At 45.4% G+C, this 71,271-nt stretch overlaps 1 protein-coding gene across 7 annotated transcripts; it reads left to right on the forward strand.

Annotated features, from left to right (window-relative positions):
* Positions 1 to 10,371: 10,371 nt before the first annotated feature.
* On the forward strand, positions 10,372 to 49,102 carry MRAS (muscle RAS oncogene homolog). Of its 7 annotated transcripts, XM_053982648.1 has the most exons (9): positions 10,580 to 10,666; positions 10,909 to 11,088; positions 14,750 to 14,887; positions 15,400 to 15,504; positions 31,503 to 31,716; positions 40,270 to 40,423; positions 43,558 to 43,657; positions 45,058 to 45,137; positions 48,165 to 49,102. In XM_053982648.1, exons 4-9 carry the CDS (start codon positions 15,496 to 15,498, stop codon positions 48,262 to 48,264), a joined length of 657 nt encoding a protein of 218 aa, XP_053838623.1. In that variant the 5' UTR covers positions 10,580 to 10,666; positions 10,909 to 11,088; positions 14,750 to 14,887; positions 15,400 to 15,495; the 3' UTR covers positions 48,265 to 49,102. The 7 variants fall into 7 exon arrangements, with proteins under 7 accessions (XP_053838629.1, XP_053838623.1, XP_053838624.1 ...); XM_053982649.1 differs by lacking the exon at positions 14,750 to 14,887; XM_053982654.1 differs by lacking the exons at positions 10,580 to 10,666; positions 14,750 to 14,887; positions 15,400 to 15,504 and adding an exon at positions 10,372 to 10,445.
* The last annotated feature ends 22,169 nt before the right edge of the window (positions 49,103 to 71,271 follow it).

Below are 71,271 nucleotides of genomic sequence, written 5' to 3' on the forward strand. Positions count from 1 at the left end.
TGTCCTGCAATTAATCTGATGAGCCTTGTTCATAAGTCCCTTCAATTTTTTTTCTTTAGAGATTTTTATTTTAAAATTAAACTGGCTTAGCAAAAGCATGGTCATGATCTCTGTTTCTCAGTAGCTTTTTCATTCCCTTATTAAATCTCCTGTACTGAGTGCATTCAGTAATCCAGTGATCCTGCCTGATGAATAGGGTTGGATACCAGGTTCTTAGAGACCCTGCACAGGGGCACGTTTGGCAGTCTGATGGCTCATATGTGAAAGGAATCAACCAGAACAACCTGACAGATTTGTGGATTTGTTCCTCAGGCACATAAACGTGTGATGAAGTGTGTGGAACTACAAGACTTAGAGCAGTGTCAGTACTCCTGGCTGCTATCTCATGCAGCCATGTGTCCTCATCAATGCTTGGTCTGCTTCAGCTCTTGAGGACAGGGTCCACCTCTTGGCAAGGATGGTTTCCTGACACCTGGCTCTTTCAGAGTGAAGGGCTATTCAACAATCAGTGATGAACCACTAATCAGTGATTAGTGCTACTAAATTGATTAGGGCATGAAACCACCAGCCTTTAGCTTCATTGCCCTCCAGAAAATTATCTTAATTTATTAATAGTATAGATGACAGCAGGACTTAGAAGTAAGCTTAGGAAGAGAAGGAATGAACAATATCCTGACCCAATTCTGTTGCCATTGACCAACAGTCACATAGCTCACTTACACGAGAGTGCAGGAAATTGACACACTACTGTTGTTGCAGGCTCAAACCCACAGCTGCTGGTCTGCTGTTGGCAGTAACTTCCAGTTTGAGCAGGAGGCTGGACTGCAGACCTCCACAAGTCCCTCCCAACATGTCTTTCCAGGAGTCTGTGACCCTGCCCAGGAGTCCTGTCCTGTTGCATGACACACAAATGATCACACTCTAGTGAGAAAGAAAGGGGTCTAAGGATGGGGAGAAGGTATTGGATATACACACAAGGAATCATTACAGATCTGGAAACAATATTATGGTGTTGATTTCTTTTCCTTCATTGGTCTTTAGTATTCTTCTTTGGAAGGAACTCAGCTAATTGAAGAAATCCAGGAGGTACTGAAGAGGCTTATGGCAACAGGGGCAACAAGCTGAGACAAAACACTGAGATACTGGGTAGAGAGCAAAGCTACAGATATTTCCTAGTCCCTAGAGCTCTCTGTAGAAGTCTAAGTTTTTCCCATTTAAAGAGTGGGACCCACAAAGATTTTTGGCCTCAGATTTAAGGTTTCTCCACAAGACACAAAGAATACTGCACAGCTCAAAATGCAGTATGTGAAATCACTGACAAAGTGTCAGCTCTTGGACATTGCTGTTGCCCCTAAAGGAGCTCAAAGGCCCTCTGAGGAGGTCCATGCCAACCCTTTTTAGTATTTGAAGCTTAAGTCATCATAGAATTGTTTCAGTTGAAAAAGAGCTTTAAGATCATTGAGTCAAACCACTAACCCAGCACTACCAAGGCCACCACTAAACCATGTCCCCAAGTGCCACATCTACACATCCTTTAAATACCTCCAGGGACAGTGATTCAACCACTTCCTTGAGCAGCCTGTTCCAATGCTTAACAATCCCTCCAGTGAAGAAATCTTTCCTAATATCCAATCTAAACTCTCCCTGTTGCAATTTGAGGCCATTTCCTCTGTCCTGTCACTTGTTACCTGGCAGGGGAGAAGAGAGAAATGGGCCTTTTTGTCCCTTCTGAAGAGACTTAAGGCACTTACCAACCGTTCAGCTAATGATTCTAGTTTGGCACAGGTCTAGAATGTTCTTGTGCCCAGTTCACATATCTTGTAGCTGATACATATGCTAGTTTGGATTCAGAGCCTATTTAAGAACATCTTCCTTATCTCTGAGGGAATTTGCATGCCTTGCTGTTCCCCTTACACAATGAGAAAAGCCTGACCCTCCAGCTTGTGAAAATCACGCCACAGCTTGTGAAAATTACCCCACTTTTGCATCAAATTTTTTGCCTGGGTCTAGTGACCCAGCCCTGACTGGGAGAGATAACTTGACCAGCCAAAATCGTGCTGGGTTGACAGGAAATTGGCAAAGCTCAGTTCTGCAAGGAGCTGCTCAGCTGGGCTGCTGCTGCTGCGTGGGATGCAAAGATAAGAAATCCTTACAGGATGAGATCTGGGACACAGCCCGGCCCTGTGTGTGGCCTTCACTACCAGGGTCACACAAGACCCCTGCTCCTGCAACAAAATTTTAGAAGAATGCTCAACATAGTTTGAATATCCCAGCGTGGGGTGGGGGTTAGGGAGCAGCTGGGGGGCTCTTCCTCTCACCCTTCATCCTCATGGGAATTAAACATGAGAGCTAAATGCTCGCTTTTCTGAAGCTATTATTGGCAACCAATGCAAAATGTCCCTTTTCATGACAAGTAAATGACCTACTAAGTACAAGCTATAAGAATTCAGGTCATGTTTTCTGTTTCATTAATATGCTGCCTGACAAAGCCTTTGCCTGCAGGGGCTCTCTGCTGGGGAATGGGAGTTAGAAAACCCTTAAGGATTTCTCACTGTCATTATGAGATAGAAAGGCAAACAAGCTTCTGAAGGAAAGGCTCCCAAAAGACAAGGCTTTGTGTCCTGATCTCATGAACAACCACAGGAGGAGGCAAGTAATGCCATTTACACACACAGTCCCAGTAGTGTGGGGTTCGAATGCTTTTATGTTTCACTAATAGCTGGGCCTGACTGTCCCAGAAGTCAATAAGAAGGTTCTTTTGATTGCAACAGGCAGTGGACCAAAAATGCTATTTAGACACAGAAATGTTTGTTAAGTTGGCAAGGAGTGGGAGAAGAACAATATTAATCAGAAAGAGAATTCAAGGGAGAGTCTCTCTGAAATGTTTTTCCACAAAAATCATAGAAGTGTTTACACTGGAAAAGCTCTCTAAGATCATCAAGTCCAGCCATTAACCCAGCACTGCCAAGGCCAGCACTAAACCATGTTCCTAAGTGCCACATCTAAACCTCTTTTAAGTACCTCCAGGGCTGATGACTCCGCCACTTCCTGGGCAGCCTGACCAAGGCCTGACCACCCTAAGAGTGAATAATTCTTTTCTAACAAATATCCAATCTTAACCTTCCTTGGTGCAACTTCAGGGCATTTTCTCCCATCCAGTCCCTGGCTGCCTGGGAGAACAGACTGACCCTCACCTGGCTACAACCTCCCTTCAGGGAGGGCAATAAGGTGACCCCCAAGCCTCCTTTTCTCCAGGCTAAACACTCCCAGCTCCCTCAAATGCTTCTCACAGGACTTTTGCTCCAGACCTTTCACCAGCTTTCATGGTGACTGTAGTCTTTGGGCCAGTAGCATCAAGAATTTACTGGAGATTTTTTATGTGGTTGTTCTTTCCACATAAAACTCTTTCAAAAATCAGAGAACTGATTTCTGTCTCCTTGCAGGAGACATCCAAGGTGGATTCAGAGGGTGGATCACTTCTAGCTGTAATTACAGGGATTTCCCATAAAGGATGTAGTGAGGCTGGACCTTCATTCACATGCTTGGCTCAAACTGGATTAATCTAAAGCTGGGTTCTGGATCTAAAACATTTTCCCAGTGTAAGGAGTTTGGGCTTGAAGGAATTTGAAGAGCATTAGGTTTTCTCTTGGCAATATTGAGTAGGATGTGTTCTGCCTTCCTGAGTATGTTCTCTGGGCTTGTAGGGAGGTAACTGATGTGCTGTCCTGCCTAGGGCTGAGGTTTGGCTTTCCACCTCCAGGTCAACTCCCATCTTCTCATCTGTCCTGCTTCCTCAACTACAAGCTGATAAAGTGAGTTTCATGTGGAGAGCATGGAGGCTGAGATGTAGCAGGGAAATCCAAAATGTAACCTGACTGCCATTCAGAGGGTTATAAACATATAATTTATAAATAAAAATCACTGCTATTCAGAGGGCTATAAATATTTCCTTGAGCCACCAGGTATTTCCAGGTTTGGCATCCAAATGTCCTGATGAATTACTTCTTGCCAAAGATAGGTTTTAGGGACCTGACTGCTTTGTGCCCTTTGTGTGGTTCACTACCATGTATTTTTTTCTCTGCAGTGCTCTTGCCCAGAATGACAGTGTTTTGGAGCAGCACTATCAGCCGCATCCCAGGGATACTCAGCCTGCAATGAATGCATTGATTCATAGCTTATTTTCAAAGCCAGAAGGAATTGCTATGCTGATCTGCTCTGACCTCAAGCATTCAGTGGGCACAGGAGTATTTATAGCTCTGTTTACAGCATTCTGCTCTGTATACAAGTGAACAGGGACAAGAGCAGGTTCCCGGTCCCAGTGTAGGTTTGACAGCCACTACAAGTCCAACTGCTTTATTAAGGCATTGCCCTCAGTAACAGGCAGGGCAGATTAGCCCTGCCAATTCCAGGGCGCGTGGGCAGGGAGTCACCCACACACAGCACTTGTGCATACAGTTATGGTCTGCCTGCAGCACAAGCAGAAATAAGCTCCAGGTGCAAGGACAGAGATCTGGGAAATCCTAGGCCTGTCTTTCTTAGTCTCCTTGCTAAGCCTGTCTTGTGTCTTCTCTTGGGGGATCATCTGTCCTATGTTCTAACCATATGGACGCAGCCTAAAAGGTGCATAAGATAAGTGGATAAGATGACTGAAATGAGCTTAGGAATAAAAAATAACTTGTAGGGAGGTTCTAGAGAGTAGAAAGACAGAGCCACGACCAACTGCAGCTGTTACAGCTCTCCCAGTATAATATATCTCAGAGTGTGTTCCCTGCTTTGTATTTGGAATCACAGGCTAAGACATGGTGTCTTCCAGAGCACACCACGCTGCTGCATTTTAGATGTACTGATGAACAGACCTGCCCCAAGCTCAAGCAGTCCCAGAAGATAAACTCACTTCTATGTGTGCAACTGAGACCATTAAAATAGAAACTGCTGAAAGTTACCTCACTTTCCACTTGCCATGTCCTGTCTTCATGCCTTGCAGCACACAGCCAGTCTGTGTGACCATTTGTCTTTCCCCTGCTCTTAATTCGGTTGCCTGAGTTCCTGATGTGTGGTGAATGTCCAGCCAGAAACCTGAGCAACAACCAAATATATTCATTAGACAGATTAGCTAGTATTTCTTCCTGTTCAAGGTCAGATTTCTGCAGGTGAATGCCCTGGAACTTCCAGTGCAACATAAGATCCCCGTGTCACTTTTTTCCCAGTAAAATGGAATTGACTACATTCCTTAGAACATTACTTTCAAAGCTAAATTTTGCTAGAGTTCTGATTGATATGTGTCCTGTCAGGTTCAAATTCCCCTGACAGCCTGCCTTTTTCACCAAACTGTATTTGTGAGTGAACACATAATTGCCCAACATTGTAGAACCCTCGGATGAAATCCCCAAGAGGAAAAGTAATTGCTTTTTTACATGCACAAAAGTAAAATCAGCTGGAGCTAATGCTCTGATAGTTAAGAGAAGCAGTTATTAATATTTCTGCGTGGAGGCAGCACAGCCACCAAGGCCCTTGCTACTGTGAATCTCACAGTCTTGCTCTTAGGCAAAGTATATGCAGTCATCTCTAATCTGTTCCATCTCTCCCCAAGCAGCTCACCCAGCAGCATGAACAAATTGCCTGGAAATGTCGTCATCGGGCTTCATCTGGCACTATCTCTCCTTCTGTCTGGGTCATTGATTTCCTCATCTCCTCTGCCTTGAAACTCACATCATACATTAATTTGTGGCTCTCTGGTACTGAAGCAGCTGCACTGTGCCTTTGCTGCTCAACACCAGGAGCTTTCAGCCTCTGAAGTGTCCTTCACTGCTGCTCACATGAAGACCTCCTGAATGTGTCTCAAGTGGTCTCCCTGCCTGCCACATAACAACATGTGCTCTGCCAGCTTTTGTTTCATCACAAGAGAGCTTAGAGCTCTTCTGCTTTTGGAAATTGGGTAAGATTCAGTCTCCTTCCTACAATGACTCAGTGTGCTGCAGAAATTACTTCTGCCTTGTATGAGCAGCTACTGTGGATCTCTCAGAGCTGTGCCAGTCTCTGCTAGCCACCAGCTGCCCTCTGGAGAGCAGAGCAAAGACCTGGGGCTGCTCCATGCTCTGATCTTATGATTGCTAAATATAGTCCATTGATAAATAACATAAATGTATGGAGGGCACAAAATCAACAGTTGTTGCAGGTGCTAATGCAGCCTTTTCCTCTGTTCTTTTACCTGTGTCACTGATGCCTTTGCATTTTGAGTAGGTATTGTAGCTTTGCACAGCTATTTCCAAGGACCTAATCTGGCCAGCAGAAACTTACTTTCCTTGTGTTTTATTAGGAGTAATAAAAGTCCTGCCTTTCCTCAACACTTGTAAACTGAGTGCATCTGACATGGAAGTACAAGATGGTGAGACCTCAAATGTGAAGCCCTTACTCCTAAATAAATGGTGATCTTAATGGGAATAATTCCATTCAAAGGAAGTGCCAGATAAAATGAGTCTATTTCCTTAGGGAAGTGTGTTCTTTTATAAAGCTCTGCCAATCCTTGCCTTTTTAGAAATCAAATTGGCAGTCTCTTTGTTTCACAGCCAAATTCCTGATCCTAGGCCTGGAGTATGTCTGGAAAAAACATTTCTAGAGAATCCCCTGTTATAAATAACCTGGAGAAGGGAAGTATTCTTTGTATCCTTCCTAGAACAAAGAGCAGCAGGCTGTAAAAGGGCATGGAGAAAGGGCTGATCTAGTGCACCAGAGAAAAAAAATCTTGATCTTGAGGCTGATGTTTGCAGCATGTGCTCAGGATGAGTCACATGAAAGGCAAATTGAGATAAGAGCAAAGACTCCTGAAAGAAAACTACTGATTTTAATCTCTGTATCCCAGTTTACATGGTCTTTGCTGTAGAAATAAAAGCTCTGCGCTCCCCTGTAATGTCTCCTTAAAAGGTCCAGCACCACCAGCTTCCTACCTGTGTCCTCACTGTATGTTCCCTAAGCCTCTCAGGAGGTTTTTTTCTTTTTGACCTGTTTATAGAGGGTGCTCATGGTCAGCCTGTCCCAGCCCTCCTGCAGCTGTCACAACCACACCGTGTCCCATCTCCAGCCACGCAGACTCAGGAAGTCACATGAGAAATTTTATCACGTTTTTATGGAGTTTATGTAGTTGCATGTGAATATCACTAGATGTCCTCTACTGCTAAGTAGCTTCACTGTGGTCTGTGCCAAGCACCAGAGAAATCTGGTGAAATCAATCTCAGTTGTTTAAACTATGTTATAGCTCCATTGTTCCTAGTCCATAGAAGCAGTACAATACTGTTCATCCATAGCCCAAAGGTGTGATCTGCTTTCTCTGACCAACTGCATTCACAGTGGCAGCAAAGCTACTACATTGATTTCATGCAGATTTGGAGTCAACTGGCAGTGTAGGAACACCTCAACTTTTTCCTTTGCAGCTCATTTGAGATTGTGCCCTCTGACAGGGTTCAGGCTGTGGTCTCTTTGTGCTCTTCTCCAAATTCAACACTGAGGGTCAAGCCCACAGGGCTCTGTTCTAGTAAGATCTGATCTGGTGCAGGATGGTGCTTTTATCTCTGCAGGGTGCAGGCAGGTACAGCTCCCTGCTCCAGCACAACCTGCCTGTCCTCCAGACACTGATGCCAGCAGCACCTTGGGTTAGTTCTTGGGAGGGCCACTGCATCCCCTCAAACTCCACCTCTGACTTCCCTGAAGTGACCTCTTATCCCTGGATATATAGCACCAGCAGGAACTTGTACTGACAAAAATCTTACCCATTGCACTGTTCCTGCAAGGAAAACTTTTTTACTTTTTTTTTTTTTTTTTTTTTTTTTTTTGTGCAAACAGTCTCTGCCTTGCTGTGGTGCTGTGCAAACCCTCATGTTTGCAACCTCCTGCTGCAGAGCCTGGGCAAGGGAAGTGTCCCCAGCAGCCCAAAAGGCAGCTGCCAACAAAACAAGCCAAGAGGCTCATGCTGCACTAACCCACTCAGCTTTAATATGGGATAATAAACAGCCACATTCATCTAGACCTAATAGTGAAATACCATGCTACATACATAATGCATCCTCTGATTTAGTGAGAGCTTGCCTGAAGTATAATCTGACTTGAGGAGTTCAGAGGTGGTACCATCACTTTAATCTACTCACTGAAGCTGAAACAGACTGGAAATGTCATGTGCTTAAATCTGTATGGGGGAAATGTTGGCTGAAATTTTAAAGCACTCTTTTCTTTTAGCTTTCTATTTTGTTCCAAGGTTTGAAGTGTCGCCCATCCTGCACTCACATCCCCCCAGGGAGGGCTGGTAAAGGGGAAGCTCTTCATGCCACTGCCTCTGCTGTCAAACTGAACATGATGCTTTGTTTGAGGGCTCCTTGGGGTGACTCAGCAGGATACAAAAATGCACTTAAATAGGAGTTGTATTGTATAAGCGCTCAACCACAGCAGCAATTCCCCTTTAGCAATGTTGCTAACTAATACGCACTACAAGCAATTTAATGCTGCTCCAGATACTGGATGGAATTGAAAGAGGACTTTTTGGCTTTCTTCCATCCATAATTTTAGTATTTCTTATGGTAGGAAGGCTACTGAGAACTAAGCAATAACCAAGATACCTGATGTACAGGAGCAGGCCACAGTCTTTTCTTGTCAAGTGTTACTGACTTTGGTATGAAATGCATCAGAGATTTTCAGGTTTAGGTGTATGAATATTGGGCTTGGTTGGCAAATGCAGAAGCAAAAATGTGCAGCTCTAAAGGGTGATCTGTTTAAGATGCCAAAATAGAAAACTGGATGCTCAGATTTAAATATCTAAACCTGAAATCTTTGGCCTATCACTCCCAGGACTGCTGTGTCCCCAGCATTTAGTGACAGCATTTCCACACCTCTGAGAGTGTACAAATGACCTGCTGTGCGCAGCTTTGCCAATTCTGCCCTCCCTGGTGGCAAGATGTGCTGATAGCAAAAAACCAGATTCCCCATAAACAGTCGCCTCCATCACTGCACTGCAGTCTGCCCTGGGAAGACGAGGAGACTGTTTTGTCCTAGAGGGAAAATCTGTAACCAACAGAGAAGCTGTTTCACACCAAATTTAGGTGTAAACATGTGACTCCTTTTGACAAATGTATATCTGACATACCCAGCTGTCAATTCATGTGAACAAAACACATCTGTCCCATGGTTTGGTTTGGAAAGCTTGTGGGGCTCCTCCTGGTCTGCTCCCTCTCACCTCTTCCATGCTGCTGGACCAATGCAGGTTTTGAGGCAGATACTCACGTATCTTGATTGTAAAATGGCAGTACACTTCTCTCTGCCTCTTACACGTGTGGGAAAGATAGCACGGAGGCTGTCTTGTTCCGTGCATGCCGCAACGCTGTGCCAGACTCCTTGGGTAGATCTTTCTGAGAACTGCTGGAGTGTACAGAATGCTAATTCAGCACAGGAGGAGAGCTGGGACTGTTCACTTGGGTTTAAGAACCACTTTGAGTTCCTGTACCTCTGCTTTGCACACCACCAGGGAGGTAAGCCCTGACCCAGCTCAGTAAATCAGCAAGTGCCTACATGTACCCCCTGAGATGCTGCAGGCACTCGGTCTGCACCTGAGCACCACCCAGGGTTGTGCCCGAGGTGCTCCTGTGGTAGGACACGTCCTTCCTGCCATGGATTATTCTCACACAGCCATTGCTAGCATCCTCTGTGAGGGCAGCATGTCAGTAAGTGTGCGTAGGTGCGGGAGGAGAGCTTTTGCTGGTGGCAGGTGCAAGGTGCGAGGTGGCAAAGGAGCCCACAGGTGGCATGGGAAGCGCTGCTGTGGTTCTGCCTCCCAGTGCCAGCCAAGGGCAGAAATGAGAGGTAAGAAAAGTAACCACTGCCCATGTGTGTTCCCCGAGTGCAATATAGGATGAACACGAATTCTCTTATTGGAATTAAAGTTGATGAGGCTTCCTCGTATTAAGCATGAATATCTACATATAGGGGAGGGGGAGAAAGGGGTTGTGTGCGGAGAGTAGCTGGTTCTCAAAGGCTCGGTGCGTGCCGTGTTCATGCGGCGTGAACGGCGCTTGTACCAGTCTGTGCCCTCCGGCTGCTGCCCCGTCCATCAGAGAGAACCGGCTGTTTACTGTCCTCCTCCTCCTCCTCCTCCTCCTCCTCCTCCTCCTCGTTTGTTGGCGGCTGCACAAACCCCGCGGCCGGAGGGTCAGTTCGCTCCCCTTAAGCCACAGCCCCGTGGGGCCCGGGGTGCCGGCGGGGGAGAGCGGCCCGAGCGGTTTAAGGTGCCGCCGCCGCCCCGCTCCGCTCCGCTCCACCTTAACGCGCGGCGGCGGCGGACGGGCCCATTGCCGCGCCGGGGGTCGGCGGGCCCGGGCCCCCGGGAGCCGCGCCGCGGCCGCGCCCGCCGGACAGCGGCACCCACGCGCGGCCCAAGCGGCAAACGCGGCCGAGCCGCCGAGCCGCAGGTGACGGCGGGTCCCCGCACCGCCGCGAATCCCCCTCCGGCGGCGCCCGGGCCGGCCCCCGGCGGCGGGGCCGGGCTATTTATAGCAGCCGCCGCGGCGATATAAGGGATGGCGGGGCGCGGGCTGCGCTGCCGCGGCTGCCGGGGCCAGAGCGCGCGGGGGCCGGCGGCGCTGCCCGGCCGCCTCTGGGCGGGCGCTGAGGGCGCGGCCCCGCAGCCCGGGTGAGAGGGCGGGGAGCGGGCTCGGAGCGGGGCCGCTCCGTTCTCTTGAGAGGGGCGGGAGGGACACGGCCAAACAAACAATAACCCGGGTGTGTTCTGCCCGTCCCCCGCGGGGCGCGGGACAGCGCCGCGCACTTTCGGCGCTCCACGCGCGACAAGCCCGTGGGAGGGGCGGGACCGCCGTGACACCCGGCGGTAACCGCGGCGGGGCTTCCCCCTCTGCTTCTCTCCTCTCTCCACAGCGATTCCCGCTGAAATGCGGCGCCCCACGCTGGCATGAGCCCCCCCGTTGGGAGCAGCGCGCCCCGGGCACCGCCGCTTTCCCTGGCCGCAGCTCGGTGTCGGGAAGAAAGCGCTGTCGCCCACTGTCGCCGCGGAGCCGCCGCTCGCGGCAGCGCCGGACGCCGGGCAAGGGACGGACGGTACGAGGGCTCCGTGCGGCGGGTGGGCTGCGGGGGCCTGGGGTGCCTGCTCCGCCGAGAGCCGGGAAAAGGGAATGTATGGCGCAATGGTCGGAGCGCCGTGCGGTCCGTGTCTTCTCCGCGGTGTGCGCTGAGGAGGGGGGTCGCTCTGAGTTACGCGGTGTAATGGAAGATCTTTGTATGTAAGTTGAGGGTTTGTTGGATTTTGCTTGTGTCAGGGTTATTCCCCCCGCCACAAATTCAGAGCCACGGTAATATTTTACTTTCCTGTCCCGGGTGTGTTTGGATGAGATCTGAGTATGGCGAGGATTCTTATCTTACATTAAAATTGCTCCTGGATCACTGAGTACTTTGTATAAGCTTCCATAACTTTTAGAAGGATAGAGATGCTATCTTACAGAGAAACAAGGAGAGGAGGAGGCACGGGTTTGGGTTTGGTTTTTTTTTTTTTTTTTTTCCTGGGTTTACTTTACTTTTACTTTGCTTTTTTACTTTCTGCTTTAAGAAAACAAACTGAACCACAGATAGGACAAGGATTTTTCAGACCTTGTGATTGGGATTGCTGGGGATTAGGAAGAAAACTTGTAGGTTTTTTGTTTGTTTATTTACTTTAATCAATGGCTCAAGAGCCCTAGAAGCAACGCAAAAGCCCTACTTCCTAGACAGAGAAACTAAGATAGAGCCACGCTGGCTGCAAGCTGAGAAGCAAGCTGAGTGTTAGACCTCGAGTGGATCAGTCTCAAGCATCCTGCACTCCTCTACTCCAGTGACCCTCCCTGTCGAGCTGATCACGTCGTGCATCAAATTGGGACTTCACACCGGCAGGTTGGAGAGGGGACAGGGCTTTCCTTAGAAGAGCAAAGCTCACAGGGGAGCCCTGACCCCGGCGTGAGGCTTTTTCCCAGCACAGGGAACTGCAGCCCGTCAGCACTGTCAGCTGGCACTGATCTCCAGTAATGCCATGGAAATGGGAAAATCTAAGCCACCAACTCCTCAGGTAGCTTAAATCATCTAAGTTTGGATTTTTTTGGCAGGGTTAAAGGGATGCTATTTTCCAACTGGAAATGTTTATGTACATCTTACCTGGAAACTATTGTTCATACAAAAGTTGATATTAAGAAAAGTTAATCAACTTTATAGTTGTATCAGCTATAGATGTGCTTTCTGAGTTTTCACTCTGAAATTACCTGGTTTACTCAGGCTCTTCTTGCACAAGAGATGCATTTCAAATGCCTAAAACTGTTATTTTTCTTTATGAAAGGTACTTGTCTCTTGCTCTGAATCTGTTAAAACAGATTTGCAAAAATAGGGTCTTTTAAGAAAGGCTAGAAGAAAGATAAGAGAAAGAACAAGGGGTATGGCAAGGAAATTGCGAAGTAACAGCTTTAAAGAAAACCTCTCTGTAGCAGAGCTTCGAACTGCCTAAGAGAGGTAAGATTTCTTTCTAGATATTTGAGTCTGAAAATACCAAGCTGACATCTCCTTAAAAATAATAGTGTATGTAGAAAATAAGTATGAATAGCTTCATATTGTAGTTATGCATCAATTTGTTTGTCTTTCTTTGATTTTGCTCCTCCATTCCAGGAGCTATCCAATATGATAGAGTGTATACCCAGTTTGCAGAGGGCCAAATACCCCACCAGCATCACTCCTGAACCAGAACAGCTGCACTAGGGTCAGAGCTGGCCCAGCACCTCTTTTCAGAAATTATCTGAGAGGCAGTTCTATTTATTGATGTTTTTGGTGGGTATTTTCACAAGCTCAAATTTTTTTGCAGAGGTGCTAAGAATTGCAGAAATTATACTTGCCTTTTTGGGGGGGAACTTTGGGTATGTGTCACATTGGATGGTCTTTTCTTAACCTAGGACTAAGGCTAACACTGGGGAGGAACAACATTGTAGCAGAAGGTAGTTAGAGAGGACTTTCTTCCTTCTTCTCACACGTTTTTTTGGCACTGGTGGAGAAAGGGCATTTGGGGACTGGAAGGAGGAGGATGATTCCCGCAGATGAGCTGGTGTTGTCATTGGCAAAGGCAATGTTAGGCAGGTGGATATAGGAAAACCGGATGTGATGATTCATTATTGTTGTCATTGTGCTGGGGTTTCTTAGGTTTTTCTTCAACTGCAGTGTCCTGCACCCAAGTCCCTTCTGGCCCATTAGCTGCACCGTGTGCTCCTAGTGGTGCTTCAGGGCTGACAACATTTGAGCAGAAACTCTACTCCCTTCTCTTTATTCTAGAAGGCTCCTTGAGCAAAACTGTTAAGCTTTATTAATTTCTGCCCTTTAATTTTTATCTTCCTTCCTTGGGTGTGAAGTCCTTTTTGTAGCTGGATTCAAGCCAAGAGCCTCTACCCACAGCTGCCAAGCCTGGCATCCCTACTGGCTCCAGGTGAGTCAGTTCATTAGGATGAATCAGTATGCCCTGTAAAAGTTTTAGGCTCCAGACTTCAGCTTGACCACTCTTAATAGCTTGGTTTACCTGGTTTATTTGTTTGTCACTGCTAAGCTGTCACTTCTGGTGGCTCCTCACTTCAGACTTGCTCAGCCTTTGGAGTCGTGCAGGGCCTTCAGTCAGTGCCCCTACGCTTTGTGGCTCTGCTTTTGCCTCAGCATTGTAACTTCTCCGTGACCACTCATCCCTTTACCTCTCTTACCTGCACAGGGGGAGTTAGGAGGGATTGCACCTCAGCATGGGAATGTGCAGCTCTCAGTGCAGGGAGTACTTCAGACTCTGGAGGTGGAGAATATTAACATGAATCCACAGGAATGAAGAGGGGAGTGTTTTTGCATGGTTTTGCATAAACTTTTACTGCCATAAATAAGTAGATCTGGAATCAGGAGACAGATTCAATGTGAAAAATAGGGAATTAATTTTCAGGCTTTCAAGGCAGGGCTGAGGAAAAGAATGGTGTTAAAAGATATGGAAATGTGCCTTGAAAGTAACCTTGCAAAGATGGATGACATTTTTGTTGTGTGAAGCACCCAAGTTTAACGAGGTATAAAGCAGAAGGCTTGGGAGGATTTGGTCCAAGTGAAAACAGAATGAGCGTGGGACTGGCAGATGGGAGGAACATTAGCCCACTCCTTGGTGGAGTTGTTGCTTCTTTCTCCTGTTGTTGCTTACTGGGGTGCTTGAGAGAAGATACTTACTGGGGTGGGGAGAATAGCCTTCCTGTTCTACTTGAATATCACTGGCTGTATTTTTCTCTGTGGGGAAACAAAGTTCCAGTGCTCCAGTGGGTCACATCATGAGTGTATCCAAAGTAAATCTAGAGCAACACCATCTACTTCAAAAACATCTGCAATAAGCCAAGACTGGCTCTCTCTGAACAGAGAGGAGAAATGAACAGCTGTAACTTCAGATGCTGAAATTTTTGGCATACTCTTTTTTTCTTGAGATTTATGGCTCTTTTATTCTCTGTTTGAGAATGTAGTGGTGCAATTGCTGATCCGTGTATGTGTGAAAAAATGTCAGTGGAGGAGTAATATATATGGAAATCTTGCATAGAGATAGAAAAGGCAGCTAGTTTGCCATAAGATAATGAAATAATGATTGAGGGAGGGGGTAGGAATGGGGTTGTGGGAGGTTAACAATATTTTTGAGTAGTTTGCTCTACTTATAGTACTCATTACTCACTTTCCTGCAATTTTACTGCTTCAGACACTGCTTTTCCAGTGAGTGGTGCTTCGTGTTGCACAGGCAGATAGGTTCCATCTGAGACACCAGCCCAATTGCTGGAGCTAGGGAAGGGATGGGAAACTGCCCCCAAGTACTTTCTCTGTCACAACCTGGCCAAAGGTAAGTAGGCTAAGATCAGCAATTCTTACAGGCACCAATGAATCTGCCTGTCACTGAGTTCACTTTTCTTCTTTCTAAAATGGAGTAGTAGAAATTATTTCTTTGTGGGGTGTGTTGGGAGCATAAATATAGCTGAGATAGTTCAGAAGGCATCTAAGTATCTGAGACAGTCTTGGATGGGATTCCCCTTCCTGCTACTTCTCTTCTGGCCAGAACTGACCAGCAGAAATGTTCAGTGCTTGTACAATTTACATATTAATTTTTGGCTAAATTTTGTTAACCTTGGAATTTGTTTGACATTGATAGGCTCAAAATTAAAATCTTTAACTACTTTCTTGTACTTTCTTCTACTACAGAGCGGCTTAAAAAGTTCCTGGCACTCTTTCACCTTCTCCCAAATAACACAATGCCTGCCTTGTTTTCTCTTTGAGAAGGTCTGCTTCTGTAAAGAATGTTGTACCAAATATATAACTTTATGCAAGGTGGTAAAAATGGTTTATTCTTCATCCCAGCTCTTGACTGCATCTGCCTAGTTCTTGGTCTAGAGATAAATGTCACTGAGGACTAAAAGTCCTGGGGACTAATTTGCCTCTGAATGGTGACTTCTAATGATTCAGGTAATGGGCCAGACCACTGTTTTACGTAGTGACTGGTGCTAGTCCACTGAAGTCCAAACAGCTACTCCAAGTTTCTAACATCTCCAGTGAAAACAAGTACAACATCATCAGCTTGCAGCCAGTTTACAGTAGCCTACTCCCTGGCCTGTGGGTTAACCTCCTTAAATGTCCCTTGTGGTCAGGTCTGTTACTCTTGTATGTGAAAATAAGTCTTGGTGTGCTTTCTGATTTACTGAAGTGTAAATAAACCAAGAAGGTCTTTCACGTTCAAGCTCTCTCATCAGCATATATTAGTAACGCTCATCAGCTTTTGACTGGAACTTTGATGGCATAATTACTCTGAAAGGGTAACATATTCAAAACTACCTGTGTGACTTTGGGAGTTAGATTCCTCAGAGTCTTAGTCATTATTTTAAAAAGGAATTAGCTTTTTAAGCTACACACACTCCTGGAAGTTTTAAGCAAAAGCTTCTGTTTATCTTGTCCTTAAAATGCCAGTTTCCAGGATGAGAGCGGCAGCTCTGCCACTCCACTTATTTCAGATATTAAATAAGAGTGTTGGAGAAACAATTAGAAAAATACTGTGGTAAATAAATTCTCAAGGGTAATCTTACTAGAGAGGTCCAAAAGGTAAAAATGTATTTTTCAGTCACCTGACAGCAGGATGGATATGGGCATGCATTTTCAGCTATGTCTTTAGGACAGCTAAGAGGATGACTGATGTCTCTCTCAGCTGTTGTTGTAGACAGAGGAAAGCATGTATTTCTCTAGACAGGATTTGGTGCACTTAACTCACAGCTTATGACTAGAACAGTTCAAGTCACTGGGGCAAACATGGTTATCAGCAGAAACAGATAAACTAAGAAAACAGTCTTGCATACTGTAATATTTGTGTAGGTAAGATTTTAATTTGTTATCAGTCCTAGGGTTCTTTATGAGCAGTGATGGATTAGTCTTGATACTTGTGCAAGTTTTAAAGCATTCCTGTAACACTTGTAATGCAAAATCTATTTATTTTGCAACATACCTGTGTGATAGGGACCTGCTATTTATCTCATTTGTAGGGAACTGAAGTATTCAATAAAGCTAAACACAGCGTGAAGGATTGATCACACAAGAAAGTCTGCAGCAGCACAGACAGGAGGGTGCTCAAACAGTCTTAATTCCCATGAAAATCAACAAGCTCTGGTCCATGCTTTTCCCATCTGATTCTTACTCGGTGCTTCTGAAGCAGCTTGTGGCATTTGCTGGGTTAGACAATGTGGGTTTGGCTTTTCTAAGGAAGAAAGCTCAAGCCTGGCGATGGAGGGAGGGAGGTGAAAGAGATGAAGAGTGGGGAACATCCCCCACCTAGAGATGCCTCCACCACCACTCCTTCAGTGAGTGGCTTCCCCAAGGCTGACACAGGCTGCTTCTCAGCTACTGAAACTGTTCCTCTCTGGCAAATCCCTGCTCTTCCTGTGCCCAGAGCCAGCTCTGCTCCTCTTAATAAAGTTGGTATGAGTGGCTGGGTTGATGATGGAGCTTCCTGCCCAGTTCCGTATCTGCTGCCACAGTGCTGAGTCCCTGTGCTGCCTGGGTTCCCTGATGGAGCAGAGCTTCCACTGCTCCATCTCAGCCATGTGAGGGTCACCAGTGTTTGGAGTTTGGTGAAGGAAGTTGTCCAAAGCTGGCAGGAGGAATTTTTGTTATGGTTGCATGATGAACAGTAACAATGTGAGTTTTATTGCTCAGAATGCATCCACGTTTATAGGATGCTATATTTAAAAAGGAGAAAAAATGAGTCACGGGGAGCTATGCTAATGCTAAGTATTTATGTCTACCTCTTGTGAGGCTGAAGGCAGTGGGAGTTGAGCAACATTCTTGTGAAGTGTCTAGAGGATTTACGGATCAAACTAAAGCCTGCTGAAGTCAGCTGTAAGTCATGCAGTGCCTTGCTCGGGGCCCATGTCATGTACTGTGTGTGGGTTACAGTGAAATATTCCTCTTGGGAAACCCGGGAGCGCTCAGTGTTGCCAACTTCCCTGGGCTTGGGCCGGAGCTTGACTCGCTCCCAGTGGTTATTACTCTGCCACTGGAAAGTCACTCCTGGCTTGCTGCCAGGGCAGGAATGTTGCTGTGCCTCCCAGGCCATGCCTGCAGCACCATAGGAACGGGTACCTGTGCCCTGAGTGGGAGCAGGCAGAGCCTGGCATGTCTCAGCTTCTCCTGCAGTCCCAAGGAGATGTAGTGTCAGGGTCTGCTGTGGTACAAGCTGCTGGAGCTTTCTTTATAGAGCTGGCTAGGGTCACAGGGGTGCCAAGGTTCGGATGCTTTCACTTACGCCATGGCTTGACACTAATTCAGTTGGCTTCCACTTAATTATGAAGTGCAAATGTTGGAGTTTGTTTTATTTAAAACTTCTTTAATGAAATTGCAATCTGATTGAGAGCGTCAGTGAATTCAGCTTTCCAAGTATCTGCTTGCCAGCATGCCTCAGCTCCTGTCACAGCTATAGGAAGGACTGGGATCAGGATTTCAGTGGTGGGTGAGCCAACAATGGAGTATGGAGAGGGACTCTGTGAACAAACCCTGACAGCGCCATGTGTCCAAAAAAATGCAGATTTGGCAACAGCAAAAGGCTCCGCAGATCCTCTGGAAGGAGGAGGTTTTGAAGTGAGCAAAAAATAATTGTTAAAGTGAAATCTTCAGCTTTATTGGGCTTTAGTATTTTGTTTTCTTATGATTTTTTTTGTTTTTTTCTTAAGAATTGGTCATACCAGTATGAAAATGAGTGTTTAATCTTCCTTTGATATAGTTTTGAGTAGTACGCTATTGCAGCCTGTTCTGTTTTCCGGTGCAAGACATGCTCTAGTTTATGGAAACAAATACTTGTTCATCTTGGAAATATAAGAGGGATTGAAAGGCTTTTGAATAGAGATCTGATCTTTGCACTGCTGGAAGCACTAAGCCTCATGGTGAGCCTGATAGGCAATAGCTGGAACAAAGACCCACCCATTTCAGTTTAAAAGGATATTAATGGACATCAGTATAGTGGGAATCACAGCCACTTTTTTCTTGAACTGGCCTTCCCACTTAAAGAACTGCTAGGACACCACTGTAGTATGTCTTCAGGTACCTGGTGACTCCAAGAATGCATTTAAAGGATTTTTTTCCTGTAAACTTGTGATCTTGTGATACAAGCTCTATGCCCGTTGGTTGTTGAAACACTCACTCTGAAGGGGTACCAAATGACAAAAGTAACAGGGTGCAGATGGAATTTAATCTCTTGGACACATTCAGAGCTGTTATCGGGTCTGTCATCTGTACTTAGCATACCCAGATAGCTCTTGAGTGGTCTGCATAGACAGCTGGCAGTTGAGTAGAGATTGTGATCTTCAGAAAATAAGTAGCTGATGTCTTATGTAATACTTGCTATGGAAGTATTGGTGTCACCAGCCTAAGTGTAGCATTTGCTGGATGGGGAACATATGTCTATAAAGCAGGACTCTTTGGAAGAAGTTATTCAGTACCAAGCACTCAATCCCAGAAAGTCATAAGGGCATCCACAGAGCTTGTGCTGCAGGGTGATGAACTGGGAGGTGGGAGATCACCGAAGGAATCCCTTTGGCTCAGCAGTGCTTGCTGCTGACTGCAGTTGCAGACTGAGGCTGGTTTGGTGGCTGCTGGTTCGTAGGGACAAGAATCCCTAACTAACCTTGGAACAAGAGGAGACATGCCCCAGTGCTCTGGAAAAACCCTCAGCTGTTGTGAATTGTTTTTGTGCAACAGTGCAAGGTCAAACACTGCTGTTGTAGCTCTTAGAATAGTGCATGATCTCGCTGTTAAGGTACCTGCCTGCATCTGACACAGCTGCCCTTGGAGATCAAGGCAGGTATTGCCTGAGCCCACTGTGTGCACTTCACCTGAAGAGACTTGGTGCTAGCTGGGGAAGGATCATAGCTTGGAATTCGAGCATCCAGAGGTTGTGATCAGCTGCAGAGACGAGGTGGACTTGAATAAGTACTTGCAGCACTTCCCTAAGAAAATATTCTGTAGCTCAAGGGCAGAGTGCTTCGAGAGAGACTTCTGTTTCCTCCACATGCTGTGGATGCTTTCAGATGTAATCTACAAACAGGGAATATTTCAGGCATGAGGAACTGTGCAGACCATTTGCTTTTCTTGGGCTTTGGGCAGGTCCAAAGAGATACTGAATGCTCTGTTAAGATGCTCTGCTGGGCATCGCTTCTTCTGTGTATTCTGTAAAATAGCTCCACGAAGCAGAAGGATGCTGACAAGCTGCTGCATCACCCTAGTCCTGTAAGCAGCAAGGGTTTTGTTATGTGACATTTACTTGTGGAGTATTAAGTCTGTTTTCAAAAGTTTTACTTGGACCAAACGCCTGTGGAGCATGAAAAGGCTTTCATGCTAATCGGCAAAGTTAGCTAAGAGAATATATAATTCCTTATTCTTTTTGCAATGTAGCAATTCTGTTTAATTAGGCAACTGGGATTTGAATTATTAAATAACAGTTTCAACCTACTTTTCTGTTGGTAAAGATCTCCAGCAGCCCTGTTTTTATTCCATGGATTTTTAAATTATGAGTTCCAGAAACTCTTTGAACCTCAGGAGGATGACTTGCTGGATCCAGGAGGACAGAGAAATAGGACTCTTATTTTAAGGTCTCCTGAGCACAGCGAGGTACTCTCTGTTGTTTACCTACCAGCCTCACAAGAATATGGAAATAAATGCTAGGCTGTCGAAGCAAAGCAGAAAAATTGGTTTTTTGGGCATATCCTGTGTCGAAGCATCTGTTTGGTTTTGTGCAGCATAAGAATAAATCCTTCAACTGCACAAAACACTGGGAGCAGCTCTCTGATTTGGGGTAAAAGAGAACAGAGCAAAGTAACAGGAGCTGCTGTTCATGTGGGCTTGGGAAGACTGGTGAAGATGAACTGGCATAGCTGAGAGGTGAGAAGGGACAAAGAGGAGTTGTCTTAGCCAGAGCAGTGAAGAACTGCTGAACTTGGGCAGTGATTGTAGGTCTGCCACCTTCAAGGCACTGACAAAAGGGCTGAGGAAATGCCTGCTAGTGTCCATGGCTGGGGCAGACATGCCAGCAGCCTAGGGCAGGGTGTCCTCGTGGGCAGCAGGAGGCGAGGGACTTGCTGACAAAGCCACTTGGACCCAAAAAAACTCCTTAAATATCTCCCAACCTCAGGCTCTCCAAGCCCTCCTGACCTCAGGCTAATGTATTGTGGCTTCTGTTTGGGACTGGTGCACTTCAAAAGCCTTGTTGAGTGGAGGGGTGGGTGGAACTGGTGACCCAAAATACCATTTCCCCTTCCTAAGGCTGGGCGTATACCAAACTTGTGTCTCTGTGTGGTAAAAGAATATGAACCAAAAGTGCTGAGAGATGCAGTGGTTAAACTGAAACATGCTGTGGCAGGATGAAAGTAATCTTGTCCCTTACAAGGCCTTAATGCTTTGGGGATTTATTTATTTTATTTTTTTCAAGTGTCTGCCATCCATGCTGTCTCTATCTGTGATTTTAGTAGAGGTATTTTTATATGCAGACATGTGTCAAGATGCCATCAGGTTAAATCACCCCATGTTATATTTTTACTCACTAGGTCAAAATAAAAAAACAGTATCTATAGTTGTGTTTTATTTAAAATTTTAAGTCTGAATTGTCATTGAAGGTGCTGAAGCATAAGAGGATAACTCCATGTAAAGGTCTGTGTCCTTGCAGAGAACCTTGCAGTACAAAGAAGGGTCAAATCCAATTTTTTTTTCTGTTTCTGTGAGTCTGGTATGTAAAATATGATGCAAATGAGAGATTTGCCTGGATTGCCAAAACTAAGGCTAATCCATAATCTCTTTGCTTGGTGTTTAAAAATAATGGCACTGTACATGCATAGGAATGGCATATGAGATCTACCCTAAGGCGAGAGAAACATAAAGCTGCGCCCCACTGGTATTGAGAAGAGACCCTGGTGTCTGACTTGGTTACAACTTTGCAGCAGACTTGGTTACAACTTTGCTGTACTTCAGAGCTGTGTGGTGGACAGAAATTAAAAATGGGTCTTATGGCAGAACCTAAACATTTCTTTGGAATTCCTCAGCCAAGAGAAATTTCTCAAGCAATCTTTAGGATATTAAATGTATTTCCTTGCTCAGATTCTTCTGAGTTTCAGGCAGGAGAAGGAGAGCAGAGTAATTGAATCAAAGCAATGATTTGGAAAAGCTAATGAAGGACCAGGGATTCTTTTTTGTAGGCAGCTCTTGATTTACCTCAATAGTCTAGACGCAGAAACTTTGTCCAGTTACTTTGCTTTATTTGGTTCATGCGTGGCATTACCTTTGAAGTGACCCTTCCCACTGCTCAGGTAAAGCACAAGTTCTGTACACTTGTAGGAGCTCTGTACCACTCAGGTACAGCTGCAGTGTGCAGTGGCACTGTAGTACCTGTAGTACCACTCACAGTTAAGGAAAGGTGCGTGTGGTCCAGCCCCAGAAAATGACAAGCAGTGTGGTGATACCAGTGTTTAACTGATGCTTCATCCTTTGTCCCATCCAAGGTCCTTAGCTGCCCCACTGCCAAGACTCAGTGGTGTGTTCAGTGCCTGTATTGCTCTGTAACCCAGCACATCTTCTCGTTCCTCTGGGACAGCATCCCCTCAGGGAATCTGTGCAATTTCTGCAAATCTGTCCGTGTCAGCCTGATAAGACAGAAGGAGGCATCATGTTGGGCGTGGAGTGCTCAGTACCTTGAAAGCTAACTTCTGAAATGAGTATAACCAAGTGTGGTGTGTTTCTCCCATGTGAAAACAGTTTATAGGGCAAAAGCAGATGTTATTGTTTGGTGTGTGTGAAAGATGCTTTGTGGTAGAAGCGGGTGTGCCTCTCTTTTCCTTTAACTGGCAAGAGAATCTGCTGTTGCTTTCTTCTTTTCCATTTTTATTTTTTTTTCTCCACGCAATGGTAATTGAGTTTTGAGGGGGTTTATCTTTCCCTGAAGTTGTGGGTGAATTTCTGATGTGATTGCACAGTGTAGTGGTGGTTGGAACCCTGCTGTTGCCTTGTTCATCAGAGCTGCTTCACAAGAGTGCAGAACACTTTTGAGGTATGATTTCCCATCACATGCTAATCCAGTGAAGTGCTGTAGATTTGCTTGCTGGCACTGTTTAAATCCATAATGCAGCACCACCTGCCAAACCACGGGGCATAATGGAAGTGTTAATGAATGTACATATATACCCTCCCACATGGCTGCAAGTTGCATGACTTAAAAGTCAAGGCAGAGAATTTAGGCTGAGTGTAGAAGGAACCAGAATTAGGGTATCCTGATGCAGATCTCTGCTGAAACTGGGGGTGTGAGGGGTGGCCACAGGGGGTGTAAAGTTGGGTCAGCTGACTTACAGGGTGCTTTCAAAGATGCGTTGATTTTCAGCTGCTGCTCTATGGATTCATCCAGTCATGACACCTGAGATGTAACTTGGGCATTCAACAACAAAGTGCAGGTACTGAGCAGCACCAGCTGAGGCCCTGGTACCTCTCTTCTGAGGGGTATTCTCATGGGATGCTTCTCTCCAGTGCTGGCAGGGTGAAGACACTTGATAGGAGAGTGGACTTGAGTCATGCAAGGATAAACTCTGTTCCTCACGCGTGCTTTGGCCAGTTGCCCACTGGTTTGGGTGTCAAGGTGTGTGTTTGCCACCAGGATGGCTTGTCCAGGCTGGCATAGAGTGGAAGGACAATAGCAGGGAAAGAGCTAAAGAGGGACAGCCAAGGGGTTTGCCAAAGAGAGGGTCTAGGAAGAGGCAGCAGGGCTGCCTTGGCACATGGCTGGGATGCTGGCAGTGTACGTGCACCCTGTCCTCAGGCAGGTTCAGTGGAAAGCTGTGGCTTTGCAAAACCCTGCAGCACAATGTGTGAGACAGAGGAGGGGCCTCTGCATCCACTCCTCATCCCTGTACCCAGCACCGAGTTCTGCCCACCCTCCTCTTTGAGACAAGCAGTTGGATTTGCCAAGTATGGAGTCAGCTCCCCAGCATGCTCTTCGTAAATAAAGAGGCTTATGCTCTTGGCAGACACTGTAATGAGCCTGGAAAAAATTACTGTTACGGGTCCTGGCCCAGTGATGATATCTTGGAGTCTTCCAAGTGACAGAGTAATGACATGGACCTGGGAAATGCCTGGAATAGCCTTCCACACAGTTCTGGGATTTAGCGTCATTAGATTCTAAGTAAAATAGGCCATGTGCCTGTTTGGGTAAATTTGGGAGGTAGCTGTTCCTTCCTCTTCTGAAGTCCATGCTGGTGAAGCTCTACTAAATCTCCAGCATTACAGACCAGCATACTCTCTGTTCTTCTGTACCTGTAAGTAAGTATTAGATCTGTTGTAGGGAACCGAGATAACTGTCCTTGATCCAAGACCCTGGAAAAATTTATAGAGAGCCCTTCAAGCCTGCCCCGTGCCTTGGGGTGTAGAACTATTGCAGAAACATCAGTGCTGCCCCATAGCTCACAGATAATTTCTGGGAACCTTGTGATGCAAAGTGAACAGGCAATGTGTCTTTTTTCCCATAGGATATGTACAACAATAGTCTTTTTGCCTAGGAAGGACATAGACAAGAGTCAAGCTTAGGAAAAAAGATTTGCAGGTAGAGGACAGATTTTGTAAATAGCCTGGAGATCCCTACCCTCCTCACTTTCCTTCATCTGTCCCTTGGACTTAGTAGGATTCACCCATCCCCTAGTGGAAATGCTATTACCAGGGAACTTCACAGCCTTCAGCTCTTTGCAGCTGTCTAAGAGATGCAAAGTGTGTTTGCTAGGAGGGAAGGGAGTCTTTAAAAAGCCATTTACATCCTGAAAGACATCCGGTAGCAACACTGGAGATGTAAAAAGCATTAAATACTGAATTGAGCCTGACTGGAAGACAAAAGTGGAGCCAATTGCATTGATTGATTTGCAGGAGGGTGACTGGAATGAGGTGGCCCTGTACCCTTTCTATCCATTAATCATCTCCAAAGCATCCATAGGTGCCATGAAGTCTGTGCCTTGGCACAGCTGTGTGTGGACAGCATGATGCCCATGAGGCTGCAGGGCAATGACCCTTCAAGGAGCTGGGCAGAGGGGTGGATGCACCCCTTGTTTTGGCAGGGGTGATGTGGGGAAGGCAGGGTGGAGCAGTGATGAGGTCCATGCTGGGCAGTCCTTGGTGCTGCTTAGGGTCCCCTCACAGCTCCATGATGCAGCACAGGAATTTGTTGCCTGGACCACTTCCACTGGCCCAAGATGATGCTGGTTGAGGTCAGGAGGGCTGTGCCATGCACATCTGGCTACATTGCCAGCATCAGGGCTGCATGCAGGCAGCAGAACATCTGGGCTGCAAACAGGACATTGCTGAAGCACTGGGCTGTTGCTTCAGAAACCTCACTAAGGAGTATTAAGAGCAGCAAAACCATCCAGGGCAGTGAATTTGGGGTCTTTTCTATTGGTGTGTCAGCAGGCTGGGATGTTTAGGAGGGAAGCTGCCCATTTCCAGGGATTGTGCAAGCAGGAAGGGCAGCTATTGGAATTTGAAGCCACTTCCTCCACTAAATCTGTTCTTGCTGTGTTATCTCTGCCTGGGCAGGGCAGGGGAACATCTTGGCAATCTGCTTTTTTGCTACAGTATGTTTAGGTCAGCTTCATTGGTTCCATGATAAAATAGGAGAGGCTTTCCTGGCCTCACTAGCAAAGAATTTGCAATAGTAATACAGGAATCTGTCATCTCCTGATGTCTCCTGAGAGTTTTGGAAATAAATGAATAAGGAAAGGAATGGTGGATTTAAGCACACAAGAAGTAATGGAAGTAAGAGTAGCTGAGCCAGGCCCTAGATACTGAGTAGGATGCTCTCATTTCATACCTTGGTAAAAGGCTTGGCTCAGCCTCCAGTGGACACCCCTAAACTGGCAACAATATAGTTTCATTGGAGGTCTTAGAGATAAAGGAATGGATCTTGTGCAGGTGCTTTCTGGTCGCATAACTGGATTCTTCTACAGAACTGGTAGTGGCAGAGCTGTAACTACAAATGGCCCAAATCTGACTGAAGTATTGTTTTTAGTAATAATGAAAAAAAAAAAAATCTGGCATCTGCACCTGACTGTTGGTTTGTCAAAATGACAGAACTCTTCTTGCATATTTTGAAAAGGGCACTACATCACCGAGGGAAACAGGCTGAAGATTAATGGAGTTTTTGTGGGAGGTGGAGGAGGAGTTGGGAGAGGAAAGCGGAGTTGGTTTTGGATGACATTTGTCAGTGTGATTGACTCATGCTGTGCTGCACTTACATACAGATTGGGACACCGACAAGCACGTGCTTCCCAGTAAAAACAAGTGAGTCCCTGAACCCAGCCTGGCCACAGAAAGCTGCTGCTCAGTTCTACAGCAAGGGCTCCCCCTTACCTCACTTAGGGATTCGCAGAGGGGGAGGGTGGGGGGGCCGCCTACTACCTAAGCCATTTCCAGTGACGTGGCTTTTTATTATTATTATTTGTTCAGGCTATAATTCTGTGTTTCCTGAAATAACTACCAAGTATTCATCAGGCAGCTCCTGCCTTTAGCTGCCTTTTGTGTGAATCTCAAGTGCTTCATTACTCCCCCGGTGCATTTTCTTTCTCTTACATTAAATCTGAGCAGCATCTGTGTGGTGGGGGAGGTGATGCAATTTTGGGTTGAAAGGGAGAAAAGGTCTGGCTGGCACAGGAAGCCAGTGAGCAGTTCAGGGAACACAACACTTGGGGTACACCATCTTTTTGCACAGGAGGAGAATTGATGAGGCCACTTCCAGGACCCACAGCTACATCTCCTCACATTCCAAAGCCCAGCCAATTGCAGCTCTTTATTGCTTGGTAGAGGATTTTATTTTTAAACGACAGTTGGTTTATGGCTTTCTTTTTTTGCCTCCCTTTTAGTAGCAATCTGATAGTGCTTTGATCACTACTCCGAAAGGAAATATCTGTAATTTCCTGTGCAGGTCTTACCAGGTGCTGGGCTCCATCAGATCCGGAAGCTGATGGGAGTTGGGAGCACCTGTTAGAATCTGCCTTCTTAGAAATCCTCAGAGACTTGAAATTTCACTTGTGCTTTGAAAAACCTTAATGCCAGAGCTACAAAGGGCATCAGACTCTGGCTTCCCACATGACATATCTGTTCCATGCTGACTTCCCACTAAAGACTGGAACACAGGCCAGCTTTTGTTCAGTGTGTCCTTTCAGAGGCATTGACTGGGAAGGAAATCTGACAGACTGGAGAAAACTTGGCTAAGAGTTAATCATCTTTATTTAATAATAATTGGCAGGTTTTTTTCATACAACTACAAGCCCTTTGGCACTTGACAGCTTGGGACATGGTCATGCCTACTTGAGGGAGAAATTCCTGAAGTTCATTCAGTCCTGGTCAGCATGACTCAAGGGAAGCAGCAGCCTCCTAAAAGGGCATGTCCTGTCTTTCAAGGATTCTTAGTAGTTCCCAGCCCAAGGGATTGCCTACAACACATCAGGCTGAACTATTTTGGTACCTGGCTAGCGTCTCTGGGTGTGTCGTGGTGGTTGTGTGGCTGCAGCCAGCAGTCTGCAAGAGGAACAGAGAGAAAAGTGTTCAGATTTTGCAGGGTTTCAGCCCTGCAGGCACTGCGTGGAGCTGCTAATGCTTACAAAGTGGCTGGGTAAAAGGGTGTAATCGAGTCAGCTGTGGGTAGAGTCCTTAATTGCAACTGTAGGAGTAGTTGGCAGCCTCGGTGGCTGATAGCCTTCCTCAGGTGAGATTGGTGTCCTCAGGTATGCAGAGCTCTGTCAGGCCATGGGTGAGGAGCCATGGACCAAAACGAGCTGATGATAGGAAAATTGCCTTGGCCATGGGTTGATGGAATCATCAGCATCCATGCTTGTACATTAGTATGTGCTAAATCATGGCCTGTTGCTGAGGTGGACATCGGCTCCCAAAAGTTGTCTGCTTTGGAGAGCTGCAGCAGAGGAGGAGGGAGCTTGGTAGTTCCCACACAGGCCCTGTTGTAGCTTTTCCTGGAGGTTTCATAACAGAATTAAGCAATTTGTGTTGCATGTTGCCATGGAGACTGTAAATCACTGTCATGCTGGTCTTCCCAGCCAGGGAGCCGGTGTCTTTAATTGCACTAACCTCCCCTACAAATCCAGGGCTTGGTTCTGAGCTTGCTGACCTTCTGTAAAGGCCTCACCCTGGGAGCTCAGCCTCCAGGACAGCAGAGCAGAAACCAGGGAGAGGGGTGCCAGCACTTTAAATATCAGCTATCTGGGGTCCATTTTAATTTTTATTATTGTCTTATGTGGCCACAACTCTGCTCAGGAGCTGTGCTCGGACCCACTTGCATTCAGGGCAAGTTTTGTAATGAGGATGGGGATTAGATACACTACTTACATTTTGTGGGCCAGTCATACAAACTAAGATGAATTCGGTGTTTTTATGTTACTTGGCTGCTCCAAGGGGATAGCTCAGCCCTTCCACTCCACCTTCATGTTCAGACAGATAAATGGGGTTTTATGCAGTTTATTCTGCCTCTTAAAAGAAAATAATTTTTGCTGAGATGGCTCAGCTTCAGTGACACCCTTGGACCAGTGTTTCTTTTTTCTTCCCATCCACCTACCCCAGAAGTAGGCACGCTTCTGACTGTCTCAGCATTACTGGCTTGTGCTGTCAGGCCACCAGTCTTGCCAGTGTGTATGAAGATGGTTGTATAAGTCAACCTCCTTCCAGTGACTAAACCAGAGCCCTGACGGCATTTGTCAGTGTAGAGTATGGGATCCTTCTCTTGGCTCCTTCAAAATAAACAACTATATAAATTGTAAGATCATTATCATCAGACCTTATTAGTGTATTACCACATGCTGCTTTGTATTCAGACAATAGATAAAAACATTTGTGCCTCACTTTTCTCAGATCTACAGCAAACACGCTTATTCTTGCTCCCATCTGAGGAGGACTGTGTCAGTACTCTTGCCAAAAACACATGAAAATTAGCCCAAGTCTTTTGCACTTGCCTGTAGCTCTGTGTATCTTTGGGAGTGCATTTCCAGGAAATTATGTATTTTGTTTTAAAGGTTTGAATCATGAGCTGGTTAAGTTCATAATCTTGTCAAGGCATGAGTTGTCTTTGTGCTTTGGTTATCAGAGCAGATGGAGGTATAGAGGGACTGAAGTGCTTGACTTTCGGAAGGTTTTCATTATGTATGTGCACGGCTGGAGAATGGGACCTGCCATCTCGGTAGAAAGAGGAGTGTTTCCTTGAGCAGCAGAAACAATCCTGCAGAAACATCTAAACTTGCTGCCTTTTGACACTCTGAAGTTTTCATCTGTTGTGCTAGCATCACCTAAAATACAGGAATTGTGCTCAACAAGCCAGCCTACAGTTCTTGACTTTTTTTTTAATTGTTTTTTTCATTTCAGTTCTTGCTGTTTTCCCCAGGCTACGTAACACTCAGTCTGGTGGTTCAGACACACAGCATGACCAAAGTTCTGGAAACAACGGGAAGCAAATGCCCTGATTCAGCCAATAAGCATGCTGGGCAGAGACACAGTTTGTACAATGGGCTAAACATTATCCTAGCACTTTGGGGAGCATTTCATGCAAAATAAGCTTGAGGCTTCTTAGGAGCGGGTTAAAGGGCTGGCATAAAATGTCAGTAAAAATGTAATGCTTGTTGCCAAGCAGCAGCTTGTGGTTTTGTGAGGAGGTCAAAAATCATGCACAAATGGAGTATGTTTTTCACATCCACAGACCATCCCCCGCCATGTCAGTAACAATCAGTCTTTCATTCTGCTTGGCTGTGTAAAGAAAGATGGGTGAAATCTTGGCCATGGGAAGAGCAAAAAATTGTCATTGAATGTGTTGGAAGGAGGGGCAAAGCTTTAGCCAGGGTCAGTCAAAAAGCCTGTGAGGATCATCTGACCCAAGAAGGATTACACTGAAATAAAGCTAGGTCTTTTAAGCAAAAATAAGGTATTTAATTGAAATTCATAGGTTTTTCTGCAGCCCAGCCTGCTGTGTATTGATGTGTGGTCTCATAAATATGAGAAAGTGACTTACTGAAAAACAGGGCTAAGAAACTTTTCCTTGGGTTTTTTGTGAGGAAATGCAGTAAGACCATTTGAAACCTCAGCTGGTTTGATCTTCTCCCCATCCAGCAGGTGTTGCTTGCAGTAGAAATTCTTGCTATTCTCAAGAATTTCCTCCAAAGGTGGTTTAGAAACAAGCAGACTTGATCACGCTTCTTGCTCAGAAAATGTTGGCTGGTCTCAACTTGGACAAGAGGCCTTTGCTATTCTTAGACTCAGCAATCTCATCCTCTGTCTCTTTACAGGATTTTCTTTTTAGAGGTGGTATGGGGTCTCCAGTGTACTAAAAGAACATGAGACTTCCAAGTTTGCCAGGTCAAAAGTGCTTTTATGATTCAATATTTTGGATTAAACTGAAGTAATGATTATGGAGAAAGGGACTAGAAAAATCAGAAACTAACCTAGATTATGGGATTATGTTCTTGTGTTTTGACAAGAACTCAGTCAGCTTCTGTGGCACACGGCACATCAGACTTGCTTGGTGGTTTCTGAGAATGAAAAAGTTAAAATTGCCTTTTTAATGAAAAAGAAATCCCTAGGGTTTTTGGGAAAACCTCCAAAAGCTTGCGTGGGTTTGTGGGGATACAGGTTGGGAGCCAACAGTTTATGGAGGTTCCCTCAAAGCAGTCCTGGTCCCACTTCAGTGCTGACCCCAGCCAGTGCCTGCAGCCCAAAGGGCACCAGCAAAACCAGAATGTCTGGGAGCAGATGCCTGCAGAAAGTGACACCACAGCTGCTGCTGCACTGAACAGTATTTTCAAGAAAACCAATACCAAGAAAATCAACTGCCTTGTCTTTGGCCTTATCATTATGATGGATTTTTTTTATTTTCTCTTTAAGTGTGTGAAATACCTCCCAGAAAATGCAACAGTCATTCAGATCTGGGAGATGGCCACCTGTTTCCTCTGTGATCTGAGTCAGTATTACTGCTGCCCAAGGGTGGGTGGAGGACACTTACATGCACAGAACCTCCTGTCTGCCTTCTCCTTAAATGAACAGTCTCTGCTGCTGAGTGTTGAAATGGGCCAGTCAGCAATGGCTGCCTCTTCTCTCTTTTCCACATACCTGTGCTGTTGCCCAGGTTCAGCCAGGGCATTTTTTTCATTTTTCTTCTACGAGGCAGCTCTGAGGTGAGGGGAGCAGTGTGACCATGCTGCCGGGAAGCTGCTCTCTAGGCTGTGTCACAGCCACAGGCACCAGCCTTCCTGCCACAGCAGGGTTGAGGTTTAAAAAAAAAAAAAAAGGCAAAACAAAAACCACCTGTTGTTCCTGGCCTGCTGCCTTCTTGTTTTTATTTCTCAAAATTGAAAGAGAGAGAGAAGAAAGCAGCTAAGTTCATTTTTGTCTACTGGCAGAGCCATGCTTGGACCTTTATCTCCAGTTTTATCCATCACCAGCAGTTCTGCCTGCAGATCTGGCCCTAGGATGTAACATACCATTTAATGTTTGCTATACCTTGGGTTAAGCAATGAGGAATAGCACCACTCTGACTTATCAATGGGATTTGGTCACTGGCAACAGGAAACTGCTGGGAGCTTGATAGGGGCACTGAGGCAAGGTGATTTTTGTCATTGCTGTGTGGACCCAGCCCCTGTAAGAAAGGTATTCAATGGCATAGGTGTTGCATGTGCATTTGGTGACAATTAGCAATGCTTGCAGACAAACAAGGCGCAGTGGTAGAGATGTCTGCACTTGTAAGTGCTGGGTCTGAGTTGGAGCAGAGCTGTTGGGAAGGGTTGGTGCTGCTGCTCCTTTCCAAAAGGATTCCGGATGTCAGAGCTGCCTTCATTCTCACTTCTTAGGCAGCAGGTAAAAGCTGCCTTGTGCAATTGCCCTCTTGTTATTGCTGCTGAGTGATTGGAGATGATCTCTTTCTCCAGCAGGTTTGGCACACTGGAAGCATGGCTACAAGTGCCGTTCCCAGCGAAAACCTCCCCACGTACAAGCTGGTGGTTGTTGGAGATGGTGGTGTGGGGAAGAGTGCTCTCACTATTCAGTTTTTCCAGAAGATTTTTGTGCCAGACTATGACCCAACTATTGAAGACTCCTACCTGAAACACACAGAAATCGATGGGCAGTGGGCAATTCTTGATGGTAAGCAAGCTACTCTCATGATTCCCTTTCCCTTCTAGCTGAGCACAATTGCAAATAGACCTCAGTGTCCCCCACAGCATGTTGTGTCTCTGTCCCTCCTGCTCTGCTGTGGGCTAGCAGGATCTGGAGCTGCAGTGCATGGTCTGCAGCTGGTCTCCAGCAAAGCTTCTGCTTCCAGTTGCATTGGTTCCAGTTCTGCACAAAAATGTTTCTTGCAGGCCTGTGAAAACCAACAGATCCTCATTGACATTTGGAGTAGGCTTCTGCAGCCGGTGAATTCCAGCACTGCCAGGTGGCTATTGCTAAAGATACCTCATTGAGGTTGATCTCATCCCCTGGGAAATAACAGTGAGTGGGTAACTGAGTGAGGGTTATAACCAGAAAGAATATTTAATCAAAACTGTTGTCCACTGACAGTGAAGAATCGTTACCGCTCTTAAATCCAGTCGTTCAGGCTGATGTTTTCATGTTCAGTTATCTGTTTCATTTAAGTATTGGTAGGAGATTGGAGCCTGGAGATCAAAGATCTGTTGTAACCAGGAGTTTTCAGTTCTTTGAAGAAAAACTGCCTTTTTTTTTTTTTTAACAAAACAACAGTGAAACACACAGACAAAAAAAAAAAAACCAAAAAAACCCAAAACCAACCACCTTGATTAGCAGGTGAGGAGAAAGCCCTGTATTACATAAAGCTGCAGCTTGCTCATTTGTGCTGCTTGAGGCAGACTAACCACAGCTACAAAGGGAATCTTGCTCTTAAAATGTTGTTTTGTTTTGCTTTATAGAATAATTAGGTAATACATAAAAACAAGCCAAGTATTTTGTGCCTTAATTACCCAAGTTCATATATGTGGCCACTAACATACCTGAACTAAATTTAGTCTCACTTGTGCCAAATTCTACCTCCACCCTCTTGCCACCAAGGTGCTCAAGATCTTTGATGTCTCTGCATAAGTGTCACTGGTGTGTGGGGACTGAAAGCTGGGGGATTGTCAAGAGTGGTGGAATATGGATGCTGGTGGGGTTTGCTGCAGAGACTGTTAGCTTGGTCTGGAAATTTGAGATCTTAGTTGCACTCTTATGGATTTATCAGATATAATTTAGTGAGTACAAATGGCCACAAAGTCCTTAAAAGAACAGCTTTCATTCAATATTAAACAAAACCAGCAAACAATAAAACAAGTTAGTCTTGTCAACATTTGTTCATTTGAATATATTAATAGTTGATATGAGGCAGTATTTGTGAAACTGGTGTTGAAATGTCTCTTCTTGTCATCTGCATTAGAGATATCTGCTCCCAGTTAACCATCTCAAAATGTATACATACATCTTTATTTTTTAAATTCTAGTCCTGTATCCAGTCCTGCTGTAAATTAAATTATTATTTTGAGTCCAGAATCCAGCCCTCTAAAATGAGTGACCTTTATCTTCACTGGTATGCCTCATGTTCTGATATATATATATATATATATACCAGCTGCTGTACCTGTTGATGTTGGCTGAAATAGCCTTGGCTTTGCAAATTATTGAAAAGTAGAAAAGGCATCTTTTACTGAATATTTGGAACTTTTGTTTAGACAAAAAAAAAAAACCCATAAAACAACAACAAAAAACCCAACCAAGTGGGAGTATTGAAAGAAATTATTTTCCAACAAGCAGAAACTTAACCCTTTGTTTTAATGAAAAAGCCTTTCTTTTGTTCAGATCGAGAGCTTAATGGCTGTACTTGGGCTGAACTGAATTCAGCTGTGGCCTTGAATGGCATGTTGGGAATCCCTGACTTCCAGGGCTTGTGTGCCCACAGATGCTTCACAGCCAGAGAAGTGAAACTGCAGCTGCTTCTCTTTCCTACCACTTGAGATTTTGAACAATTACAATTTTGGAAGAAAGGCAATATTCTTGCCTGAAAAAATATGTGGCCCTTCTCCATCTGCCCAGAAGAAACAGGGCACCAGGTCTGACTAACACTCACGTCATTGGCCTCATCTCTCTGTCACAGGCTTTGGATCTAGGCCATTCTCAGAGGTTACCATATCCTGGGACAGCTGCTCTTGCTGTGGCTACATGAATCACTTATAGTATAAAATTAGGGACAGACATGATAGGTAGGGCAAAGATGCATCATGATAAATCCTAGACTTTCCAGTTGTTCTTTATGACAAAAGCCTTTACAAGCTGAGGTTTCATGCAGTGCTTAGTGGGCAGAAGCAGCTGCCCACCCCCAAAATAGGAACTAGTTTTGGAACACGAACAACCAAATAAAGGTATAGCATGAGGGGCTCTGTAAGTTTTTAAATTTTCAGAAACGGTTATTATTTTTAAAAAAACAAATACATAGACATCCAACAACTTTTTAAAAAAGGGAAACAGCCCACCCTTTTCCAGGCTGTTGCCTGAGCAGTTCTGTACAAAGCATATAAAACATTTTGTAACTGCACCAGCATTATGTTGTAAAAAAACCCTTCTGCTAGCCAGCTTGCATAAAGCATTTGGCTTCCCTCCATGAAGACCTTCACCCACATTTATTCAACAGCACTAACTGCCTGCATGATGAAATGTTTGACTTGCATTTTTTTCTTTTGCTGAAATCTCTCAATGAAAGTAGACTGAAATGGAATAGGGTTTTATTTGAGATCTTGGAGCAAAAACTACATTCAAAATCTTCTTTTACCTGTGTGTTCTTTGGCTTGGGCACATCTCTATTTTTCTCACCAAGAGTTGTCTGTGTTCCCTGCCTCCCAAAAGATTGTGGGACCTATGTTTGTTGTGTTCATGTTCCACACTACACAAAACCACTTTGTTGTTGACCTTATGCCAGCTTTAGAAGACCATCAGTGCAGTGTTTGGAAGAGAAGTGTTGTAGAGTGGAAGAGGGCACTTAACCTGAATCAAAGATGTGCAGGCAATTTGTGGCTAGCCCATTTTTTGGTTGCTGCCACTCTAATGAGGCTTTAGGACCAGCCTCTACTTTTCTCTGCATATGTTATCTTGGTTTATTCCCTGCTGGTAGTGCTGAAATCAGCACAGTGCTGTGCTCGGTGAAATGCACGTAGGTGCTGTACAGACATGAGGTCAGAATTAAGTGGGGGCCAGGGTTAATCTGCTTTGATTAGCTCTTGCTCCAGTGGCATTGCTGTGATTCATTTTGCACACTCCTTTCTGTGTGCAGGCTAACTTAGCAAGTGGCAGAGGATTTCTTTTGGTGTGGCTGCAAAATGCCAGTCTGGAATTATTAATCTGGCCATGAAGCCAAAAGTGGGATATGGCAAAAAGTTCCCTATGGTTCAGAATTCCTTATGGCTTGTACATCCCACAGAGATAAAAAGGTGGCAAGCAAAGGGAGATGAAGAGATGACCACAAGCACATGGCTTGGTCTTGTTGGGGAATTGGGCTGAACTCTTAGCTGTCAGTAGGGCTGTGCCAATTGGTACGAGCCAAACAAGGAATTGTGTTGGATGAAAGGAAGCTGTGGTGTCCCTTCTCTTCCCTTCCTTTCCCTGGTATGATTTTGATGAAACTCTCACAGCCTAGAAGTTGTTTCTCTGCTCCTGAGCTTCAGTTTCCCTTCTACTTCTCTTCCCAAGACCTCCTCCCGATCCTGGGGAGCCCTTGTGCTGGGCTGGACCTGCACAGCCTGCTGTGCACCCCTGTGCAGTCACACCAAGCTCTATTCCTTCCCCCACACTCTATCTGCCCTTCCATCTGTCTATCCCTTGCATCCCTTTTTGTTGAGGTTTTTGCTGCTAGTCATCCCTGGGCACACTGTCTGCTTTTCTTCTGGGGAAACTTCAGATCAACTCAGCCATGAGGCCAGAGGGAGATCAAAGGTCACTTCAGATTTGCAGGCAGAAGGGTTGCTTTGTGGCTCGCTTTCTTCTTGTTTTTGTTAATTTAGAGTAGCATCACTGAGAGCATGAAAATTCAAGTTAAATTTGTACTTTCATTATTTGTGTGTACAGTATTTCCCCTCCCTTAATTGCTGAGATTTTGCAACAGTGAAAGAGGGGATTTTGTCTTGGGTTGTCTTGGGTTGGATTTTTTTCCTGCCAGGAAAATTTTGACGTTGCAACATGGAAAACACAAGGCCTTGAATACTTGTCCTTTGTTAGAGAAAGGGCTCCTTTAAGGGCTTGCATCTTTATTCTGTTTATTGATGTGGAAGCCTGTCTTCTGCTTGCTTAAAGAAAGGGCAAGAATTCAAGTATTGTTTTCCATGTTATAACATCTGTGTATTTAGCTAGGGCACAGAAGAAGGGTTCATAAAAGCCCCAGTGTTTTCCTATCATGTGTTTTTTGCTGAGGAAAGTTGTCATGCCAGGGGCAGCATGGCTGTGTCTGAGAAGGAGCAGAAGCACCAGAGTGACCAAGTGAAGCATCTGCCTTGCTTTGCACATGGCAAGGGCACCTCATACCCCTTCAAAGTGATTTGGGGTGTGGGGATACAGAATAGGAGCTGTGACCCCAGTACCCCATCTGTGCAGTGCCCAGAATACCAATTCCTCAGCTGTAGCCAATGGCTGAGCAGCACCTCTCCCACCGTGCTGCTGATGGGAGAAGACAGACTGTGGAGGTGGCTTTCCTCAGCCTGAGGCTCATTAGTTTGACTTGGCAATTCAAGCTAATTTTTCCCATGAGCTTAGGTACCAAGCTGCAGGGCAGTGAAACCCAAAGGCTGAAGGACAGAAAATGGGTTGATGTGCCTATGAGTTCATTTTTATCCCCTCTAGATGCCATGGACAGTGGAGAAACTCTCTTGAGGTGATCTATACACCCAGCTACCTGGCAATGTAAAGTCTAAGATGCAGGAGGAAATTTTGCCTAGATATGAAAAGAGAAGAACTCGCCTGCACAACCAGATCTGGGCTCCTCGAAGGCTGGGAATGATGTGTTTGAACTGAATCCAGCCTAGGCTCCAGAAAAAGCAATGCCATTGCTGACTTAGAGTTCACAGTGTGTCTCTGTCCTTGGTTTAGATTCACCACGTGCCTTTGTCTCTGGATGGGCACTTGGCGTGCTGACAGTTGCGGAGACATTGCCACATGGTACACCTTGAAGCACCAAGGGCTTCTATTTTGCACCACAAATTCCCGTGTATTCCTGGGCTCCTGTGCCTGCTCAAAAGTGCTCTCTAGGCAGCTGCACTCTTGCATAACCCATCAGGAGTCACAGGAAAATGGTGTGGAGAGCTCTAAAGGGGCAGGATTCAATTAGCAAGGAGTTCATCACAGCAGCTGGGGGTCACATCCACTAGAAAGTCAAAAAGGCCATTTCTTCACTCAGCAACCTCTTACCTGCAAAGCAGGAGACCTCCCTGCTGGGCTCTCACAGCCTAATTGCTCTTAGTTTAGTCTCCAGCTGGTCTCATGATAGCTCTAGATGGCTTTGCCCTCTTTGGATGTCTGTTCCTGCATCATACATCATCCTTGGCTTCCCTCTCCTTCAGCTTACCTAAATGCTTTCGTAAAGCTCCTTGCTTCTTTGGTCACATTTGTGAGAACTTCACCAAGTTTTCTGTTGGAAGTCCCTGACAATGCACTGTGCAGCCTATGAGTCTGATTTCAGTTTCTGGAAGAATGAGGTAGGAGAAACCCACTGTGCTTTGGTCTTTGTTTCCATACTGGCATTTATGTGCTGCCAGTGGGGCAACTGGTGGTTTAAAGTGTACCAGCTCACAGTTCACTACTCATGGCACAGTTCACTACTCACTGCTTCTGGCATCCTGGCTGGAGAAACAGGAATTTTAAAAGAAGGTGAATGCTGGCTAACGTGCTAAATCTTCTCATCCCTTCTCATTCCCCAAGGTGATTGGGAAGACAATCACCTTCTTAGTTGCTCCCTCCCAAGCTTTCTCCTTGCTACTTTCCATTTCTATGGGTAGGAATTTTCTTGAAGCTTTTATGCCACAAGATACCACAAGAAAAGCCACTTACATCTGGCCCTTTTTCAGTGTTGATGCTTTTCAGGATGGGGTCCTTTCCTTCCTACAAAGGATCCAGATCCCTTTTCTCTGTTGTTTACAATTCACAAAGCACAGAAATGTTAGGCTGGGGGTTTGCCTTGATGAAGAGGACATTTAAAGCTAAAACAAGGACTTTCTCTGGTCATCTCCACAATGCTTAATTTTGTATGAATAACCTTAACCTTCACTGCTGTGTGTCTTTTACTTACACTTTCAAATTGCCATTTTAAATGCTGCCTGGACTTGTTCACCTTTTTATCAATGCTGCAAGTGAATTCCCTTTAACTAGCAGCTGCTGACACAGCAGCTCTGCCTGTCTTTAGTGTGATGGCCAAGATCCAGGCAAGGTAGGAGAGACCCATGCAGTGGGGTAGCCCCACAGCCCCCACCAGGGCTTGCTCCCTCTCCCAGGGGATGCAGAGCTTTGGAGGGGCAGCAGCTGGGGATGGGTTGATGGGTGCAAAGGCGGTGCTGGATGCTTCTTATATGTTTCATGAGAAGTTTGCAAATGTGCCAGAGCACGGGGAAGTCCCTAAGCAAATTACCATGCAGGATACAGCACATCCATCTCCACCTTCCTGCCTACATCTTGTGCTGGCGCACCTGCCCTGTCTCAGGGGGAGGGAGGGCAGGAGGGCTCGGCTCTCAGTGGTGAGCTCTCCCACTCCACCACAAGTTGGGTTTGTGTGCTGGTTGTCAGCTCTCAGCCCTGCCCTGACACAGTGTCTAGCTGCTGCAGGAGTCAGATGAGGGCAGCCCAGCCTCTCTGTACAGGTTGGGCAGGTATGAGAGATTAATTTCTTTTTCTGTCCTGGCTCCAGAGTCCTGGCCTTATTCCACGGTAGCAATTCTGCCCAGGGCATAGAAATTTACCAGCACACGCAGTCTCTTTGGATTTTCTATTTCCTTTTTTTTTTTTTTTTTCTTTTTCTTTGTAGAGTCCTTAAGAATAGCTGAAAGGACTTTGAGTTGAGACCCTTGTTTCCTAGATTTAGAGGGGAGGAGCAAGATAAAAGGCTATGAAGAGATTCAGGTGACTTTCCAATAATCTTGACAAACAAGCCTAAATCTCAGGGTCTTTGCAAGAGCCTGGAAGCTCTTTTTACCTTAAGAGCTATTGAGAATAGACATTCAACACCAGTTAAGGCAGGAGAACAAATGAGGCTGAAGGCTTTAAAGGGCCTGCCAGCACCAAGGAAGGTCTCCAGGTCTTCCAGTGTAGCTGTCTCTCCTCCAGACATGCAGTGGAGGTGTGTGGCTGGCTCGTGAAGTGTGCTGTGACGTGCAGCATGTCCACTTGTGCTGATGCAGCAAAGTGGTCTTTATCATGGCCCCATCTGGAAGCTGGGGCAGCCTGAGCACTTCCCCTACAGGGAACACCTTGCTGGGTCTGTGGGTCGGTTCAGACTAGACAAACCTGTATCAAGCCCTGCTGCTCTGTCAGCAGTATGCTCCTGCCACTGTCTCCATCCATGGCTACGCTGGGCTTTCCCCATCACTTGTGGGCAGCAGATGTTTACACCACAGCTGTACAGCAGAGGCAAAACAATTTTCCCACCCAGCCCAGTTAACTGGGATGTGAAAATGCTCCAGTCATCATGAAGGTCCCACATTTGCCTCTGGGGTGTAACAATGCATTAGGATTAGTACTTCTGAGCAGCTGATGCCCTTCGAGTGCACCCCATGTTTGTACTGGCATCGCTTACACTGATGAACTCCTCTTGTACCCTCCTCCTGCCAGTCAAAATCCTGGCTGTGCACAAAGCTGGAGCTCAGGAACTAGCACTGATATGTGTATCAGTATGTGGTGTTTACCCAGAAGGCTGGGGTAGCTTGTTCCACAAGTGATGGGACCCCCTGCAAGATAGATCCATGGAGAACCAGTGAGTTATGATTCCATTAAGTTTAATCTAGTGAGGAACAGCACCTGGGTGGCTGTCACAAGTGAGGTGTTTCAGGGGATTTAAGCATGGATTTATTCACTGAAACGTGATCACTCTATTGGATGTGCAAGGTACTTAAAGCTTTTCCATCTGTTTTAGTTACCTCCTTAGTATCAGCACACTATTTGGGACTAAATATTTAAGGGCAATTCCCTAAGGCTCACTCTAAAAGGACAAAATTGTCTAGAAATAATATCCAGGGGTTGAGAAAAGGAAAATGCTTGTAGCTGTTACTTTGGGTTGTCTCATAACTCTGCTTCACCATGCATTTTGTAGGCTATCCCTGACATTTAAACTGGCTTTTAGCTTATCTTCCAGTCTTGGATTTTCTTTTCTGGGAGAGGGAAAAGTTGAGAGGGTTGTGAAATCTTTTGAGCTGTATCTTACCAGACGAGCAACTGTACCAAATTCAGTGATCTGTATTGGTACTGAAAAAGCAAAATGAAATCCACATAGTCATCTTCCCCTGCTCCCAACTTAGACGTGCAAGGATGAGTGAGGTCTGGGACAGAAACCCCCTTGTCAATCCAACTTGATTTCATCACGTCTTACAGTCTTTGAGGAAGCCCAGCAGAGGCAGAAAGGCCACAAAGTGGTGCCAGCAGCTACAGGTCCCCCACAGTAATTAAAAACCCGTGTCTCTTCTGTCCTAGTTCTGGATACTGCAGGCCAAGAGGAGTTCAGTGCAATGCGGGAGCAGTACATGAGGACTGGAGATGGTTTCCTCATCGTCTTCTCGGTGACAGACAAGGCCAGCTTCGAGCACGTGGACCGGTTCCACCAGCTGATCCTCAGAGTCAAGGACAGGTGGGTGCCACGAGGCCAGCACTGCCTGACCCGCCAGGCTCCCGCACGCTGCCGACCGTCCTGGGGGCATGGCTGCACCTCTGACCCCAGCTTCTGCCCTCTGGGTGTCCTGAGACAAATCCTTATGTGGGATTTGTGGACCTCAGTGTGGTGAATAAGAAGTGGTTTACTTTGATAAGCATGAAGCGCTTTCAGTGTGGAAAGGGTCAGTAGTGTTACAATGGAGTGAAAATGTGTCTGGAAGGGAGAAACTTCTGCCAGAATGGCCTGGCAGAGCAGTGTGAGAAAAGAGATCAGACACCTCTGAAGGTAACCAGCTTAGCTCTGAAGAGGGGGAAGGATGTTCTGTGCACAGTGCAGACATTTTGGGATCACCAGCAAGGAGTCAGCAAGCATTTGGCCCTAATTATTTTGTGTGTCCTGGTACCATCTTCCTTTCCTTGTCTTGAAGGGGAAAAAACTCGTGCTGGAAGGAACTGTATTTCTTACCAGGGATGTAATACAGTTAATGCACTGTGCTCTGCAGCAAATAATTACACAGAATAAAACATCTGTCTGTGCCTGGGGAGACAGCAAGAGAGGTCATCTCTCTCCTCCTTGCATGTGCAGGGCAGAAGGTAGCACTGGGAGTTTAATCATGGTAAATAAATGTGTCCTGGCACAGTGAGGGAAGGCTGCTGGTTTATCTCCAAAATAACTCCCTCTTCCCACCCTGGTTCAAGAGGCAGTGAATCCATTCTCACTGGGTGGGGTGTGAATTAAGCCCTTATATGTCTGCAGCTCTGAAACACTTAGTTCTTCCGTTCATAATGACTTTTAATTATGGAAGTCATCAAGAAAAGTCACCAGAGGGTTTGGGCCTTGTTGCTGGCTTCCTTTCACAGCTCTGAATAACTTCCCCACAGGAAGGGTGGACTCCTATCATGTGAGGTTCACAGCTGACAGCTCTTCCAGTAAAGCATCCAAAGTGTAGCCCACAAGAGTGAAAAGTAAAGGAAAAACCACCCTCTGATTTCATTTAAATGAAGAAGAATGTCAGTCCCTCAGCCTCTCAGATCACAGCAGTCTAAGCACTGACTGGCTTACCTTGGGGCAAAGTAAATCTGTTTCTAAAAGCTGGAGACAGGACAGAATTTCCTGTAACCTGCCCCAATCTGATGCTGATTTTATCTAATTTAACTTGGTGAAAATAAGATGCGGTGTTCACTGTTTGCTCTGGACTGAAACTTTTACCCTCCATACGCCGCCGTGCAAATGCAGCAGCAGCGTGTGAGAGGCAGGAAGTGAAACAGGCTGGTGAGGTTGTTTGTGTTTCCCGGCTCAGCGCCACTCCGGGCGTGAGGAGCGTATTAATGCTTCATCCAAAACCCGATCTTGGGCAGAAAATCGCAGCAGTGGGAGCAGAGTGAGTGAAAAACCCCTCCTGCCAAACCCTCAGGTAGCTGGGAGCAGAGCATCACCCTGGTTTTCAGTCTGGCAGGCCGTTTTGGCAACTTAAAATCCAAAAGAATTGCAGGCTGCTGTGTTAGCAAGGCTGTTCAAAGCCTTCCTCCCATTTCTTTCCGCAGCTTTCATTATAGTAAAATTTCCAAGTGTAGCAGCTTTGTCCAGCTAACAGTTGTACAGCTTACAATAGGGAACAAAGTCCCCATAGAGTTTTATGCCTGATGTAAACAAGGCAAATGAGATACCGTCCAAAAGTAATCCCTTTCTAATCAATGTGCTGCAAGCCAAAAAGCAATCAAATAATCCAGACAAGCAAATATTTTGCTCCAGAAGGATCAGAGTCAAGATATATCAATGCTCAGGTATTAACATTAAATCACAGTCACATTATCAGAATTAATAACTCTAAGACTCATTTAAAATGCAGAGCGCAGTATGGTATTTTTCCAGCCAGAGCAATGGGGCAACATGCCAGAGGGAAGATGGAGCTCTTATCATCTTGATGAAAAATGACCCAGAAACGCTGTTTAAAAATCCAGAGTTACCAGAGAAGTGTTTTATACGGAAATGAGTATGGCCAGCTGCTCCTTACCCCAGTAAAATCAGGTCTGTTACAGCAGAGAAACTGGGATCCTTTAGGAGGGCTTAAAGTTAAATATAAGACAATACTGCAGTAACTGTCAGTGATCAGAAGGCACCTCCTCCCTCCAGCAGTGGCAAAGAGGCCCTGCAGCAGCTGATTGCTCTGTTTCACGAAGCCAGAGGAGAGAGTGGCGCTGCTAACACCTCCCATGGCTCCTAACCTTGGTTCTGTTTATTGCTGGAACAGTGGAGCTTTCTGCAGGGGGAGAGGGGGAGAGCCTTGCACAGGACATGCTGTGGATAGATGGATCTCTTCTCAGGTGGTGGCTGAAGGCAGGCACTTACATGCCTGGGAGTTAAAGAAATACTGTGTGTTATTACGGAGGGAGATGGGTTTGGCATTTTTTTCTGGGATTAGAAACGGGAGAAGGTAGGTAATAGCACTGGAAGCTTAACAAATCTTTTTGGTTCCTTCCAGCCTCCTTCCAGCTACCACTGCCAAGCCCAGTTTGTCTTGGGTTAACAGCTGATGGGCATCTCTTTGCTCCCACTCATTTTCTCCACCATTTGATGCCCCTCTAAGCACCAGCTCCCAGAGTCCATCTTTCTTTCCCCACAGTTCCTCTCAGTGGATGACCAGGAACGAAATTACTCAAATTCTTCCATCACCCCTCAGTATCTAGCCAAGATAAGCAGTTACTGAGATGCCTTAACTGCTACAAAAGAGTCCCAGTCTTCTGTCCAAGATCTGTCTTTATGTCTCAGTTGATTTTCTGGCTAATTCTCTAGATCTTTCTTCACCTAGATCTTCAGGCTTAGTTATCATCAGGCATTGCAAAAATGGTGACAATAAGTTCCTGAAGTCCCTATAAATAACAAGGAATGTGTGCATGCATGCAACTTGTCAAGTAAATTTTTACAATATGAACATATGTATAGCACAGCCTGAGGGTTTTGTTTTTATTTCTTTACACATATGTGGTATGTCTGTAGCTGAAAATGTTAGATGATGTCAGCATCATCAGTCAGCATCAAAAAGTGAAATTTGTGCTCATAATTTTGTTGTAGTCTGCTAATAATTGGGTGGTGGTTTTGATTTTTTCCAGGGAGTCTTTTCCAATGATTTTGGTTGCAAACAAAGTTGATCTAATGCACTTACGGAAAATTACAAGAGAACAGGGGAGAGAAATGGCAACAAAACATAACGTAAGTTTGTGGGATTGTTTAATGGGTTATTGAAAGTCCTATGACAGGCATAAGTTTGTGGGATTGTTTAATGGGTTATTGAAAGTCCTATGACAGGCATAAGTTTGTGGGATTGTTTAATGGGTTATTGAAAGTCCTATGACAGGCATTTCGTCCTATGACGAAAGCTGTGCTCATTAGGAGCAGAATTAAAGCTTACAATTAAACATTTGTAAATACATTTTTGACTACTACAAAGTAGCAGCTATGCAGTTTCATTTCAGTAGGGCCAAATCTTCACTGAAACCAGAACCTCTGCTGTGCACCAGACTGTAGCAGAGCTGTGGCCATCACTAAGACTTATGTACAAGGTGTCTGAAAGTGGTGAGAAGTGTTCAGGATGAGGGAAGAAAGTGCACCTCCCTGGAGTGAAAAGGCAAAGTCAGACTTTAGGAGGTATATCCAGGTGCCTGAGCTCTTTAAAGATAATGAAGTTAATAGGGTTGTAAAGCCTATATAAATCGGGCCCACCATCTTAGCTCTGCATTATTCATGCTGTTAGTTTAGCCTGAGAAATTGGTCTTAGATGGGTGTAGATCACATGCTGCTCCACTAACCACCTCTAAATGCCATCAACCCTGAATACCCAGAGGGAGACAACAACTCCCTTAGGAGGTGGAACTGAAGGAAAGGTTAAAGGCAAACAAGCCTGAGACCTCTTGGCAGCTTGCTGTGCCTAAAGGACAAGCTGTGTGGTGGTTTCTGAGCAAACCTTGATGGGAGTTTGGCGGGGCAGGTTCACTCCCCCCGCTCCCCACGGAATCTGGTTTCTGTCAGAGCCAGGACACCTAAACTGCAGCACAGCATGTTGTGTCCATCTCTATACACACGCCTTGGGAAAGGCCATGCATGAAAGTACCTTATCAGAGACAGTTTTATAAATCTGCCAGTGTGCTGGACAAGCACACTAGGAGGCCCCATCTGGCTGTCAGACTTTGAAGGGGAAGATCATTTTACACTGAATGGGAATTGTAGTCATGAAATATTCATGCAGTAGTCCCAATAAAATGTGGCAAGCAAGAATTTTTGGCAAGTGCTGGTCTTTCAACAACGTTTGGCTATTCTCATGTCTGTGAGCACAGCTCAAGGGGAGAGAACATCTGACGACATGAAGTCTGGGATTATTCTCCCCCAGACCCAGAGCTCGATAGCAGCTGTTTAGCCTGGTGCTTATGCCAGACTTTTTGCAAGCAGCCGCTGACCTTGCTGCAAGTGTGAGGGTGTTGATAGCAGTGTCATGGCAACATTTTGTTTACCTGTATTTCCATGGTATTAGCAGCCTATTTCTCCAGCCTTTAGGCTTTTCATTTTGAAACTGGTATTATCACCGATCTCTTTCATGATACACTTCTCTCCTCCAGATTCCTTATATAGAAACGAGTGCCAAGGACCCACCTCTGAACGTGGACAAGGCCTTCCATGATCTCGTGAGGGTAATAAGGTGAGCTGCAAACTCCTGCCTTCCTCACTGCCCATGGATGGGATGCAGGAGTTATGGCCCAGAGAGTCAGGAGCCAGTTTTTGGGGAGCAGGTTTTCTTGGGGGTAGGATATTTCTGATGTTTATTAACTTTCTAGTCCTGTATCTGCTTAGGTATGTTACTAGCACTTAGCTACCCATGCAGGACATCAGTACCGAGCCCAGTAAGAAATAACTGTGGCCATAATGAAATTTTTTTATTCAATGAACAGTGCAAAGCCTACTATAATGATCAGCTCTAAAAGGCTAGCATTGAAAGCTCTGGACCAGTAATTTGGGTTTTCATAGTTTTGTCCTCTCAAGGTCTTGCCTTGCCAGAAGTTAAAAAGGACTGGCAAAAAATTCTACAAAATTCTAATGCTGTAGTGACTTCTAACATTTTCTGCTCACTAAATAGAAAAAATTAAGCCATTTTGTATGAGAAACTGCATGACCTAATGGCTAAGCCCCAGGTTTCCTCAGACTGCAGAGGTTTGTTCCCAGTTTTGGCATGAGCTGCCTTTTGGCAAACGCATGCTCTCCAGGCAAACCCCTGCTCCGGCTGCCAGCAGGGAGGGACTGCCTTCCCAAAGCCCAGCTCCCCTGCAGGAAAAGAGCTGCACACACATCCCAGTATCTCGGCTGATAACCTCAGCTCTCTCTGAGAAGATTTGTTTTTCTGGCACTAGTTGTCTGCCAGATTTTCTGGGCCCTCATTTTTCATGTTTTGGGAGGGCGCTGAGCTGAAATCACGCTCCTCCCTGCCGTGCAGTCAAAGTGCCTCGCCCGGCAATTAAACCACAAGGCATTTATTCACAGCATATCTGTACTTGTGAATATCCTAGCAGAGCCTCAAGCCAGCCTCCATCAAAACCAGATGGTACTGCCCACTCTTCCCTCATGTCTCAAAAGCAGAGGGCAGAAAGTCTTTGGAGAACTGAGTTGGAAGTATCCCAAGCTCTTTCCTAACTGTTCTCTAACTCAGTATTAGCTGCCTAGATATTACTTCTGTGTTGCAGCAAGCTCTTACCACCATCTACTCTGCTCTGCAGGAAAGGAAAACAGCCAAAAATAAGATGGAAAGGCTTTGTTTGCTTTCTCCACGTACTACAGCTCCAGGCAGGCTGAAAGAAGTATTGTAATGAGGCATTACTAATTTCAAGCCCTGAAAATGCACTCCATAACCTCAAAAATAAGTGGTTCGCCTCAGTTTCCTGAGTAGCTACTGTGAAAGTCCTTGCCAGCCTATGATGCCAAGGGCACCAGAAATGTTCACAAGAGCTGGAACTCAGGTTAAGTCAGCAGGGAGATGCTGTGTGATCTGGCTGGTCAGTGGCTACAAAGAGGCTTTGCTTGGTTTTTGGACATTACAAACTGTCCACAGTCGAGGGTAGCATCACCCATCAAGTATTGTTTTTCTGGTTTTCAAGTAAGATTTTTCAATTAAAATGTAAAATTCAGCTCCCTGATAACTGTCATTGTTGAAGTGCTTTGCAAATGAAGGGCTTCCTCAGAGCCCTTGTGAGCTCTCAGGGTGGGGATGCTTGTTCAGGGTTGCACTGTTTGTGCTCCTTGCACTTGGCTGATTCCCAGTTTATTTAGCTTCATGCAAGAAACTGTTGTCTGGAAGTAATGCAGAAAGAAGTGGGGTGATTGAGTCCACTCATTAGATGGTTTAAATTTCCTGATGCCCCTTTTATGCTGCAGCAGTGCACACACAGGAACTGTCACAGCAGAAGCCTTGAATAGGCCCAGGGTGTGGTTTCTGGATCTCTAAAACAGATCCAGAAGAGTCTGAACAGCTTGTGGTCACTTACTGTTTATCCAGATTTAAAGTATTTTCTGAATTTCATCTTTGTAGTTTTGAGCTTTAAAGTTTTATGTTTTTCATGCCTCCACCCTTCATACTCACTGAGAAAAAGTCTTACTAGTCAAGGCTGAGGTTTTTCAGGTGGTTGCAAGAATTTGGAATCTGAGGCTGTAAGAGAAACACCAGCTAAAGCCATAGCGATTTATGCCCCAGTGATGTTTCATCCTGGTCTGGATTACTTGGTATGAACACTTGGTTTAATGCCTGGCATATGACATGACAAAGAGGCTGCTTTTGAACTGCTCAGACTCTCAGGTTTGAATCTACGAAAGCTGCTGGTGTCTGGTGTATGTTTTATCTTGCACTAAAATCTACGTCTACAGGCTGCCTGTCAGGTGTTTGAGCTACAGAGCCTTCACTGGATTTGCACTGCTGGGCTGCCAGAGTAGCTGCTGCAGTTGGGTGCAGCTGCAAACACGCATTTGGGCAGTGCCTCACCTTACTGGACAGGGAGAAGCCCTCAACAGAATGCTTCAGAGGCTGCTCACAGCTCCAGGGCATACTGCAGGAGGGCTCTCAGCTGTGTGTTCCTGGTGACTTCAGACAGCCAGGGACATCTTTCTGGGGTCACCTCATTCTCTCTGCACCGGTGCTCTGCACACCTTCAGAGGAAGCCAGAGCCCCTTTGGCAGCAAACTCAATTTTTGCTTTATTATTTTTTAGCTCCCCTCCCATAACCAAGTCTGCCTCAGTGCAGCTGGCTAAGGGCAATGCCAGCTGAAAGGCAGAAGAGTGTATTTCTCTGTGCTCTCTGTATCTCTCTCATCCTCTTCCCTACTGAGTGTCAGCAGTGTAATGGATGGTTGCATTGCTTAGAGCATCCCTGTTTCCCAGAGCAGCCCCCATGGCAGGGGAGGAGGCAGCAGTTCACCATGGGCAGCTGGAGGCATAGTGCACTGGCAGGACATGCATCTCTGCCATTAGCCTTAATGGCTTCTTTCCTCCTTCCTGAAGAATGCAGGCCAGGCCTTCTCAGCTGTGTGGCATGAAAAGCCATGCAGTGCTGGAAGGGTATATGGAGAGCCGTATGCAAATATGCACATGCACACCAAGATGCTGCTCCACAGGCTGCCCAGGGCTCTGGATCCAGCCCAGCCTTATGCCTCACCTGCCTGCTTTCTTCTCTGTCTCCCAAAACAGGCAACAGATCCCAGAGAAAAGCCAGAAGAAGAAGAAAAAGACCAAATGGCGAGGGGACAGAGCCACGGGCTCCCATAAACTCCAGTGTGTGATTTTGTGATGGGACACCCTGGGAGTGCCTTGGATGCCTCCCTCCTCCCTCCTGACCCACCACCAGCCCGGGCAAGGAGCCGCAGCTCGATGCTGATGCCCACACGGCCCCGTGGCCCCCCGGGCTCCCTACGGCGGCTCAGACTCGGAGCAGGCGGCTCAAAGGGTCCGGAGCCCCGGAGAGGGGCTGCACATCGGGGCCAGCGTGGGAGCTCTGCAAATGGGAGGCAGAAGGGATCAGCAGGACCCCAACTCTCAAACATCCCCAGCATTTTCCAGGGGCCTCCATGATGTTTATAAAAACAAAAAAAGAAGGCAGAAGTTTAAAAAAAAAGTGTTGGTTTTATCTGCAAACATTTCTCTTTGTGACCCATTTCTGAACAGCCTTGAATAGCCCCCCTGTTTGGTACAGTTTTCTGTGTATGTGTGGGGGAAGGGAAAGGGTTTTTCTTTCTCTTAATTTTTTTTGTTCTCTTCTTCCTTTTTGTTGTTTGCTCAGCAAGTGTTGGGTTGCAAAGAAACAACGGCCAGGCTTAGATTTTTTGCACTGGACTCTCTCTTGGGCGGCAGTGCCAAAACACAACTTCATATGAAAGTGCATAGATTTGGAGGAAGAAAATTAATTCCAGCTGCTCTGGGTGCTCCAGACATTGTGTCAGACTCTGGAGGGTTGCCAGCTCACAGACCATAAACTCCAGTTTAGGAAAGGAGGTTTGGGCTTGGATTATATATTTTTTTCTTACCCTTTGTCAAGAGGTTTTGTTTCTGTTTTGTAACTTCGGAAATGTCAAACTTAAGACATTTTGTTAACCTGGAAGTATTTAAATTAAAGTAATTTACAAATGGAAGGGTATGTCATTTTTGGGGGAGGGGGGTGGAGGGGAAGGGAGAAAGGAAGTAAAATCTGAACTGAGTTTGTTATTTGGGTGTTGAATTTCTCCCTCATAAATGCATGTAAAGTGGTGTGATCTAAATCACTCTGTTATTCCTTAACCTTTCCCTGCAAAGCCACTCGTGGGTAGATTAATTGTTTTGCTTTTCCCAGGCTCATCTCACACACACAGGAAACAAAATCTGTTTATGGAGCTTGGCTCAATGTTTCTTCTTCTCCCTCCTTTGCCAAGCTGGTGACTTGAAAGGAAGAGGTGTTTTTAAAATTATTCAAGTGGGATGGGTCTCTTCATAAGCTGACTGTATCTAAAATGTCTCCCTGAAAACAGCAAGGACTAAATATGCCTTATGAAAAGACAAGGCAAAAAACCTGCAAGCATTCAAACTGCCATCTGTAGCACCAGAAATATGGCTATGCACATCCTGGAGGGGCCACGTGTTCTTTCACACCTTTCCTGGCAGTAAGAACTGCAATAGCAAATTTGTCTTTCATGGTATGTCATCTGCTGGATTGAATCCATTTGCTCCATTCACATGGTCACCAAATCTGTGAAGTATCAACTTGCTTTTCATCAGCTTGAATCCTATTCAAATATGCTTTGTGGGCATGACTTAAAATATTGGCAGAGTATGAATGCCTGAGATTTATGTGTCTGAGCCCAGAAAATCCTGGTATTGGATATTGAGGATCCATCCAAGATGATGGATCATCACAGACTTAGTTGTCCATACTTGTCGATTTGCCGCCAGATTTCATTTCTTGACCCTTTTTAGAAGGGGGTTGGCTGCTGATTATTTTTCAGGTGAATGAGGCTAATGGAAACATATTCTTAATTTGTCTTCATCACAGCTAGAAGATGGCAAAAGCCTGTGGCTGGCTCAGCAAGCTGCTCAGGGTAATGCTGGCTCTGCTGCCTCTGTCCCCTTTGGTGTGGTGACAGATGCTGGGGATGGATTAAGAAGGGGGATATTGGAAAGAAGTATCTCTCACAGACCCTTAGGTTGGATATGGGCCATACACTTCAGTGAAGTAGCAACGTGCTGTGTCAGCTGAGATGTGGCTCCCGACCATCACAGCATTTCTCCCAGTGCTGGCTGAACAGAACTGCAGCAACTGAAGCCATCCACTTCAAATTCTGGTCCTTGAGACTTGCCTCTGCCTTCTGGAAGAAGATCTCCCTGTAGGCATTTCATTTGTTCTGCTTTGAAAACCTCTAGTAAATCAGAAATTGTCTGATCTTTGCAGCCACCCTATTTCACCATCACCTCTGTAACCACTTCCCTACCAGAATCCCTGTCTAACCTGACTGCTGGTTTAATAGTTTTAATTATAATTTAATAATGCTATGGGATCCCACATGGAAGATGATGATGGCATTTTCAGGGAGCTCTTTTAATGCCCCCTAGAGCCCTTCCACTTAAAAATAACTTGATTTCTGCTGAAACACCTCATCCTTATTATTTTTATCTAAACCCTTGGGAATGCTTGCCTGAAAACAGCATGTGTGTCTCTTGAGTCATATCTGCTGCGTACTCAGCACTGCATGTGAGAAATTATCTGCTTTTCCTAAAGCTTCTTAATTGTTTCTTCAGTTCTTTTAGCAACTAACAGCTATTGCAGAATAATTGAGGGGAGGAGGAGGGGAAAGGAGCAGATTAACAACAGAATATGGAGTAGTGGCCGGTGGGGAAAGCATGGCTATTTTCTTCTACATTAATCAACTTGTTTATAGCAAGGAGTGTTTTCCAGCAAGGAATGCATCTCTGACAATCCTAGGGGTGCTGAAAATAGCAAGGTATACAAAGCCTTCTGCCACCTAACCCACCCTGTCATATTCAGGGCTGTGGGGAAATGGAGAGCACCTTCCCTGCCATGCACAGCACCTACAGAGCTGGCAGGAAGACACCAGTTGGTGACACACTGCAGAGAGCAACAACTGTGCTGTGCATACTTATATTTTTCTATGGAACATCCAGTGGATAGGGACATTTTTGTTGTGGTCAGGGGCAGTCTGGAGAAGGATCCTGTAAGGGTACACGTGGGACTCATTGCCAAAGAGCTGATCGTCCAGTGACCTAACATCGTCTGATGTTAGAGCTGACCTTGCTTTCAACACACAGTTTCAAACAAAATAAAAAGAGGGGTAAAACCTTACAGATTTATTGGCATTTAATAACCAAATAACCTCCTTTTTCTATTTTAGATTTATTTATTATTCTACTGAATAATATTTGTAGAACCACAAACCAAAAGTATTAAGCCACCTAAGTTTTTGCTTTGCAAAGGTGCCATCACCTCCCTGACCTGGGATCCCATAGCATCTGTACCACTGCCATCAGGTAAATCATGTTGCTGTTTCCTCTCTCTGGTCCTGCCTATAAGGCAGCCACTGGCTTTGTTTTCTTACCAACTTCTGAGGTGCATGACATTTATTGTACAAGCCAAGTCACCTGTTTGTCTGTTGACCTCATGTCTCTCAAAAGGGGGGTGGGAAGGAAGAAAAGGAGAAATACCTGGTTGAAATAAATAAATACACTTTCCCTTGGCATGAGCAGAGTTTAATTTTCCCTCTCTGCCTGCCAACTCTAAATGGCACAAAAGCCTGATAACAGCAACACCAAACACCACCACCCTACAACTGAGGAGGCCTGCAGGTGGTGGCCACCTACAAACGTGCTTTCTTGGCTGCTTCAGCCAAGGCCAGTGCTGTCACTGGCAAAGCTGCTCTGTGATAGCCTGGGTACATATAAATAAACCATGTTCAGATGAAACACTGAAGACAAAAACACAGCAGCAAAATACTGGAGACGGTGAACAAGAGAAACAAGTATTTATCAAGGGGCTGAAATTGCTTGGTTGGATCAGATGTTTCAGTTTAACAAGAGGCCATTGCCTTTTGTTGCTCAGTTCCTTAATCTGCAATAATTAATTTTGGCTGGCTCTTTTAACCTACAGCTGTACTAGAATTTGCAAATTAGGACAGGCTGAGCGGTTTAGACATACATGGCGTGTCTTGTCTGGAGAGGAAATGAGCATTATTGGGCACAGAGAGGACAGCATTGTAATGCTGGGTCAGATTTTTTGTTTTAGCTTGTAACCATCCTCAGGCCAAAATGGACTGCCCAGAGGCTTATTCAGCTCCAGTGATTTCAAGGGATGGTCCCTAAATGCTGCCAAAGTGCTTGGGAAGAAGGTGATCCCCCTCAAAGCTCTGCTAAGAGTAGAATATAATGAGGAATACAGAAGATAGTTTAAGAGACACAACTTATGATCTACTCCAGATGTCAGAGTTCATATATATATTAATGAGGGAGAGAGAGGGTTTGAGAGAAGTTTGGCATTAGGGAAATAGCCAAGGCCCTGTTACAGCTGCCACATCCACCTGCGTACCTTGGAATGGACAGAAGAGCTCTGTGTCTGGAAATCTGCTTTCTGTGAGCTGGGTTCAGTGGCCAACCTATTCTGTCTGCTGTGGGCTGGGCAGGAAGGAGGAGCTTTAGTGCATTTATTAAGGACTGCATTACAGTGCACAGCAAACATGGCAGTGAAAAGGAGAGGAAGGATGCTGAGCCATGGGAGGTGTTGCTGTTCTTGGTCACTGCTCCCTGTGCTGGGAGGTGTCCAGCAGTCACAGAGGCTAAATTGAGTGTGTATTTAATGCCATCTGAAGTTGCCTGGAGGTATCCAGGGCATTTACCTGTGAGTTTCATCTGTAACACGAGACCTATGGGAAATCTGGGCCCTTCTGGAGCAGCAGCCACCAGCCAGGCAAGGATTCACCTAAGCACCTGCAATGGCTCTAATGTGTACCTTGGGGCAGCCAGTAGGTGCTCTGAGAACCCTTTTCCTATTTAGCAGTGCTCTGAGGGAAGTCAGTGGATATTTCAAGTGTCTGTGGATACCCTCGTTCATCTCCTGCAAAGTGATGTCACCTGTGTTTTAGGAACTCATTGATGCATCTAGACAAAGTCTGAAGTAGAAGTCACCAATTTTGTGAAATGTATGAATTGCATTTTGCAGCCTAGGCGATCTCATGAGTATCAGTTGCACAACTAGGCTGTAAATAATTCAATATTTGGCTATCAGGGATTCCATCAATATTATGCAGGCCTTTTGCTTACTTTTCTCTTGCGTGCAAGGGAAATAAATATTTCATAGATGATCTCACAGATGGTTTCTGGGATGACACAGGACTTGCAGCAGAAGAGAGCAGGGAGAGAGATGCCTGCATGTGCTGGATCCCATGATGGGGAGGCACAAGGAGTTACAGCACAGAGGTAGGCTCTGGTCTGAGGGGGTTTCCCACCACTGCGGTAAATCACTGATGCTTCTCTCCAGCTCCAAGAGGTCACTCATGAGTGGCCAGCAGGTCAGACAGGTCAAGACTTCCTGAGGCAGGAGAAACCAGTGGCACAGTGTGGGCACTGTGTCCCTGCTGTGCCAAAGGGAGGGGCCAGGGAAGGAAGGCTCACACCCAGCAGTGGGACCTGCCAGGTGGGTGAGTGCAAGGGGTTACTGCTAATGACAGGAGGGGGATGTTCAGCAATGCTGAGTGCAGAGAGACGGCCAAAATCCCCTTATCCTGGCAGTTCTGGGACAGCTTTTTTAGTTCTTTTGAATTCAGGGATCCCTTTGCCAGATCCTGGGGGACCAGCAACATCATGCCAAGCCAAACACAGCAGTCTGACTTGCCACAAGCATTACTACTCCTCTGGTTTCCATCCCTCCTCCCAGGTCTCTCTCATGCAGACCAGGACATGTACAACATTGTCTGAGAGCTCAGACTGGGCACGTGGTCAGATCCAGGAGCCAAAGAGAGGACTCAGGCAACATCCTGGATTTGGCCAATAAAAGAGCAGGAGTAAAAGGTGAAGGAAGGAGCTTTGTGAATCAAGACCCTGTTCTATAAAGCCAAATCCTCTGCAAATCTGGGCAAGAGACGTTGTACAGCTTGTGATTAAGACAATCTCTGCTGAGAAGTCAGCCCAGCTGAACAAGTCACGAGCTGCCCCTTGGGCTGCCACGCACAGAGGTGGTTATCATGTGCCTTCTGTGACAGCGGCCCCTCTCACTACTGCAGTTGAGCCCAACCAGCCCAGACCCAGGCAGATACTGGGCCTGCCTCTTTGCAGCTCAATAGCCCATGTCCCCATAAAGCAGGGAGTTCTTTTCTGCAACTCCATAATAAGAGCTGTGTTTCAAACAACAGTCCCTGGGATGGAGCCGACAGAAAGCAGGAAATTCGAAGTTAAGGCTGATGCTCCAGGCTTTGCTCACACAATTGTTGAGGTGGAACAAAGCACAATGATGTGAGCTGGGGACAGGGTGCTACTCACCCTCCCCTGGGAGCTTCCTGCCTTGCCTTGTGTCATCCCAGTCTCCAAACTTTCATAAAAGCTTGTGCTGGTTTCTGGCATTGAGTTTCCCACAGAGCAGGTCACAAAGATTCGTTCCCATGGTTTTTTTGTTTGGCTTGGTGAAGTCTCTTTGTCTCCCCCAGCACCCTTTGGGCACCAGGGTTAGAGTGGTGATGGGGGTGTCTGGGCTGCCTTTGGCAGAAGGGGCTTTGTGGGGAAGAGGAGGTTCAGCAGGAGATGGGGAAAGCAAAGCAGTCACACCATCAGCATAAAACACTTAAAGGCAAAGGTGGCACTCGGGTTTTTGTTGGTTTTACTTTGGCACACAAAAAATTGTTCTGGGAAAATTCATGTGACACCTGCTACCATAAAAGAATAGAGAACAGAGAACTAGAACTAATGAAAGAATTAGAGAACTAATGATTTTTCACTTCAGGATCTTAAAGCATTCAAGAGACAATCCAACCTCTCGCAGTCAGGACTCTTAGAAGCAGCAGATCTTGTTCCATAGGCTGAAGAAACAAGAGCACAGACATCTGAAATGTAGAAAAAGAACAGGGGCTAGTGAGATGCCCAAAAATCAAACACTGCTGGGACTTGTGACCAGTTTGCTTCAAGCTGTGAATCTATAATTAACATAGATTAAGCTGAAGATAAATACTAAATGCAAAAAGAAGAGGTCTAAGGCCAACTATCTCAAGAGCTTCAGCCCCTGATAAAATCTGTAAATACCTACTTTCATAAGTGGTATTTTCTCAGTATTTTCAAATTATTTTTCCCCCTAAGCAATCTATCTCCTTCCTAATTTAGCATTCATCTTATCACATCATAGAGACAAACCAAAAATGGAAAAGGTCATAAGTTCTACTTTACTTAGGGGGAAAAAAATTACTCTCTGTAAAATGCCTTTGGACTTATTTACATGACTGCTTTTGTTTTTCTTAGAGAACAAAAGCTTGATTCCTGCTTGTCCCATGGAGCTCTCAATACCAGTGACTGGATCAGGGATGGGCTGCCTGAGGAAATCAAACCTGTGAGCACCACATGGAAGTTGTGTGAGCCCACAGATAAGCTGCTGTTTTCGGTTTCCAAGGGTCGGAGGCTAGTGCTTAATTTTAAAATGACAGGTCCTCTGGTAATGTTGTCCTAAGACAACTACAAATGGCACTGTCTAATGGCAGTGACTTTTCCTCCCAGCAACCAGAGGGCCACCAGACCTGGCCATGTAAATAATGGTACTGATGTCTCTGTGGAAAAAACTACCTCTGCTTCTTGAGACAGGAGTCAGCACCAGCCTGACCAATGCTCCAGGCTGCTGCCTATTTGTTCATGTTTCATTGCCAGCTAATGCCAAACTGCAGGCTTAGTCAGGTCTACCAACAGTCCAAGCTGGATTTCCTCTTACTGTGACTAGTATGGGACTTGTAGCACTGAAAAATCACTGGAAAGTCAGTCTAGGCACAGCACAACATTTTGTTACTGCCCAGCTGCCTCTTGTCTGCAACAGCCTTTTACAACAGGCTCTGTAAAGGTGGGACAGAGCTGCTGCTGCTCCCTGGAGAGAGGTAAGTGCCTTGAATTTGATTGTGTGGGCCTGGGCTTGTGTCTGCTGCATGCCTCTATCATTAAGGGGATCTTAGCATCTCTTTGGGGCAATTTGGCTGTTTACAAGAAATGAATTATCTGCATTGACCAGCTGAGGGCAGGAACAATTTGTCTATGTTTTAAGGTGGTATCAGAATTAAGTGGTTTATATATAAATTAAACCTCAGGAGAGCATCTGTGATGAGAGATGACCTTACCTGCCATGTGGACTGGCCTTATCCCAACCCAGTCTCTGTCAGTCACCTGCCCCTTGCAAAAATGTCCAGCAGCAAACACACATGGGGTGGGTGGCATCTGGCATGAGCAGGGAAGTCAATACAGCCCAGGACCCCTTCATGTGTGTGCAGTGCAGGTGCTGGCAGCAGGACTGCTCAGCACCACTGGGAATGCACTAGGGTCTTTAGTAAGGGCACATTATGCTTTTTCAGATCAGTCCTGCCCCCCTCTCTTGCCTATTGGTGCAGAAAATAACCCAAAGAACAACTAAACAGCAGACAAAGAAAGCTTCCCTATCATCTTGGTCTTTGTGTCCCTTCTCAGGGAGGGCTGGGAGTAAAACTATCCCAGACACAATGGTTAAAAAAATGCTGAAGGGGAAGAGTGTAGCAGAGAAACTACAATGTGCACTTGTGCTGGTGGTGGATGCTTTTTATTACTGTTATTGGCTATTCAAACACTTACCCAAAAAAAGGAAAAGGAGAAGTGGAGATAGCAGCCTCAAATCAAACAGATTTCAAACACTTCACAAACTTTTTCAAAATATATTAATCTTCCAAACACTCTTTAGCCTGTTAGTTAGATTTAAATAATCATGACCTAGTACTTACTAAATAACTAAAATCTTTTGAGAGTTCACATTTATAGTCCAGATCACTGCAAAACAAAGGGCAGAAAGAAATCCCATTTGGATGTGAATACTTAATACATCATTTGGAAAGCTGCTGCACTGACACTAATTTGAGCAGATAATCAAATAAGTATTAAAACAAACAATTATGCAGGCATATAATTAGAACAGGAAAAGGTTCTAAGTTAAGCCAATAGAAAATGGTTTATAAAGACCATTTGATCACGGCCTTTCAAACAGAACTGGAAAAAAACACCAAGGCTGTTACTTTATATTTGGGATTATAGATCAGTGGAGGTACCAGTAGTACCTGGTATGTAAATACAGGATGGATTTATATAATACTGGGTCTGTTCCTCAGGGATGCACTTCAGAGCCTGTGAATGTTAACTGCAGCCTTTCTGTTATGTCAAACAGGCTTTGGGTCAGGATCCATCACCCTCTGATGAGGGAGTCCCACAATTCCTTTATTTGGCAGCTTGCAGGAGAAGCAGAAGTAAAACATATTGCAAAAGCCAAGCTCCAACAGGAGTTCTGTTCAATTATGTCTTAACATTAGACTGTAGCTAATGTGCTTTTACCAGATGTCCTGATGAAATACTATTACAAGCTGGTGCACTGCATTAATTAAAGTGAAATTTCATAATGAATTCTTTTTTCAAGGCAGCAGGGATGAATTGATGACCTACATAACCTCCCTTTGCTCTAAAATCGCTTTCCAAAGTAATGAAATGAATCCCCCTGGTTGTGGCAGGGGTGCGGAGCAAGCTGTGCTTTGCATCCCAGCTACACACTGCGACAGGAAAAAATCTGGGCACTCTCCACAGAGATTATGGCTTGCCTTTCATTGTGTCTAGCAACAAGAGGGAACTTTCAGAGGCAGGAGGACTCTCCATTAAGGCACCTTTCCTACCGGGAGGCTTTTGAAAGCTCCATTAAAATTCTTGGACAGTGCCCTCACAGAGAATCTGGGGGATAAGCTGGCTGACCCTCTACCCTATAAACTGGCACAAATGAACAGACAGTTAAACGCACATTTGTTCAAGTTTAAGAGGCTTAGGGTATGTCATTAAAATATAATCCACAACGGACAACAAACATGCCCACAGCTGGCAGGCTCAGACCCGTCTCTGCGGCGAGCGTGTCAGGAGAGAAGCGCGAGGATCAGCATCACACAGCCCGTGTATGTGGGGAGCTGATGGGAGGAGGGGAGGCCTCTGTTCCCAGGCATATGTTTTTAAAAGAGAAAATATGCCTGTGAATTCTGATTATGCCTGTGTGAGTACATTTTGATCCATGCTGGTTTGAGATTAAAAGCGATTTATGGTGTTGCTAAGTCTCAGTAGTCTACACTTCACTGAGCCATTGCAGTGCAATCAAAACAGTGCCTCTACCAGTGCTGGATTGTGCCAGTGAGTCCTAATTGCCTGAAAGATAATGGTGTCATTAAAGTCTCTTGCCTCTGTGAGCCTTGTACTCCTCGACAGAAAAAATGCTTTTATTGTTGGTTTCAAAGGAGCCCTCAGTCACTGCTAAAGCACATTGTCCATTCAGAGGTACTGGGAGGCTCCATTCTGTAGCTCCTTTATTTCTCAGCTTCTCCCTTCATAACCAGTGGGCAGGCAAGAGCAATGGAGAGAAATGCAGAAAAAATATTGACTTTTCAACAAGCAAGACAAAATATAAATCAGATATAATTCAGTTAGACATCAGAAGTGTCTAAGACCTTGCACTGGTTTAGGCTTCTAGCAACACAAATGGAGAATGCTTATGTATAAGGAGACACACTCCACAAAAGATGCCAACTTCACCAATAATTTTCAAGTCAGTAATCATTTTGACAGAAAAGCTGTGACCAGCTTCTTTATTCATACAAAAGGCATGAGGCCCTGCAATTACACCTTAACTCATAGCCATTCTTTCTGGACAATTTCAATTAAGAAATGACTTCTCCATAAAACATTCAATTCTGCTACAAAATTTATTCCTGTCTTCATGTGGTAACATCTTCCTGAAAACCAGACAGACACTTATGCAGGTAAATTTATCACTTGTCTATTTATGGGTGTGAGTTTTCTTAAACAGAAGAGGGTTTTACTATTGTTATTTGCCTTACTCTGAATCTTGTTATTTCTTGTGCTTCAAGAATCACCTGTCTGTTTGCTTTGCACAGTGCCCTGCTCACTCACGGAGCCTGTCTTCACTGGGTCAGCGATACCAGACCACATACATATGACAGTGACATGCAGAGGTAGCCTACAACAAGAGTTTTCTGCTTTTGTGCCATCCAAAACTGAACAGAGATGTATTTAATCTCTAAGACCACAGCAATGTCAGGACAAGTAGTATCTGCTGAGTACAGTAAGAAGCTTGGTTTGCAGAGGGGCTGAAGTCCACCCGACCTGCTACCTGCATAAAATCTTTACAGTTAAATAGCTACCATTAAGAGACTTAGGGCAGGCCATTACAACATAATCTAGAGTGCTCACCAATGCACGCATTACACAAAAAATGCTTGGCATTGCTGCTGCAGGGTACTTTCAAGCAGAGAAGAGCCTCCACAAATCAGCACTCAGATAATTTTCCTTTCATATTTTCCTCCTTCTTATCTGCCTTTCTCTTAGCTGTTGCTTTTACTCCTCCAGCTGTTACCTTTCCATCTTCTATCCATATTATCCATCATGGTGGGTATAAGAGCCTTTCTTCATTGCATCACATTTCTGGAGTACTTTGGAGTACTCTTGTAGTTTTTGCCACTGATTCTCCATTTCTTTACGACTTACTGGCATTTAATGTTTTTTTCTTTGCTGAAGCCTTTTGAATGTAGTATCTCAACTGCAGTCCTGCTGCTCAGGGCTGTAAGGTGGCACCAGAGCAGGGGCTTTTTCTGAAGGCAGGAGGGGTCTCAGCTGGATCAGTTAGAGGGACCTTTCACATGGAGGGCAGGCAGTAATTACACAGAAGAACTTAATGCTTATTGCCTGAAATGTAAGTGGTGGAGGGAGATTGTTTAAACATCAAAAACAAATGTGGAGGCCCCCTTCTTCATACAATGCAGCAGCCTGGAAAGGGCCAAAGTGGTTATTGATAACCACACCAGAAACCCCAGGCTAGCAGCATGGGCAGCTCTCCCCAGTTTCTCAAACCTCTTTGTGCACACCAGGCCCTGCCAGGGACTTGCTCTGATGCCCAAACCCTGCAAAATGTGAACTCAGATCTTAATCTCGTGTATTAAAAATACAGAATTTTACTTATTTTTACAAAGAACCAGAACACAAATGGCAGTAAATCCATGAGCCTTTTGGCTTAATCCCATTTCAGACACAAAAAAGAAACTCCTGCCTGACAGCCACACGCTCTCTGGGAAAAGTCGGCTCTTCCTATGTTTCCCTAACTATATTTACTCTGCCATGTGCTGTCATCCTCCAATCCTCCTTGAGTGTCACTCCAAGAAAAAAATCTGTAGTGAATTATAATGACAATGCATTGAAGATGGCTTGCAGCAGAGAATGGCACTTCATAGCAGCCGGCTGTGACAAATCTGGGTTGGGAAAGAACATTGTGCATGTCCCAGAGATTATAGCTTTTAAAATAAAAACCTCATTCTTGTTCCCTGGGGCTTTTTAATGAATTGCCACATGCAACAATGCCTTAAACGAAGCATTAGTGATTATCCATCTGACTGTGGCTCAGTGATTACATAATAAAAGAACAGGCAGCACCCTGAAAACTCTAAACCTATTTGAAGAGCTCTACTGATGCTAAGGATAGTCCCATTTTAAAGGCAAAGAAGTAGAGGTCACCAAAGGAGCAAACACCTTTCGAGAGGTGGGATGTTTTATGGTGGTTAACATTTTTCAGCAGGATGAAACTCCCACATCTGAGCCATGGACCAGTTGCACCACACACAGACTGAGGGTATGAGTGACAGTCAGATCCCAGGATGATTCAGACACCTGGCTATATGAAAACCATGTTTTGCACTTCTTGCAAAAGCTAGAACAAGGCCAGGAGCAGCAGTCCTGCCAGTGTGACCCAGAGGGAAGTGGTTCTTGTTGGAGCACAAGGATACAGTCCAGTAAGGGTTACAGGTCTCATATCTGGCACAAAGGATGTCCTGTCCCATCCAGATATCTACATAAACACATCAACACTATGGCTTTTCCCTCTTGGACAGATATGCTGGTTACAGCATTTAACTCTGCATTTGGCTTAGGGGTGCAAGGGAAGAGTCCAAACTACCATGGCTCCCTCTGCAGTTGCTGGGTGAGATGAGCTCCTCTCCCATGTAACGCAGGCTCTGCTGCAGATCATGCTGCAGGAAAGTCTACCACGCTCCAAGGAATGTACAGGGGCTCTGGAGAACACAGTCCAAAATCAGACACCTCCTTTAAATGCCTCAGCTTGGGCTGTGCACACACACAGCACCAGGTACTAGTGGAGACCTCCAGCTCCCTTGTTTGTTTAACCACTTTTCCAATGCCTGTGCACTGGCTCTCTGGGGCTCTCCCAGTCCTCCACAGCCTGTACAACTCTAACCACTCCTTTGGGTCCAGAAGCATGTTTTAAAGCATCCCAAACTAGATTGCCCTGAATAGCCTCTGCACATATAGAAGGAGGTAGATTCATCCCAGTGCATAGGGCTTGCTGAGCATGGAACAGTATCCCTCTGCCCTTCCCAGGATTTCTGGATGCCCAGAGCCTGCCTGGCAGATATCCAGATATCCACTGGCTCAGTGCCTGTGCCACTGTGGGGCTGGCAGGTCCACACACTTCCTCGACGTTCGCCCCACATTCATTTTCTGTTGCTCCTGGGCTTGGCAGCTTCCAGGGTAAATCTGGGTCAACATCTTTCCATAGGATTTCTGTTCCCTTCCTGCCATGGCTGGCAGAAGGGGATGTGCCAGGACAGAACTGAAGAGCCATTGACTGATGAGGAAGGACAGGCAGGGAATGAGGGTTTTTGGTTTAACTATGTCAAAGCTGTGCACAAACACAGACCCACAGGCACTGCAAGCAAATGTCAGTAAAAATCAGAGGCTGATATACAAAAATCTCTTGTTGTCTCCAAAGATTGCACAGATTCATTTGAATCCAGTGGGAAATTCAGTGTTTGCTTTTTTACTGTGATTAATAGCTATTTGGGTTTTCAAAATTTTAAGCCTTTATTCTTAACATATGTAACAAAGTAAATTTAAAACCTTAGACCACTTCAGCTCTGAATGTTGGGAAACCCACAGGAAAAAACAGTCTCAGCCCTATTTCAGTAAATGTGCAGGAGGATCAGTATGAGTAAAAGCTCTTGTTAGTTCTCTCACACTTTGCTCTTAGTTGATATTTTAGGGATGGAATAATCTGTGGAAGTTGCTTTCTGTAGCATGAGCTGCTAACCCTGTTTTTTTTTTTTTTCTGTCAGAAAATCCTTTTGAAATTAGACCCAACTCCTGGAATCAACCCAGACACTGCTTTTCAAGCCAGAAGCATATGTATAAGCATCATCAATCATGCCACTGACTCTTATCACTACTCTATATTCACTTTCTACCTGGTTTGAATTCCTAATTGGCCCTGCTGAGCAACTTAGAGCCCTGAAGAAAGTGGTGGATGGGAGGTGGGAGAGAGAGTGACTTTCCAGCTGGGACTGGGAGGGTTTCCTGCAAATTACACAGATAAAGTCTGTTTCCTGGAGAAAATAGACAAAAAGCAGTTGGCAATAGGGTGAGTAAGAGTTGGATGCAATGGGGTATGATGTACAAAAGTGTCTACAACTGGCTCAATTATCATCTGAGCAGTTGGCCTGGCAGCTGCTTCTATCATGTGTTTCAGACTCGTGTACTGCAATGCAAGCACACGAGGAGTCATTTGAACAGGAATGGAGTCGATAATTCAGGAGACAAGGCTGTTTTTCTGATTTAAGTACAGGAGAAGTTCTGAAAAAGGCAGGTGATTTCCTGTGCCACCTAGAGCAGGATTTCTCTTTCTCTGCTTAGGAAACCACTGATGTTCTCCCCATCCTCTAGCTCTCATTTACAGAATTCTCTTTCTCACAGTAAGGTTGTCCCAAGCTGCCTAAAACAATGCAAATTGGGCGGGAGCACCCTCAGGAACTGGTGACCAGGACATGATGATGGGTCTGGGCTATGCCAGGGAATGGGCTGTCTCCTCAGGCAGGGATGGTGGGTTTCAGGTACAGCTAACCCAAACGGGGGTTGGAGCTAGCTCTCCATCTCAGGTGCAAGGTAAGCACAAATAGTATGCAAGCAGAACATTTATTTCATTACTTTGCCCCCCCTGCTGTCCCCCACCCTCTTCCCATTAAGCAGTCACACATGCTGCTGAAAGCCAGGGCAGCTGTATTCATCTATCAAAGCCTGTCAGCTTGAGAGCATAGGTTTTTCCCATTAATTAAGCAAATGTAATGTGATTAGCTAAGGCTGTAAATGTTTCTAGGCCCATTTAGAAAGCTACAAAACACCGAGCATCAGGGTCTCTTATTTTCACGTGCTTGTGCTATGTGGGATGCTCCTCTGGGGCTGAGACTTTAGTCTTTAAATTTTTGTGTGTGAGAAAAAATAGAGAGATGTAATAGAAAGCACAAAAAATGGGTCATGTAGTTCTAAAATTGCTGTTTGAATCTGAAGAACAAATTAGCTTCTGCACTTTTAAAAAACTTTTACCTACACTTTTTTTTTTTAATGGGTATAACAATAACTGCTGGAAGCTGAATTTTTTGTAAGAATCTATATACCTCATTTAAATTTTCTACTTGCTTTGATGAAAAATATATATTACTTAGCAGCTAAGTATCTAAACTGGGGTGCTTTAGGCTGTCAACCTGAAAGCAAATGGAACAATCAGTGGGAAGTTGCACACAGAATAAGAAAATTCTTGAAGGAAATTTGAGTGTTATGAACTAGAGCTACTTAAGGATGTAAAGCTGAAGTGGGGATGCGGGTGCCTAAATCTAACATTGTGATGCTGAATGCAGCCTTTGCCAGACTTTCTGTGTGTATGAACTCCAAAGGTACCTCCCTGTTTAAAGCTCCCCAGATGTTTACAGTCATTTTGATCTCCAGATCTCAAAAGTGCTCCCACCCCATCCAGGCTGAGCTGCTCAGGAATATCATGTGAGTCTACAGCTCTTTGGGATCCAGAAATTTGGCATTTCTTTCCCCAGTTCCTTGCACAGGCTCAGCCTGGTAGGCATGCACTAAGAATACCTCAGACAAAGGAGCTGTACCTCTCCCAGCAGCTTAGGCCACTCTTGAGCTCCTACAAGGACTTTCTAGAGGTTGCATCCACACATGGACCACAGCAAGTGAAGCCCAGTGCCTGATGTTTCACCATCTGTGAGTTCTGTGCCAGCTCTTCAGATCAAAGTCTTGGCACATCACATACTTTCACGTGGATGTTAAAAAGCCCTCAGGACTCAAATCATGAGAGTAATTTCCTGAAGCTGAATTCATTTAAATGAACCACTCCATCAGACACTGACATCCTCTCTACAATCTCTTAGATTGATCCAAATTCCCAACTTTGTTTCCAGAAATCTGGGGCTTTTCCTGCATGGGTGAGGAAGAAGCTACCATCATGGCAGGCAAGGCAAGAACAGGGATGAGTGCCTGGTAAAGTTCTTTTCTGGCAAGGCAAAAAGCTTTAGGGAGCCTGGGATAAGAAAATGCTCCCTACAATCTTTATCTCACTGCTCTCACAAACGTCCTGGGGGACAAAGGGAGGAAAATGGTCCTTGAGATCACTTTAACACCTTCCCTGAAATGGGGAACACTGCAAAGAGCTGCTGCTCTCACCAGTCAGGGCCAACAGAGAGCACATGGGAGGAGTTTCATCAGTGGCGCCTCCCAGCCTGGGGCTTTCTGAGGGATTGCTCCTTTGACTGCCCCAGCCTCTTCCCAGGGAGCACTTCTTACTGCTGAGGTAGAAATGGAAGGAGGAAGAGGGCTGTTGCTCCAGTTATCCTCTCATCTCGATGAACATGTGACTAGGTGTGAGGTTTGCCCTTATGGTGGGTCTGTGGTGCTTGAGACCAAGACTGGGCTCAAGCCCAATCCCTGTCAAGAGCTGTTTGTGCAGCTGGGGCCACAGGCACGCCTGGGCCCTTCTCTTACAACACACAGGTGCAGTTGCTAGAAAGGCAGCAGCAATGCCACATTTTGTGTAGTTTCCTAATGCTGAGATCAGCAAGAGGCAGGATTCAAAGGAGACTCAAAGACCTCTCATCAAGTCAGCGCCTTGCTCCACGCTTACAGGAGTTTTTGAGTGGAGAAATTTCCCATCTCTCCTGGATCAAAAGCAGAGAAAAGGATTATCAGGCCTATATGGCCAAGGAACACTTATAGAATAGGACAATGCTGGAGCTTCATGTTTTGAGCCTTCACCTGGCTGTTAGCATAATTGAGAGTAAACAGATCTGTTGAATTACCGCAGCATCTCCTGGCAATTGCTGCAGATATTTTAAACCTACCTAAGGGGCATAGGTTATCCTTTTTATGCTGTTAGACCCAGGCCATCAAAGGTGATTCTAGTGAGAATCACCAAAGCAAGACACCAAAATATTTCCTCTGACTTCTTAGCTTTCAAAGAAAAACAGGTTATCAGTTTGATTTCTGGGGGTGTTAGCACTGGAAGCAACGTGAGGAAACCTAAGTGGCATTCAGCCAAGGTACTCTTGGGTCTCCAGGCCTGGTAAAAACCATGGGAGCCTAATAAATGGGATATTGTGAAACTCTATTAGGTGTCACTCTCCTTCTTCAGGCAAGATCCCCTGGAGTGTTACAGTGCCCTTAAAAATCAGTGGTGGTTAGATGGCTGAATGCTTTCAGAAATCTGGCCCCCACCTTTCTCAGAAATGGGAAATTTTCCCTATGATTTATGTTGTTGAGGTGTAGCCTCTGACAATAATAGTAGAAAACTAAATATTTTACTCAGAGGACTCAAAGAGCCTTTTTCATACCTCAGTTTGAGGCTGGCATTCAGTTAATGTTGATGTAATGTCTTTTTTAAAAAAGACTGTAATTAAATTTACCGACACAGTCACCAAAGAGCCATTTATAAATTGTATATATAGCTGCAATTCAGCATCTGTTGTGACTATTTCATTGGGTTAGTCCTAACATCACAAGCTAATAATACTGGAAACAGGGATATGGATAATTCACAAAGGACACAGTACTCAGTATATAGCTAACAGTGATTAAGTAGTCTCTGCTTTCAGAAGAAAGATAAGGGCCAAAAAGAATAGGTCCCTTGATAATATCAGGTAATTCTTATATATGGTTCTTCATGACACAGACATAAATCACAATAAAACCCATCTGCAGATCTAAGGAGTGAAACCATAAATCCTGCTTTATAAATGAAACCTGCACATCTGATAGTGTACATTGCTCCAGATTTACAGCAGCTGTAAATGATGTACTAAGGTTCACAAACCCATTTGCACTCTGGCTGGAGAGAAGGGAGGTGAGATTTTACTGGAGAGGAGAATATTGGAAGATGCAATGAGAGAGACCATGTGGATATGTGTGTGTGTGCAAATGAGAAATGTGTATTTTACACAGCCTTGCCTTATCTTGGCTTTACATTTGAGACTCCCTCCTCTGTACCCAGTTTCTGTAAATTCATGGTACTGTGTTATGCGTTCCCATTCTCTCCAGGTCTGACAGGTGATGGAGCCAAAGGCTCAACATTTGCTGGTCACTAGAACAAACTGGGCTCAAATACAACCTTTCATGCTGGCCAGGAGCCTGTGCCTTTTTTCAGGCTGCAGTTTTTCCTGAAGCAGATGAAACCCAAGTGATCATTTAAGCAAGTGCAGGGTGATGATGATCCAGCACCTTTCCTGGGTCATGGCCCATCTTCTGGACAAAGCTGGCCAACTTGTCCAGCTGTTCCTTCTCCTCTGGGCACTGGAGGGTGCATCTCCCCTGGAACCTCCACCTTCCTCTGACCATAGAGCTGCCTCTTACTGGTAGATCTGAGCCTCCTTGGGGCCACTTGCCATTGCACCACCACATGAAACATCTCCAGGACTGCTCCCAGGATAGCAGGTTCGGGTTTTTGGCTTGCCCAGCTCCTTGCGTCGCTGTAGCTCTCCTGTGACTGCATTTTGCAGGGCATGTTCTTGTCTTTTCTGTTGGCAGCACAAGTTATTATTTGCCTGGTGCTCTTCTGTGGCTTGACAGTGCTGAGCACGGGGTAGAGGCTGACTGGGCACATTTTCTCACCTGTGAAGTGTTGTTATTTGGATCCTTCACACCAATGCCTCTGCAGGGGCTAACAAGGGGTAAAGTATCTGTGCCTGTGCTTCCCTCACACTCTGCTTCAGCTCAGCCGTTAAACCAAGGCATGATCCAAAATGCATGACTGATTATTTAATTTTCATTGTTGAGACTGGGACCTTGGAAATGCCATGGGTTTCCTATAACATTTGCATTTCACATTCATTAGGATGTTTTCCCAATGGCACTCTCAGGGTTTGGCTTCATACACCCAAAGAAAGGTGTGGCCTTCCTCACGCAGGCTTTTGCCACAGAAGTCTTCTCTAACCTTCATTTTTAGCACTTTACTGTGAAATTCCAGTACACTCTGTGGCCGAGGTTAGTGCAATCCAGCAGTGCTAACTTCTCTCCCTGTTTTGATATTACTGCCATCCCAAATTTACATTTCTAAATAATTGAGCCCAGCAGTGCTGCTTCTTTCAGAGCAGTTGGAGCTCCCAGTTGTGAGCTCTCTGTGTTTCCAAATTTCATCTATGTAAAGTTCAGTACCTCCTGAACAATCAAATACGTTCCTGTGTTTTCCTGTAAAATGCCTCAGGGAATGAATGTAACCAAAATGTCAGTCTGAGGAAGAAGTGTCTCCCAAAGAGTGAACAGAGCACGTAGAAATACGGACTTTGTTTCTCCAGGGACACCTGCTAGACATCAGACAATGCATATAAAGCTATTTGCTACCCATCAGCTCCCCAGAAATCTTTCTTTTGAAGCTAATAAAGACTGCTTTAATTTATTACAGATTTCTTTTTTTTTCAGTCATACATAAATATAACATTCTAGATTTTTAATATAGCTTCCTAAGACAACTGTATCCATGCAGTCTCTCTGCCTATTTCTCTCTCTGCCTGTGGTAATCTGAATTTCTTGTCCATATAAACACATTAGGCACACAAATGGAGGCTTCCAAGAGAAGTTTCTATAAGCTTAATGTTGAAATCTGTGGCTGGAGAGAACATAAAATTATTAATGCCTCTACTGAGTGAAAATTGAGGGCCATCTCCCTCTGCTTGCTGCTGGCTGATTGCCAGCTAGCCCTGTGTAGCTTCAGATCAGCCAAATCCCATAATCCCTTTTGACATGGCAAGAGGAAAAATACATGATGGAGGGCAAGGAGGCAGCTGGGAAGTTGGCTTAGAAGCTGTATCGTGGAGTGAAAGACAAGAACAAAAAGGAGAGAAAGACATGGGAAAAATATCACAGAGAGAGAGGTGTGAGGAGCAGGGCATGCTCTTTGGGATGTCCCAGGGAGCAGCAACAAAGAGATGGACTATTGCAGGAGCATGGACCACAAACTCTCAGTGGGTTTGCTTCCTGTGGAAGTCTTATTTCAGTGGTGATGGACCTCTATTTCCATTGCCTCATTAGCCTCTACCTGGCCTCAAAGCCCAAAAGCAAGCAATGTGCCAGCTGCCGAACTTCTGAAACCCTGTCCGTGGTTCCTGGAAGGAATTCCTGAGTGCTACCAGGGTTTCTCAGACCCCTCTCCCTGCTGTGGGCACCTGTTTGACATCTGAAAAAGATTGTGAAAATGGTAGGGTTTTTTTCATTCAGAAGGTTTATAATATATTTGTCACCTTTTCATACCACCTTATCTCACTTTGGTGTTGCTGTAGCCCTTTGTCCAAGTCAGCTGAAAGCTATTAGAATTGTCAAGCAATTCAGAACCAATTACTGTTACACACAAAGCTGCTTTCCCATTGCCATCTTCATCAGTTTAACTGACATTTGTAGCTAATGGGGACAGAACAACAGAGGGTCTAAATCAGTTGTCTTCCATATTTCCAGAGTTTAAAATACAGGAGGGCTATTAACTACCCCTTTGTGCCACTTTAATGATTATTTTATTGTATTTCACTTTATTTTGTTCTATTTAATTTTATTTTATTAGCAAGCACTCCAAATGGCTCACTCTAGGCCAGCAGTTGTGGTCAGGGCTTACCTTACTGCCTGAGCTCTTGCCAATTGGCCCCCTGCAAGGCAAATCTTTGCACTCAGCTTGCTTGCTGCAGTGTCTCTGAAAGGTCCCAATCTTGGAAATAACCTTAATGCTTTCAAGACAGTATTTGATAGACTGATTTTGCACATGGTTCCCCAGCTGGAATACAGGAGCAGCAGGGCTGGTACAAATGCTGTGGTGAGTGCCTGCGGGGCAGCAAGTGCGGTGGGGTGGCTCTGACGAGTTAAATCTCACTGATATTTCTAGTAGATGTTTGTCATGGTTCCTAGGGGGTAAAGGAGGCAGGAGAAGTGCCCTGTGTTTTAGAAAACATGAGGAGCAAGAAGGAGGACTCCACAACTAACTGAGCTGGCAGCTGGCAAGGCACAGGGCAGGTCCTGGTTGCGTGCCCGGGAGCGGCGCTGCTCCGACTCGCTGCCAGGGACTGTTTGTGTAAGCTGCAGTTTGAAGCTGGCTGAGGAAGCTGTAGGCAAAGCTCTTTTGTTTAGATGCTGGCTCAAGGTCTGCTTGGACCAGAGCTGAGGAAAGTGCTTTAACCCCTACAGCCAAGAGGAATCACCAGTGCTCTTCTGGGCTATAAAGCAGGGGGAAGGTGGGCTCTGTGGCCCTAAGACCTTTTCACACGAACAGTAAGCACATGGTTTAGGACTTCCTCACCTCCCAACCTCTCCTTCCATCCACACACAGTTTGCTGGAGGGAGCAGCTGCTCATGTCCCCCAGACAGCAAAGGACAGTTGGAAGTGAGTTCTGTTACAGTTTCAGATATTAACAGATCTTTAAAGTGCCCATTTAATGCTGCTAACCCACTTCAAAGAGAAGTACCTTTCAACTATCCTCCTCCATAACATCTGAGAGCTTTCCTAAACTGTTATTTCCCCTGAAGATTTGCTCCACAGCCTTATAGATGTGTTGAGCATCTTAACCCTCCTGGATTTTCAGGGTCTCCCATCTCAAGAAGTCAGCTGCCTGATTTCAACAGCCTGACCTGTTAGCTTGTCTCTGTACTCTGCTTTGATGGATCTGCTCAGCTTGTCCCTGACGGTTTGGATACAGTAGTTCTTCCTAATATTAGGAGCTGGCCGGTCTGGGAGCACTGGACCTGACAGCTGTGGGCACTGTGGCCATGAAGGAGCAAACAAAGGCTTTTCTGTTTTGGGTGCTGCCATGCTGTCACTCTTCAGGCAGGGAAAGGATCACTTGCTGTTCCCTTCCCCTCCTGTTCCCTAAATGAATACAATACTCCATTTTAAACATGCAAAACTTACCTTCCCCCACTACAACTGAGCATCTGGGAACTTAAAACAGACTCCACTAGTAAATAAAAAGAAGCAGCTTGATTAGTTTTATAGCAGTAAAGGGGGTTAATCACTAAAACTGCTTCTTCTGCTGCCATGGTTCAGATAAATGGGTTTAGCACAGCAAGCAGCCGAGGGCAGGCATTAGTGGCTCATTCTGCAGCAGAGGAGGAGAGCGTGCTCAGCCCATCAGCCCTCCGAGGCACCAGCCTGCTGCCTGTGAAGATGGTGGCAGACTTCCTGCTGACTTCAGTGGAGCTGAGATTGTGCTGCAAATAAATATATCTGCTTCCAAAGGGTACAAGAGATAGATCAAACATGAGTGAGCTTTTCTTGTATCTAGTATGATCTTTTTCCTCTATTCCCTCCATGGATTTCCACAGCATTAAAGTTTCATTAAAAAGAAAGTGATTTAAAAATTGCATTTACCTAGAGCCTCTGACCATATGGAGCCATATTGCCACATAAAATGCATGTGTATTCTCAGCTCCTACTGGGAAAAAAGCTATCTGGGCTTCAGTTGTAGCATCTATAGCACCTGGGCACAGCAATATCTCCTCTGACTCTACCTGTGTGAGCCCTAGATCAAAAGCACCAGCAACTGGTAGCCAGTACCAGCTGACTGTTTGCAGCCTAGAGCCAAAGATATTCAGGATAATTTTGTTGGTCTGGATGCAGGACTTGGAATGTGTTAAAGGAGTGGCTGTAGTCTGTATTTGTTCACACAGCAGTTGGAACAGGGATTGTGAAGCCAAGGAGGGAAATAGG

Source organism: Vidua macroura, chromosome 7, assembly GCF_024509145.1.
Source record: "Vidua macroura isolate BioBank_ID:100142 chromosome 7, ASM2450914v1, whole genome shotgun sequence".
NCBI lineage: Eukaryota > Metazoa > Chordata > Aves > Passeriformes > Viduidae > Vidua > Vidua macroura.

Bases quoted from the DNA above. Each gene is read 5' to 3' on its own strand.
- MRAS (XM_053982648.1), top strand. The intron at 31,717-40,269 runs GTAAGCAAGCTA...CTTCTGTCCTAG, and splicing joins GCAGTGGGCAATTCTTGATG to TTCTGGATACTGCAGGCCAA. The intron at 40,424-43,557 runs GTGGGTGCCACG...GATTTTTTCCAG, and splicing joins ATCCTCAGAGTCAAGGACAG to GGAGTCTTTTCCAATGATTT.